Source organism: Castanea sativa, chromosome 1, assembly GCF_040712315.1.
Source record: "Castanea sativa cultivar Marrone di Chiusa Pesio chromosome 1, ASM4071231v1".
Lineage (NCBI taxonomy): Eukaryota > Viridiplantae > Streptophyta > Magnoliopsida > Fagales > Fagaceae > Castanea > Castanea sativa.
The window spans coordinates 6,326,059-6,386,409 of NC_134013.1; the positions used below are offsets into that span (position 1 = coordinate 6,326,059).

The 60,351-nt window shown below is 37.5% G+C and overlaps 3 protein-coding genes and 1 long non-coding RNA gene across 7 annotated transcripts in view; 1 reads left to right on the plus strand and 3 right to left on the minus strand.

The window, feature by feature from the left end:
* LOC142622416 (blue copper protein 1b-like) overlaps positions 1-162 on the minus strand; it is a 1,568-nt gene extending 1,406 nt beyond the window's left edge. The window contains exon 1 of the mRNA XM_075795879.1: positions 1-162. This exon is cut by the window's left edge and continues 77 nt beyond it. Within this exon, the coding sequence (XP_075651994.1) occupies positions 1-101 (101 nt within the window). The 5' untranslated portion in view covers positions 102-162.
* Positions 163-4,399: 4,237 nt separating this feature from the next.
* On the minus strand, positions 4,400-9,890 carry LOC142615724 (uncharacterized). 3 transcript variants are annotated; one of them, XR_012840837.1, is made up of 3 exons: positions 9,717-9,888; positions 7,351-7,465; positions 4,400-5,215 (listed from the first exon to the last, which is right to left on the minus strand). It is a non-coding gene; the product is annotated as an uncharacterized LOC142615724 (long non-coding RNA). The 3 variants fall into 3 exon arrangements; XR_012840840.1 differs by lacking the exon at positions 4,400-5,215 and adding an exon at positions 5,554-5,886 and having other exon boundaries at positions 9,717-9,890; XR_012840848.1 differs by lacking the exon at positions 4,400-5,215 and adding an exon at positions 5,554-5,886 and having other exon boundaries at positions 7,382-7,465; positions 9,717-9,889.
* Positions 9,891-29,842: 19,952 nt separating this feature from the next.
* On the minus strand, positions 29,843-31,347 carry LOC142622874 (blue copper protein 1b-like). Its single transcript, XM_075796433.1, has 2 exons — positions 31,115-31,347; positions 29,843-30,393 (listed from the first exon to the last, which is right to left on the minus strand). The coding sequence occupies exons 1-2, from the start codon at positions 31,290-31,292 to the stop codon at positions 30,137-30,139; spliced, it is 435 nt and encodes a 144-aa protein (XP_075652548.1). The 5' UTR covers positions 31,293-31,347; the 3' UTR covers positions 29,843-30,136.
* Positions 31,348-35,120: 3,773 nt separating this feature from the next.
* On the plus strand, positions 35,121-38,522 carry LOC142642524 (uncharacterized). Of its 2 annotated transcripts, none has more exons than XM_075816902.1 (3): positions 35,121-35,201; positions 35,980-36,544; positions 38,240-38,522. In XM_075816902.1, exons 2-3 carry the CDS (start codon positions 36,032-36,034, stop codon positions 38,396-38,398), a joined length of 672 nt encoding a protein of 223 aa, XP_075673017.1. In that variant the 5' UTR covers positions 35,121-35,201; positions 35,980-36,031; the 3' UTR covers positions 38,399-38,522. The 2 variants fall into 2 exon arrangements, with proteins under 2 accessions (XP_075673017.1, XP_075673024.1); XM_075816909.1 differs by lacking the exon at positions 35,121-35,201 and adding an exon at positions 35,289-35,423.
* The last annotated feature ends 21,829 nt before the right edge of the window (positions 38,523-60,351 follow it).

The window sequence follows — 60,351 nt, forward strand, 5'->3', positions numbered from 1 at the left end:
GAGCCTCCAACAACAATGGCGTTGGCCTCACTAACTACCAATAAAGAGGCAGTCAGGAGTAGGATGAATCCTTGTACACTATAACTGAGAGCCATCTTCATTCTCAAATTCCTCTAATGAGCTTGAAAGAAAACCAAGGTAGAATGAGATGGTGGTAAAAGAGTATGAGCTAATGGTGCTTTATATAGGAAACTTTGTCAACATGGTTCAAAGAAAACTGGCTAGAAAATGCATGTTTCACCCTCAACTTCGTTTGGCAGGAGCAACAAAATTGCGGGGCTTCGATTCAATTCAACATTTTCATACTCTCAACATCGCTAGAAGTTGTACTTTTATTTTGTTTCTCATTAGCTAATTTCCTTATTACTCGAATGCAAATTACAGATTTATGCCTAAGGTTTGGAGACTAGGAGAGCCATATGTGACAATACAATCAGGATGGAAAGTGCATGATTGTCATTTCATGAGTTGACAATCACATTTAGTCATCACAATTTCGGTAAGTGTCCATTTAGGAAAAGAATTTGTTGCGAAAGGTTATGATTAGCCAGGCATCAAGGTCATCAAAAAACAACTGCATGTGGGTTGGTGGGCAGTTTGTACCCATGACAAGAGGTTTTTTTTTTGGGGGGGGAGGGTGTTCTTGCCTAAATAGTAACTTGAGATTCATCTATCAATAAAATATTCCATATATATATATATATATATATATATATATATATATATATATATATATCATGAATCTGATCATCTCATGTATTATCTTTTTCACATGCAAACATGCAATACATGAGTTTTACAATTGTGAACTATCCAAAGAGCGACAATATATATATTGAATGGATAAGATATATTCTCCAACTAAAGACATTTCATTTTTGCATTTTCAGACTGACTCAAAATGTGCCAATCCATCTTACCATTATGCTATGTATAAGAGAGATAATCCTTATGCGGAACCAATAGATCTCTTCCCTTCTTCAACCAAAGACACAAAATGATTTTACACAAAAAAAAAAAAAAATAAAAAAAAAAAAAAAAAAAAGACAGAAAATGATAATTAAGCCCATGTCAAGATCCAGCCCAAATTTTTACCAGAGCCCGTCAAGACAATTGAGTTGGGCTTGGGCGGGCCAACATAATAACAATAATAGGTACTAAAATATTGAAGTACAAAAGTACCCTCCAATTTCAGTAAAATAACAACAACCTCAGACAAAGACCACCTTAGAGAAACCGCATTAGATAAGTGGGTGTAAAATTGTGCATTTTACACATTTTGAGTAAAAAAAACATAATCTTGCAAAATACAAAAAAATATTCCATTTTACACATTTTGAGTAAAAAACATCCACATTAATGAGTGTAAAATTGTACATAAATGAACAAGTGCTACAGTAACTGTGCATATATGCACGGTTACTGTAGCTCGTGTATTTAATATTTTAGTAGTGTTGGGTATGTGAGAGAGAGGGGTTGTGAGTGAGGAAATAATAAAAAATTGTAAAATAATGAATATTTTATTGAATAGATGTGTAAAATAGATAGACTAATGTAGGTGTTTTGTAAAAATAGATGTGTAAAATATAAAAAGTAGTTTTTTGTGCAAAATAGATGGAAAGTTTGCATGAGCTGATGTTGTTGCTCTTAGACAGTTAAGCTAACCAAAAAGACCTTCTCTCTTTCTGAGCGGCCAACCATACATACAGAAAAGCAGAGGTGGCACTACTTATTGGTCAGAGTGGTCACATGACCACCTTGAATTGGAAGAAAAAAAAATTATATACCCTAAAAATAAAAAAATAAAAAATTTACATGGGTTGTGGGAGTCTTTTGGCTAAATATTGCAGAAAACGGAGTTTATTGGGGTTATAGGTATCGTTCAAAGTTAATTGGAAAAATGAGGAAAGATAGTGAATTTTGGCAATGGTGTTGCCGAAATTCTAACAAAAAGTATGATAGAGAAAAACCGAGTCATGTGATGGGAGGATTTGAACTTTGGTAATCTCATTGCCGAAATTCTTGCTGCTCGAATTTGTTGCCCAACTGCCAGGTGAAGTGCCCGAAAGAGGAGTGGCTGAAAGGAAACCAATTGTGGCAACCAAGTTGCCAAAATTTTAGGGGAGTGAGGACAGAGAAAATAAGAATTGTGGCAACCAAGTTGCCAAAAATGGGAGGGGAAAAAAAAACCAATTGTGACAACCAAGTTGCCAAAAATGGGAGGAAAAAAGAATATATATATATATAGGCAACCAAGTTGCCGAAAATGGAGGGAAAAAAAATAGTGAATTTTGAAGATTAATAGTAATCTAGGCAATGAAGTTGCCGAAAATTGAAGGAAAAAAAAATTGTAGCAATTGATTTGTGGCAATGTTGTTGCCGAAATGGATGGAAAAAAAATTGTTCCAATTGATATGTGGGAAAAAAAATTATGGCAATGGAGTTGCCGAAAATTGGAGGAGAGAGAAAGAGAGATAATTGTCTGGATAAAAAAAATATTTGGACGAGTCACTCACATCACCTCATCTTTTCCTTTCTTCTTCTCCAAAGTACCTGGAATATATTCTTTGTTCATTTCCAATAAAACCTAAGCTACTGATATCCCATATAGGAGTCTTTTGACCGAAGCAGTAATTTAGGCAATGTCATGTTCTTTCATTTGTCTTGTTAAACAAATAATATAGATTCAAGCACATTGATTCTTGTTCTAAGAAAAGTACATAGATTCATATTCAGATTCTTGTCCTTGCATGAGAGAAATTTATGGAAAAAAATAATTGATGTGTACAGTGTAAAAAAAGGATCCGGTTAATGTATGCCCTTAGGGCATACATTAACAAATCTGTTTTAGGAAAAAAAAATTTATCGAGAGTTGAAAAAGTTGCCAAATTTTTTTCAATTCCCGATAAATTTTTTTCCAAAAATGGTATACTATTGTGTGCCCTTAGGACAGACGTTAGTAAAATCCAAAAACAAAAAAACTGAGAATTTTGCAGTGATTCTTTGCAGAGATTTATAAACGATTGTTGTGCACAATGTAAAAAAAAAAAAAAAAAAACAAAGACATTGAGATTTTTGCAGAAATTTTATCCCATCTTGGTCTGTGTTGTATTTGGTCAATTCGCGTATTTAGTAATATAGTTTAGAATTTAAGAATTTAACTTATACGAAACTTAGATCCTATTTAAACAACAATAATGTTTCTTTAGTTTCCACGGTTCTTATTTTTTACTCTTTTTCCCCTAAAAATTCTATCAGCGTTCTTCTCCACTCTTATTCCCTTCATAATTCTATCAACTATTTTCAATTCATGCGTGCCATACATTCAACAAACAACTATAAGGAACAACACTTGCAAGTACCTATCCATTCTTTATCTCTTACAAGGTGAGTTACATCTCTTAAGTAGTTACTTTTCTTTTTATAATATTCATGTTGATGTGTTTTAGGGGCATAGCTAAGCATGAAAATCTTGTTTTTGTTAAATTGTTTGTTCATGAAAATCTTGTTTTTGTATTATGTGCTTCGCAACATGAACTGATTTGTATGATATGTTTTAAATTATTTGTCCATGAATTCTTGCCTAAAATTTCATATAGCAAAAATATATTTCAAAATTGATATAAAAGCAATTGACTCAAGGCTAGATGTGCTAGAACCATGACTTAAATATCTACAACTTTCCAGTTTTGAGATTTTTGAAATTCACAATTTTTGAATGCCGAAATTAACTCACAAGTTGATGTTGTAAATTTGGACAAAAATTATATGGTGAAAGTTTTATTTTTCTTTGACACTTTTACAAGGGTTTGGAAGAGAGGCTACATATAGATTTTATGTTGAATTTGTAAGATTGGACAATTATATTAAACTAGCTTTTTAACCCACACTATGTGCGGGAACCTTTTTATTTATATTTATTAGAAAGATTTTTTTTAATAATATATTTAAATACACTTTTTTCACGTACTAAACACCCAACACATATCTCCATTCACAAATCTAATTACAAACACCATAGGCAGATACCAAAAACTAATTTAACCCAAATCTAATACAAAATCATCAAAACAAAATTTATTTTAAACCCAATACCATAATTAAAACCAAATCTAACTCAAATATCTAAATCTAAAACAATCAAACCAAGTGCATTTGAAGATGCTGATTCAGGATCAGCTAACTTTTTTTTCTTTTGAATTCCAATGTGCCTCTACATTGCTTTTTGTGTGGTTATGTGTGTAGAGTTTGTTTAGACCCCTTAAACCATAAATGAATTAACCTAGTTAACAAGCCAAGTTATCACTTAGTCCAAATTCCAGATCTAGGTTAACACAATCATATAATCATATCAATGTAAAGTGCGGAATATAAAAACACAAAGATATGATGACCTAGGAAAACCAAACCGGTAAAAAACTTGGGGAGGATTTAACCTAACTATCCTCAAGGTAAACCTGAATCCACTATAAAAGAATCGAAGTGTACAATAGCGACTTAGACCACTAACATCCTATTGCTACCCACCAGTAGAACTTACTGACACGACCATGTGCAAGCTCCGAGACCACGAACTCCTTCTTTCTTGGATTCTCCAGCAAGTACAAACACCCCCGCTTGTGTATCTTTAAGCTCTTATGGCAGCAATTGAATGATCATCAAGTTCTTGAAACAATCTCCTTCTTGATAATCCTAAGCTTGTGTGAAGGCAAGCACCTCTCAGATCTCATAAGAGGTTCACACAAACAGCAATATGAGCAACCTCAAAAACGTGACTAGGGTTTGCCTTTTATACCTAGGGCAAAACATAAAACTCTACACGTCATATGGGCTTAGGGCTGAGTTGAAAAATCTGCAGAAAAAATAATCTGCACGACTTTTGATCGGTCAAGTCTAAATCTCGATCGATCGAGTCAGGCACAAATGCATAGTAACTTCTGCAGTTAACTTGATTTCAACTTTACATAAATCACATACTTTGAGCAAGTCTAAAACACACCTAGACACCTGTTTTGATCATGGTTTGCCAACAATACATATTAGAGTTCTAATACATTAGTTCCTAAGTACTTAGAACCTAACAATGTGCTCAATGCTCATTTCATATCTCAGTTGTTCTATTTGTTCTTGCTCCTTTTGAATCGGCCAAATATCGTTTCCCGTGAGGAATAAATATAGACCTTTGTAGATTCCGTTCAACCCCAACATTTATATACTGCACAAAGTAAATGTATCTTAGAAGCTTGATAAGAAACTATAGAATTTAAAAAAAAAAATCATAAATACAAATAAACCACAAAGTTTGATCATAATCTACAGTAAACTATACACCAATTGTTTTTTTCTTTTTTACATAGATTCATTGCGTTATTGAAAGTGTATGGGGGAGTTGTAACAGCAGGGCAGAATATGAAATTGCAAAAAGTGTACCCATATCTCCTTGCAATCAAAATCTATTGCAAGTTGGACTACAAATTTGGTTATACAGAACAAAGTAAGTTTTCTTATACATTCACAAACTTATATGCTTCTAATTCAAGGAAAAAATTCAAGTAATTAAAATATAATTAAAAATATATATAACAATAAAGAAATGTTAGATCCAGATGGAAGTTTCCATACAAAAAAAAAAAAAAAAAAAAACCTTAAGTAATACATGAATATTAACAGAAGTTCAAAGCCCTATAAAAGCTCAAATCTCTTAATACAGTACACCAATGTAAGAAATTTGAGTGGTTTATTCTATCTAGGCACAAAGTTAAAAGTGCCCTCCAACTTTTTATAGCTTATCCAGACCTTCAAATGCTTTAATATGTCTATAAGTCTCTCATCAAGCTCTCTGATCCGTTCAACCTCACCCTTTGATATTTCAAAATTAATATATGCCTGTCATTAAACAAATAAATGCATTATTACTACCAGTTTTCTCAAAAGTAACATACTCACCACGCTTTAAAAAAAAAATGCCAAAGCTTTATTACAATCTAGTCAAATTGTAATATTAGTAACCAAAAAAAAAAGGTCGTTGCATTTTGGGTACTTATTTTTTATATATAGTGAAATTTGTAAGAGAGATGAGAGTAAGATAAAAGAATATGTGTTGATGAGAATAGGAGGATTAGAAAACCAAAATATCAAACTGTGGTCTGTAATCAATCATAGAAACAAATATTGGAGTATAAAATCTAATCTTATTAATCTTATTAGAAGATAAGTTTAATTCACTTATGCAAAACCCAAGTCCAAGTTCAATACCACTGCCACCACCAAATTAGTAAAAATCTCCAATGTTAGATCGCATTCACAGACCCACAATTTTTTTACGAACATACTTTCAAAAACATTGAGCCACCTCTAAATCAAACCCAACCTCACTGAACTAACAATTCATTCTCAATGACAAATTAAAAAATTTGTAGAGAAAATCCAAACTCTAATCTCAATGCACAAAGCCACCAAGAAATAAATCATAAACAAACCAAACCTACTTATCAGATTTCCCTAACTTTCAAATACATAATCTTAAAGGCCATTGTAATTCAATTTTATAGAGAAAAATATAGAGGGTTCCAACTTGGGAGCCCTATCAGAATTAGAGTCTAAAAGTTCATTTTAAGATAGAGTTTCATATTCTTCCACGAAGAGAAAAAATGATTCTGAGGAGATAGAAATAGGGATTTACACCAAACTTTCTATGGATTACACAGCCAAACTATCATGGATTTCAATAATAATTTTTTCTATTTTATCTACAAAGAAATTATATTGGAATTTCTGGAATTCGCATTTAACTTCATCTAGCAGAGATGCCATGGTTGAAAAACATACACAAACACAGATATTAACCCAACACACACTCAATGTTGCAACTCTGTCACCCAAAACAAATCAAGAATTTAAGTGAAATGAACCAAATTGAGAGAATGCAGGGAGAAATGTTCTGATGATTTTGATAGTGATGTTCTCTCTCTAAGAGAGTATGTGTCTATACTTTTTTTGTAGTGCTATAATGATAAACTACAAGTTCTAAATGAGATTCTCAATGGGACTCTAAGTTGGTGTGCAAAATCAAATTGAAGTTGTGCTTTTGTTGGTTGCTCTAGTCATGGATGGATACCTTTTGTAATTTAAGTTGAGAATTACGTAATAGGATTGCGTGTTTTCTATTCTTGCATATTAGCTATCACAAAACTTAACTACATTGACTTGCTAAAAAGAATTACAAAAAAACATACAACTGTAATTTTCTTTTGGTGTTCAAGTAATAACCTTCGAATATTTTTTATCATATGGTACAGCAGAAAAGGCATCAAATGAGGTAAATAACATAATGAAATAGATAATTAGTACCTAAAAGAAGCACTAAAGGGGAACACATTACTTTATAATTGTGCGCTATCTATTCTCTTCAGCAATTCCATCTCCCCACTTGAAACTCCAGGATCAATATAACACAACTAAAAGTCTGAAACAAAAACAAAATATTATGCAATTAGAAAGTTTTAAGAACTTAACACAATTAATTTTTCCTATAATTTTAACCCAACATCAGACAAAACATGCATAAAAGAAAATAACAATAAGACATGAAGAAACAATAATTGTAGCAGCATGTATATGACAAATTGACAATCAAAATCAAATTAATAAAATCAAATTTCTTCAATCTTCCTATCGCTCTCAAATGGAAGGAGATGTCTGTGTGTAGTTTAAGGGGAAAAAGTAAAAAAGGAAGACAATAACTTTACTGGTTATGGGTACACGGCCTGTCTCTCTGATGGTGGCAGATTTTTCTTTGTCTATGTCAATTCCTAATAGATTATATACCAGCCTAAACCTAATAAAATGGCACATTTATTCATGACCAATTTGCGGTTATATCCTATCAAAAAGAAATCTGGAGTTAGAAAACATTTAGCAAAAGAATTAAAAATTAAATCTACAATCAACTAAATTTTAGCAATAAAAAAAAGCTATAAGTTAGAAAAGGGCTGTCAAGGCCCTTAAATGCCGCCAATTGGCTCCTCTTTCATTTCCTAGTAAGTTTTCATTTTAATTTTCGGTACTCTTTCCTTACCTTCACTAATTAGTCACATAATAGATAATCTTCATTTTGATGTTGGCCCATATGATTAATTTGAAAATAATAGTCTATGACTGTGTTAATTTGATAATCTTCATTTTGTTTTTGTTTTTGAATTATTTGTTCTTTGTCATAAATCTATGTTTTGAAGTCAGGTTTTACTTCCCATTTGTTCAATTCCTTCCTTTCTCCTTACAACAATTCCTCCAACGTTTTCTACCTTAAAAGTAGAACCATGAATGTACCCAATTATTTTAAGTTCCAGTTAAGTTTTTAAAATCTCTTTTTTAAAGATTTTCTTTTCCCATAAAACGTTTGCACTTATAGTCTTATTTGTGTTGCTGTTAAGGAATTTTTTGTTCTAAATCAAAGCAATTGCAAATGGAAAAGAGATTTCATTAAACAATGAAATAAAGAGGAAAATTTATGCTATCATAACTTTCATTTTATTATAGAGGAAAATAAATACAGCCCATGGACATTCAATACAAAAACAGCAACAGATATTTCGATTACCCCCTGTAAGCACAGATTATGCAAAAAATCCTGAACCTGTTCTGCAAAAACCAAAATATGCAACAACAAAGATACAGCCCATGGACATACAACACAGAAACAGCAACAAATATTACAATTACCCCTGTAAGCATAGATTATGCCGAAAATCCTGAACCTGTTCTGCAGGAAACAAAATATGCAGCAACAGAAATACAGCCATGGACATACATCACAGAAAAAGCAACAGATATTACACTCAGCCACCTTGTAAGAACAGATTATGTAGAAAATCCTGAAATTGTTCTACAGAAAACAGAAAATGCAGCAGCAAAAATACACCCATGTACATACATTACAGAAATAGCAACAAATATTACACTCAGCCCCCTTGTAAGCACAGATTATGCAGAAAATCCTGAACCTATTCTGCAGAAGCAGAATATGCAGCAGCAGAAATACAGCCACATCACAAAAACAGAAACAGATACATAGTTTTTCTTTGGGTTCGAATAGATGCATCGCTTTTCTTTGTGTGGCGTTTCAAGTTTGTTTCTGGCGTGTTTGTTATTTAAGTGGGTATTTTTCCTACATGGCCGATAACTAAACGTAAATCTAAACCAATCCAACCAATAAATTCAAACCTAAATCATATTCAATCCCTAGATTTAAAAGCGGAAAAAAAAAACTACAAAAGAAATAACTTTACCGATTATGGGGTAATGGGTATGTGGCCTCTCTCTATGCCTTCCAGACTATATCCTTGTGTGCATGTGGTTTCGAAAAGAAAAAAAAAAAAAAAAGATTGAAAAAGAAGAAAGAAATATCAACGTAACATTCAATCCTATAGTTTTATACAATTTGAAACGGTAATTGAATAGGGAAAAAAAAACCATGCCTACCTTCTACTAAACCCATATATTTTTCCATAGGGATAAAAGTTTTGCTGTTGGTGATGAATCAACAGAAAAACCGATTTTCCAAATCAAAACCCCAGAAAAAAAAAAAAAAAAAAAAAAAAAAAAAAAAAAAACCAAAAGCCCGAAACATAAAGGAATCAAAACCAAAATCCAACAAAAAAAAACTCAATAAAAGCAATATTTTATACCCAAATCTAAAAAAAATGGAGGAAACGTACCAGAGCCGGTTCCAACGATTTGATGGTGGCAGATATGTAGCCTGATAGTGTTAATGCCCATAGATTTTTTTTCTATATGTGCTTGCAGCGGAGAGGGAATGGAGAACTCTCTCTGTATCCAGCGTTTTGTTTTTTTGTTTTTTTTTTAAAGTATTGCAAGCCTTTTAATTGTATTTTGGCCGGTTATTTTTCCTTTTATGCTATGAGAGTGAGAGGCTATCACACGATGTGTTAACGTTGGGAAACAATATAATGTATCCCTTTTTAACTTATAAGTGTCTGAATTTTAGATGGGCTTTTTTCCTATATGGCAGCACCTCTTTAATTGTAGGAATCAACTTTCTCTCAGCTTCTGCCATTAGATATAGTATATGATAGATGATAGATGATAGATGTATGATTAGATTAATTGGGCACTAATTGGACAATTATATTAAATAGATGTATAATGTGATATGTATACTATCTACGCATAATATTTTTTGCTACAATGATGCATAAACAACAATGATACTTTAATATATTCTTAATAAACAGTCATTTTATATTGATTAGTGATTACCACGATGGGATACATGAAGTTTTTGTTGTGTTCCACAACATAGAGGACACCTATTTACTCGTTGAGGGTACCTTCGTGCTTGCACAGGACTTTTCCCCATGCGCTTTGGCTGCGTTCGAATATCAAAATCTCTTTGATAATTACCACCTTTGTCACTTTCATCATCTGATGACACCTCCATATCTTCTACATCTTCCCCACTGTCCTCATTTGAGGCATCTTCCTCAGAGTCTGTTATGGAGGCCTCTTCCTCAGAGTTCGAAGCACATGCCCTTGTATTTGGTGGCGTGCAGATATCACCAACATGAAGGGATGGTTAGGAAGGTTGTGGTGTGATGAACGAGTCATGTTGTGCATAGCTATACTGCCCATGTGGATATGGATTATTGTCAAATGGGGATTGGCTATCTTGGTCATAATTGTATTGCCCATAATAGGATGGAGGTGGCGATGGGTGATAGGAGGGAGGTGTTGAACTAGGTTGGGGTTGGAGATAATTGTCATAGCTATATAAACCCTTAAATCCTTGTCCTAGGGAAGGGGATGATCCAATCTGTTGATATAAAGACATGCAATACTCATTGACACTAATTGGATTATACTCATTGAAGGTGGTTGGCTCATTATGGGCAGATGTTGATGGCCCAGCTTGGGTAGAGCTGTACATATTGTGCTGTGTAGAGGTGGATGGTCCGGCTTCATCATTTCCACATTGTGTTGAGGTGGACGAGCGGGTTTTAAAAGAGGTTTGCGATTGCTGTCTTCCTTGGTGCCTCTGTCGTCACCCGAAGTGTGTCACCCTCTTAGTAGGGACGGAGGAAATATTTGTTTCCATCGATAACTTCACTCGATTAAGGCCCTCTACTATTGCTGGAAGGACTTATTGTGCAGTCAGATCATTCCTCTGTTGGTTTGCAACAGCCAAATTTAATATATTATTTATCTCAGTTTGCTGCCACATAAAAAGAAAAAAAATTATTAGCGTAGTATTATTCAAAAAGATAAAATAAAATTTGTTATCAATATCAGTAGACTAAATGCTTCAGGCTTCAAATGATGAGAAAAACACTTGAAAAACCTGAAAGGAAGAAAACACAATCAAAGGTGACCGAGGAGGACCAACCAAGAACCCTTCGATGATTAAGTCAGTATTTCTCTTAGTTTCTGGAATTCCAATCTTTTAGGAAAATGTTCAGAAAAACTCCATTTACTTTGGTGTGGATGAATGCTTTATATAACACTTGAAGCTGTTACTTACTTAATAACTTCCCCTATTATTGGGGAGGTCGAAAAATTCGGAGTTAACTTCCATAACTACCATGAAAGTTAAATTGTTTGGCCTTATTTTCCATAATATCATCGGGAGCGGTTTTGTAGTAGTGAACCTTAATTTTTACTTATGCTCTGAAATAGGCATGTGGAGTTCTTCTTGGGTCTGTACAGAGAAACTCGCTCGGAACGTATGAAGGTCGTCCAAGTATCTTCCTCCACGGACGAGCTTGTCACGGACAAGCGTTTTACAACGTTCGCTTTCCCGTCCTTGACCTAGACGACCGTCATGGACGATCTTGGAGTTGGTGTATTTTATCATACCTCATCAGTTAGCCCTTTGTCCATGGGTCGTCTAAGGAAACGTATAAGCTGAATCCATCCTTTGGACGTGTGCATTTATGTTAGTAGTTAGGTGTGCCACGTGTCATGATCCAATTGGTGACTGGTCAGGTCAATTCATTTTTCGAGGAACATGCCATGTGTCACCTTTTGGCTGGTCGTGCCGCTTCGAATACTAGAGTTTGCTGCCTATAAATAGTGGAATTCCTCATCTACCCTTCATTTTTCTGAAATTTTCTTCTTTGACATCCCTCGTCTTAGCGCCTCATCTAGAAGTTTCCCGCATCTATAGTCTCCCTTCATCTAGATCCATGTATTTTCTCCATCCTTGTCCTCTGGTTTTAAGTTTTCTTAAAGAATGTCTGAGGTTGTCCTTTCTTCGTCTAGCAATAGCGTTGATAAGGCCATAGACGAGTATCATGATCCTAGCAGTTCTAGCGGTTCTAGTGATAGTTGTAGCAGTGGTTGCAGTAGTAGCAGTGGGGGAACCACAGACAAGTATATGTCTGGTGTCCTTGGAGTTCCCTTAGAGGTCCTTCAGGAAGAACTTAGGATGAGGGCTGAGTCTGGGTCTGGGGCTGGTACAAGTGATCCCTCGTCTACTGTTCAAGACGAGGCTAAGATAGTTTACACTTGTGCCATTGGGATCGCCTCTAAGACAAACAAGAAAAAACTAGGCGTACTTAAGACTTAGTACCAAATTCTTGAAGATTTGAATCCCAGGTTACCTATGCGTAGGGAATGGTGTTGTCAACCCCGTTTTGGCGTTGGCATTTATGAGGCTTACCTCTTGGGGGGTTTGAGGTTGCCCCTTAATGCCTTCGCTAAGCAGTTGCTAACTAGGTTAGGTTTAAGTATATGTCAATTCAATCCCAACGCATGGCGGCTAATTGTCGCTATGCAAGTTTTGTGGAGGGAGGTGTTTGAGGGGGATCGTCATCTTACTGTGGATGAGTTCCTCTTCTGCTAAAAACCCTCCGAGATTAACCAATCCCTTGGCTTCTATCAGTTCACAACCAGAGGGAGAGATTATAGGCTAATAAAGTCCTTAGTCACCTCAGATAGGAACTGGAAGACGGAATTCTTCTTCGTCTTTGGTTTTTGGGCTGGACGCCCTATTGAGGTTGATAGGGATTCATTCCCTCCCTACACTAGAGAGTAAGGGAACCATTGTCCTGAAGGTATGTCTGTGGCTGTCATTTTATTATTTGTTAGATTTATTCTTGATTGTAGTCGTCTAAATTTTTTTTTTTTAGGTATTAGACGACCTCGTTTGAACAGGTTCTATCTTGAACGAGTCCAAAAGGGGCGTCTATAACTGACAGGACTTTTCATTCTTTAGTAAGTTTTCAACGTCTTGCCACTTAGGGGTTAGGTCCAGATCCGTCCGTTGAAGCTATTGCCCACGAGCTTATTGTTCGTAGACGTAAGTTCTCCTTTTCTCGCTTTTTTTTTTTTTTGTGACTAAAGTCTTTCTTCTCAAGAATGGCGACGCTGAAGGAGAATAAGGGCAAAGAAGTGGTAGAGGAGGCAGTTGGGTAGGGGGTGCAATCCCAACCTCATCTATCCACTGGTGATAAAAGAAAAAGCCTGTCACAAGGAGTTGACTTGGGAAACCTTCCAAGCAGGCATAAAGAGAAAAAAGCTAAGCATAGGTCGTCCAAGCCTCGGGACGCCCAACCCAATCCTTTCCTCCTCCCCCAGGGTCACCCCATCCAGATTCTGGATGTTGATTCAGAGCCCAAGGATCCTCCGTCTGTGCAAACCCTATCCACAGTCAATGCACCTACCTTGTCTCAACCTTCTCAATAGGTGCCTCAAAACCTTCTTGGAAATGAGGACTTGGCTTGGGAAAGGTTCAAGAAGGTTGTGACGGATGAGGACGTGATGGCATGTTATGACATGTCTTTGAAGGACTTTGAGCGCTCTGGTGTTCATGACCTTTTTAAGGTATGTATTCTTTATATATGTATACCTCGTCCTGTCAGTAATGCACATGTACATTGTAATAAAATTTTAATTTATGCAGACAATGTCTAAGTTCATCACCGCGTCCAGGCAGGCAACTGAGATAAACAAGATGAGGATTCTGCTAGAGAAAAGGATTCAAGAGGTGAAGGACGAGTGTAAAAGGTGGGCTAAGGTGGCTGCAAAGGCCAAGGACGAGGCAAAGGAGCTGCAAAACCCCGTCGAGGAGTTGAAGACTGATGTCATAGAGAAGGATACTCGTCTTGACCACCTCCAGAAGAGGAACGACGTGTTAAGTACCCTTCTCGAAAAAGCTAAGGGAGACGCAATTGCAAAGTTTAAGGCGTCCAAACAATTCATCAATGGATACCAACTATACAGCTGGGTTTGAAGATTTCAGGATGGATGCCATGGAGAACTTCCCTGAGATTGACTTTAGCTCTATCAAACTTAACATTGGTGGGGCTACTTCAAGCTCCCTCCTCCAGAAGAGTTCAGAAAACATCAATGTAGAGGACAATGCCACTACACAGCTACCTCAGGACGACCCCAAAGCTGATGCCCCTCCTGCCTAAAGACGAGACTTTAATATTTTGCTTATTCAAGTTTTTTTTTCTTTTTCTTCCTATTTTTGTTTGGTCCATAGTTTTGGACCTTTTAATGTAACTCAAGTACATTTACTTCATCCACAGTTTTAGGACGATCTTTCAAACAATTTAGCTTTACCCTTTTCTTTTTAAGGGTTCTTTGGTGTAGGTCATCCACCCTATAATTGATGAATGAGCGCTCATTTCCTTTACTTTTTCTTTTGCTTACTAAAACATGCTATATGGACGAATGTTTTTGGTATCCAAGATTTTGGTCAGCCTTGGCTCGTCCATAATAAGGGTTTATAAATTTTCAGCATTTTTTCACCATTCTTTAAATTTTCGCGAGTGTAACTCGTCTTTGTGAATGGTAATAGTTCAGCTTTATTCATCCTCAGACTTAGTAGCCGATTTTGTATTATCCATATAGTTTTAAGGCCCAACCTTTTACTCGTCCATAGACTGGATTGTTCTAGCTGGTGTCCTTAGCCAATGGATTAAAGATTCATGCACGCGTTTTCTCGTCCATGAGTGGGACTAACACGTTAAGGCTCAACCTCATCCATTGTTTGGACGAACATACCTTATCAAGAAAAGATTATAGACGTTATGTCTCGGTGTCCGGAGAATTCACACGTCTTTGGCCTTTGCCTTCTTGTCAATCATTTTAAAAAATAAAAACAATATGAAAGCTAGAAATTCAAACATTATGTTCATAACATAAATACTGTTCATAGACGAGGCATATGCTTAGAAGCCAATGCCTTAGAGAACTTTGGTAAATACAAACAAACACCACAAATCTATAACTTAGTCCATACACCACATAGCTTAGAGACTAATATAGTTTTAAAGAGTAAACACAATATATATCATACTATATATTGTACTAACAATACGTAGATAAAACAAACTCGAGGCTCGTCCATGGTGATACTCGTCCATGCCGATGTTTCACTGATAATACCTCCTAAGGTGTTCAACATTCCAAGGATGCTCCAACTTCCTCCCGTCCAGGGTCTCCAAGTAATAGGATCCTTGCCTTTTGCAATTGATAACCTTGTAGAGCCCTTCCCAATTAGGTCCCAATTTCCCATGGGCTGGGTTCTTGGTTGCTAAGGAAACCCTCTTCAAGACGAGGTCCCCTATATTGAAATGCTTGGGTTTTACCATTGCATCATATTGCCTAGCCATGAGGTTTTTGTACCTCGCTGTCCTCTGTTCCACATCCATCCTCACCTCATCTATTAGATCAAGGTTTAAGCGAAGTTGCTCCCTATTTTCCTCTTCTTGATACTTCATCACCCTATGATTGGCCATATGTACTTCTGTAGGTATGACTGCTTTACTTCCATAGGTAAGCTTGAAAGGAGCTTCCCCTGTAGGGGTTCTCACTATCGTCCTATAGGCCCATAGAACACCTGGTAACTCGTCTGGCCATACTCCCTTTGCCCCCTCAAGCAGAGTCTTGATAATTTTTAACAAGGATCGGTTTGCCACTTCTGCCTGACCGTTTGCTTGAGGGTGGGCGGGGGAGGAGTAATGATTCTGAATTCCGAAATGCTCGTAGAAGTCCCTAAAAAGTGCGTTATCAAATTGCCGTCTGTTGTCTGATATCAATACCCTGGGCACCCCAAACCTTCACATAATATTCTTCCAAACGAAGTTCTTGACATTCTGTTGGGTGATTTTTGCTAGGGGTTTTGCTTCCACACACTTAGTGAAATAATCAATACCAACCACCAAATACTTCATCTGCTTGGTTCCAAGTAGGAAAGGACCTAAGATATCTAATCCCCATTGTGCGAAGGGTCATAGGGCCATCATCAGGGTGAGATACTCTGACGACTATCTAGGAATATTATTGAATCCTTGGCATTGATCACAAACTTTGACATATGCCTTAGCATCTACTTGGAGAGTTGGCTAGTAGCACCCTGCGAGGAGGACCTTGTGGACGAGTGATCTAGCCCCTAAATGGTTGCCACATGCTCCTTCATGAACCTCCCTCAACACATAATTTGCCTCGTCTGGGACTAAACACCCTAGATAAGGCTAAGAAAACCCTTTTTTGTATAGTACCTCATCCATGAGGACATACCTGGCTGATCTGACCCTGAGCTTTCTGGCCTCGTCTTTCCTCTCTGGAAGTCTTCCATCCTTCAGATATGACACTATTGGGGTCATCCAATTCTCTTCGCCTTCTATCTGTTGTACTTTCGGGAAATCTATGCTTGGCATGTATTGAATTTCATCAAACTCGTCCATTTCTTCATTCTCTGAGGCTTCCTTTGCTAAGGTATCTGCTTCCATGTTCTCTTCCCTTGCAATTTGAACGAAATCAGCTTCCTTAAATTTCTTCACAAGGTTTATAACCCTATTAAGATACTTCCTCATTCGTTCTTCCTTGGCTTCATATGTCCCATTTACTTGGCTCATGACCAACTGAGAGTCTCCCAGGACAAGTATCAATTCAGCTTCCATAGACTTAGCCAACTCCAACCCTTTAAGAAGAGCTTCATACTCAACTTTGTTGTTAGTTGTTTGATATTGCAAACGGACCTTGTGCTTCAATTTATCTCCTTCCAAGCATTGTAAAACAACTCCTATTCCTCCTGTATGTCATGTAGACGATCCATCCACATGAACAACCCATTTATTACTCTCCTCCATCCCGTCTGATTCATCATAACTTGGAGTAAATTCCGCAATAAAATCTGCCAGGGCTTGAGCCTTTATTGCATTTCTTGGATGGTACCTGATGTCAAACTCACTGAGCTCAACAGCCCATTGGATCAGTCGTCCTACGGCTTCCAACTTGTTCATTGCCTTCTTGAGCGGATGGTCCGTCATAACATTGATGATGTGAGCTTGGAAGTAATGTCTCAACTTTCTAGAGGCTGTTATTAGTGCAAAAGCCAACTTCTCTATTAATGGATATCGTCCTTCCGCTCCCCTAAGCGCTCGACTCGTATAGTACACAGGTTTCTGCACCTTCCCTTCTTCCTTGATCAAAGCTGAACTTACAGCATGTGGAGTCACTGCTAGGTACAAATACAATTCCTCTCCCAGCACGGATGGACTTAGCAATGGAGCCACGGTAAGATAGTTTTTAAGATCCTGAAAGGCCTTTTGACAGTCGTTTGTCCATTCAAACGCCTTTTTAAGAACCTTGAAAAATGGTAAACATTTGTCAGTAGCTTTAGAGACAAACTTGTTAAAAGCAGCAACTCGTCCAGTAAGAGACTGGACTTCTTTGATCTTTTGCAAAGGCTTCATATCCAGTATTGCTTGAATCTTATCAAGATTTGCCTCAATCCCTCTATGTGAAACCATAAATCCGAGGAATTTTCTTGATGAAACTCCGAAAGTGCATTTGCTAGGGTTCAACTTCATGTTGTATCGCCTAAGTGTGTCAAAGGTTTCTTGCAGGTCGTCCAAGTGCTTCCCCTCGTCCAGACTCTTTACCAGCATATCATCTACATAAACTTCCACATTTCGTCCAATCTGTGGACGAAACATATGGTTGACCAACCTTTGGTATGTTGCGCCTGTGTTCTTCAGACCGAAAGACATCACTTTGTAACAAAACAAGCCTTGACTGGTGATAGAGGAAGTCTTCTCCTGGTCTGCCTCGTCCATCCTTATCTGATTGTATCCAGAGAAAGCATCCATAAAACTCAGCAACTTATGACCTGCGATAGAATCCACCAGTTGGTCAATACACGGCAATGGATAGCTATCTTTAGGGCAAGCTTTATTCAAATAGGTGAATTCCACACACATCCTCCATTTGCCATTAGTCTTTTTGACCATTACTACATTGGCTAACCAGTCTGGGTAATAGACTTCTTGAATAAATTTCGCCGCAATCAACTTCTGAATCTCTTCTCTAATGGCATGGTCTCTCTTAGGAGCAAACACTCTTTTCTTCTGTCGTACAGGCTTAAGGGAAGGATATACATTTAGACGGTGGGTAATGACACTAGGGTCTATACCTAACATATCCTCATGACTCCAATCAAACACATCAATACTTTTCTTTAAGAACTGGACGAGATCCTATTTTGTCTCCTTTTCCAAATTCGCTATAACCCTAGTATACTTCTCAGGGTTATTTTCGTCCAAGGGAACATTTTCCAATACTTCAGTGGTATTTGCCATAACTTTCCTTTCCTGAATGTTCATCGTCTAAACCTGTTCATCCATGGCCAAGTAGCATTCTCTTGTTGCTAGTTGATCTCTCTGCACCTGTCCTACCCCATGCTCCGTAGGAAACTTGATTGATAGGTGGTAAGTAGACGTGACTGCCTTCCAAATATTTAAAGTTGGTCTTCCGATTATGGCATTATAGAAGGACGAACAATCTACCACAAGGAAATTCACGTCCTTGGTTATTTGTTGTGGGTACGTCCCCACCACCACAGGTAATGTAACAGTGCCCACAGGTTGTACTTTCATTCCTCCGAAACCTACCAAAGGTGAATTCACTAGACAAAATTGATCTCATCCAAGCCTCATTTGCTGAAAAGCAGGATAATACAAAATGTTTGCCGAACTTCCATTGTCCACCAACACCCTCCTGGTTGCATAGTTAGCAATAAGCAAAGTGATAACAATGGCATCATCATGAGGGTGGTGAACTCTTTCAGCATCCTCGTCCGTGAATATGATAGCTTGTTTGTCCGTGTCCCTCGTCCTTGGCAATCATCCAAAGAGTTGAACGTTCTGCACTACCTTTAGGTATGCTTTTCTTGACTTGGATGATTGCCCCATTGAACCTCCTATGATAACTCTTATTTCTTTGAGTGGGGGTCGTGATGACTCTTTAACCTTTGCTTTCAACTTCTCGTCCTTATGGTCTCATCCAAGAAAGTTTCTCAACTTTCTATGCCTGATGAGATTTTCTATCTGCTGCTTCAAATTGAAATACTCGTCCGTGTCATGACCATGATCTCTGTAGAAGCGGCAATACTTGTTCCTATTACGCTTATTAGGGTCTCCTTTCATTTTCTCTGGCCACTTCAAGGATGGGTCATCCTTGATCTGCATAAGCACTTGCTCAAATGGCATGTCAAAGGAGTATATTGCTGATTCCTTGCTGAAGAACTTGCCTTCTTGCTATCTCTATCTTTATTCTCTCCTGCCCGAGCCTTCTTTGGACGAGGACCCTGCTCAAGACGACGGGGGAGATCTGCTTCCATTCTTTCAGCTCTTTTCCTTTTCTTGGCTATAATAGCGTCTTCTACATTCATGAAATTTTGGGCTGAGTGAACGAGTTCGGCCATGGTTTAAGGCTCTTGCTCATAAAGCTTGTGGATGAATAAGTCAGATCAATCCATTATGGAAGGTGGCCAATAACAACTTGTCATCTATCTCGTCCACTGACAAGGCTTCCCTGTTAAAACGAGTAATGAAAGACTGCAAGCTCTCATTCTCTCCTTGTTCGATGGTTAGCAGACTAGAAGAGGAACGTTTGTGCCTTTGTCATCCGATAAAATTATTGACAAATAACTTACTCAACTCTTCAAAAGAACTCATTGTGTTCGGAGGTATTTTGCTGAACCACACTCACGCTAGTCCTTTGAGGGTGGTAGGGAAGGCTCTACACATAATCTCATCTAGAACCCCCTGAAGGTGCATTGTAGTCTTGAAAGTAGCAATATGATCGAAAGGATCACACGTTCCATCATACGAATCCAAGGAGGGCATCTTAAACTTCAGAGGCAAAGGATGACCATTGATGGAAGCCGTGAAAGGGGAGTCTGTACGATGAACTAAATCCTCTACGGGATTTGCCCTTCTCATGTTCTCCCTCATCTCGTCCATGGCCTTCCTCATCTGATCCATCTCCTTCTCCAAGTATGGCACCCTTCGCGACGTGATGCCCCGCGACTGGCTTTCGGGCACCATATGCTCAACATTTCCTCTATCTTGGCTTTGGGCCTACCCTTCTGCATATCTTTCACGATGTTTTCTTCTTAAGCCAATCTCCCTAGTCAACTCTTGGTTTCGACGGGTTAACTCTCCCATGGCGGCTGCCATAGACTGTATGTGTTGAACGGATGGCGGTTGCATGACAGATGCTGATTGGCGATCATGATGGGGATTACTAGAGGCATCCCTACTTTCCTGATGACCTGGGTTGGTGGCCCTTGATCTTGTCCGAACCATGCAGCCTTTTTGTTGAAAGACTAATTGAAAAACAAATCAATCTTCCCATAGACGACGCCAACTGATGTTACACGGTAAAATCAGTAGACTGAACGCTTCGGGCTTCAAATAATGAGAAAAACACTTAAAAACCTTAAAGGAAGAAAACACAATCAAACGTGACCGGGGAGGACCGGCCAAGAACCCTCCAATGATTAAGTCAATATTTCTCTTGGTTTCTGGAATTCCAATCTTTTAGGAAAATGTTCAGAAAAACTCCCTTTACTTTGGTGTGGATGAACGCTTTATATAACACTTGAAGCGGTTACTTACTTAATAACTTCCCCTATTATTGGGGAGGTCGAAAAATTTGGAGTTAACTTCCATAACTGCCATGAAAGTTCAATTGTTTGGCCTTATTTTCCATAACTGTCATCGAGAGCAGTTTTGTAGTAATGAACCTTAATTTTTACTTATGCTTTGAAATAGGCATGTGGAGTTCGTCTTGGGTCTATACAAAGAAACTCGCTAGGAATGTATGAAGGTCGTCCAAGTATCTTCCTGCACGGATGAGCTTGTCACGGACGAGCGTTTTACAACGTTCGCTTTCTCGTCCTTGACCTGGACGACCGTCATGGACGATCTTGGAGTTGGTGTATTTTATCATACCCCATCAGTGACTACTACAGTTTTTTATGCTAATTGTGGGGGAGATGGGCCTAGGAGTGTATATTTATATGCATAATGGGTTGGAGGCTCAAGCTGAGGACATTAAGTGGTTCGAGGATGAGTAAACATCTTACTAAGGGTCTATATTAATTCATAAATAAGCAAGGTTTGATCATGATCATCCGAGAAGTTGGTCCAAAGAGGAATGTCTCATCGGATCAGCTAGGCAGAGGTCGAAATGAGTTATCTGCCATCCAAAGGCAATATCCCATGAGACTTTGTTGATAATGATGTGCAACACAGGGGTATAGGACAAAGGAAAACTATGAAATATCTAAGGAAAAAGCTACTGTCACCGCATTGAATGCTCTGTAGCTAACTCTTTGGCCGCATTAATGAGGAAGTGATGCCTAAGTAGCAGTGTTCAGCCTTATAGCTATCTTCAAAGGTTTCGGGAAGGTGCTGATGGGACAAGTATCCTAACCGACAACCTGATTCATACGTGAAGGGTAAAGAGAGAAGAAAGGGAAGTATAAAAGGAAGAGGAAAGCCCCAAGATAAAGGGATCGAGAGAGTAAGAAAGAAAACATTGTAGAAATAAGAACAATATCTGTAATATGTCTTTAAGAAAAAGAAATATAAGATTCAGTCTCCTCGGCTTGAGTCCAAGGATAATTTTCATTATAAAAACTAACCCATCTGTGTCGTATTGTGATCTAGACCATTGTCTTTGTTATCTGAACTCACTAAAATCCAAATTTATAATCCACTCTCTACAAATTCATTGTATTAGGCTTTTTGGGCCTATTCCTTTCCTGTTTTTGGGCTTAGGTCCAAATTGTGTCCTTACACTAATTATTAAATATAACTTACAATGCTTGTAGTTCATAATAAAATTGAAAGAAAGTCACAATAATACAACTTACTACAATTTTTGTGGTCATATAATAATAATAACAATAAATAATCTTAAAAAATTTCAAAATTAACAAAACACATACATAATTTAATTAGAGAGTCGAGATGCTTACCACAATTGTGATACCAACCGAAAGAGTAAGAATTATAGAGTGATACTTGCAAAAAAAAAAAATACAATCAAATAACAATAAATAAATACAAAATAACAACACTACTGAAAAGTTTATATGAATCAATTTGACCCTTAAAAGAGTTCAAGATATTGTATTTATAATGATATCAACAAGTTACTTGAGATTTGCTATACAACGCAATATTTTGCAATGAGTGAAAATAAAGTATTCCTAGCATAAAAGCTTTTTTTTTTTTTTTTTTTTTTTGAGAAGCACCTAAGTCATAGGCTGATTATAAATTATCAACTACAAAATAATCAAATTCATGTATGGTGACTATTACAATTTATTATGGTAAATTTCAAATATAATTAAAATTCTTGTAGTCCTAACCATAAAAAATTCATTAATCTAAAACTTGAATAATAACAACAACAACAACAATAATCATAATCACAATCATAATCATAATCATAATCATAGTCATACAAACAATATTAACAACAACAATACATTTTTCTCAACAAAAAAAAAACAACAATACATAATATTTTACAATTTATTAGCTTCTAATATTTACAAAGCATATATTTATACAATAATAATAAATCTGTTAATTTCTAAAGCTGTAAGTTAATAAGCAAAGCAAAAAAACTCATATTAATTTAAAACTTACTGTTCTTAGTTGTGCACACTGAAGCAAAGAGAAGAGTAATATAGCACTGTGGAGGTAAGTGAAGCAATATGAAAAATGTAGAAGATGCAATGCTTTAGTAATGGTGCCTGTCTTTTATAATGAGGAGAGAAATGAAAAGACAAAAAAGAATAAGAATCCATGACATAGATTCATATTAATAGGCTAGGTTTTATTGGGAATGATCAAGGAATATATTCCAAAGTACTTGGGGAAGAGAATAAGAGTCAGAGGAAGAAGTGAGGTGATTGACTTCCCCAAATTTTTTTTTTATCCAAACAGCTCTCTCTCTCTCTCTCTCTCCTCCAATTTTTGGCAAATCAATTGCAACAATTTTTTTTCCTTCTATTTCGGCAATGCCATTGCCACAAACTAATTGCCACAATTTTCCATTTTTTCCTTCTATTTTGGCAATGTCATTGCCACAAATCAATTGCCATTTTTTTTCTGTCTATTTCGGCAATCAGGCAATGCCATAATTTTTTTTTAAATTCTTCCCCAAGATTTCAGCAACTTGGTTGCCATAATTTTTTTTCCTATTTTTGGCAACTTGGTTGCCACAATTCATATTTTCTCCCTCTACACTCCCATGCAATTTCGGCAACTTGATTGCCACAATTAGTTTCCTTTGAGCACTCCACCTTGCATAGCACTTCGGGTACTTCTGGGCAGGAAAGTTGGGCAGCAAGAATTTCGGTAATGAGATTACCGAAATTCAAATCCTCCCATCACATTATTTGGCTTTTCTCTCTCATACTTTTTGTTAGAATTTCGGCAACACCATTGCCGAAATTCACCCTCTTTCCTCACTTTCCCAAATAACTTTGAACAGTACCTATAACGCCAATAAACTCAGTTTTCTACAATATTCAAACAAAAGACTCTGGGTTGTGGGCCACCTTGAAAAAAAATGAGTTGTAAAATTTGACCATCCAAAATCTTGGCCAGTTGAAGGTTGAACAAAAAATTGCCTAAATAAATACAAATTAGACCAAACGATCAAACAACAACACAAATTAGCCCCAAAAAATAAAATATCCCTCCCTAAATTAACGCCTATTTGAAGCAATTTTTTTTTTTTTTTTTGGCTAACCCAAATGGTCAATTCCTCAAAATATCATCAAACAAGTGATTAAAGAGAAAATTATACACTAAAGCACTTGGTACCCCTCATCAGCTTCTCCGCAAGCTGCACCAAATTGTGAGGAACATCCTCATAACAGAAAGTTTGGTGGTGGCCAAGATGTTGGGAAGGAGGATCTGGACTTGTGGTTTGCCTGAAGTACGCAGCAGTCAGCACCGTGCATTGGGAAGAATATGAAATGAGCTACACAATGTGGACAACAACTGTAGACTTGTTTTCATTGTGTGAAAATGGTAAAGTTAGCTACAGGAAACTTGTATTTAAAATTCATTACAATAGAGAGTGGTCTCTTCATTCTCAGGTGAAGTAAGGTGAATCGGTGAAATAGCACGAGTAAATCTTTATTTATTTATTAAAGTAATGTTATGTCTCATTCTCAAATAAAATAAGTAATATCATGTCTCTATCATTTTCACAATAATTTACAACAAATTTTGGGTGACAAATTATTTTTACCTACTAATTACAACTTACCATTTATAATTTGTTATGAAAATGTCGTGGACATATTATTATTTTCCCTCCCTTTAAATTGGACACTTCAATTTAATGTTGGTTAGAATATTCTTACCAACTCATGCAAAATTTCTATATTTTAAGTATATAAACCTATTTATATATATATATATATATATATATATATATATATATATATAAAGTATTTTACATACCAATTTTTCTAAACATTCACATCACTCACGCACAAATAAAAAAACACTAAAAAATGAATAAAATAATCCTTTTACACATGATCAAGTGTAAATTTACACTGCTATTGTAACTGTGGAAGGAAATGCAAAATTTTAGATGATTTGAGGGTGATTTTTTGAGTTTGTTGGCCAAAATTTTGCATTTAACCCATTTTACATGGGTTGATGCAAGTGCTCTTAAGACCATACATTGATAAATATCAAATAGAGGTCTTTTTGGTAATTTGCAGCAAAAACAATAATTTTAGAACAATATTTTCAAATGCACACTTGTTATGTCAATAAAATTCAAGATTTAAAAAAAAAAATTTTATTTAATTTAAGTTTCTTAATGACTACTGCAAAAAAAGATACTCATATTTAACGTTGTTTGAAGTTTTTCCATTGATTTTATTGTGGTTTTTATTGTATCTCTCGGTTTGATTAAAAGTAGGGGCAGTAAAAAATTGTTGATTCATTCTTTTGGGGTTTGTGTGAGTTTCTGAGTTCATGAACTCTGTACTTGAAATTTGAAGGTTTATTAGTCAAATTGCAGAAATTTCGTCTCTTTAGAAGATTTTTCAAATTGGGTTTGTGTTATTTCCTTTTGAATCAAAATTATGCATGCTATTTTTCCCTTCTTGATTTGTAGATTAATTTTTTCTTAGTTAATTGTTCTTGTGCACATAAGAAAAAAGGAAGAGCAAAAAATGAAATTTATTGTGGATTGCATTATCATTTTGTAATTGTTGTTTTCTGGGCAAATTCTTGTAGTTGTGGCTTTAGTTCTTGTTATTAATTGGGACATTTTAGTTGGAACTTGGAACACATGTAGTAGTGGGCTTCAGTTGTTTGTGGAAATTTATAAGCTTTTAGTTAGTTTTGATATTCCATATTCACTGAAGCAAAAAAGAAGCTCATTAGTAGAAATATTAGGTGTGTATGTATTATCAATGACTTATTGTGTAATATGCATATAATATAAGAGATGGTTATAAGGAAGTTTGGAGGTCCATCCAAAAGGCTTTGTTTACTGAATTAATCGGTATGGACTTTAATGATACTGTTTGATTAAGGGCCTTGAATGATAAACTTAAGAGTCAAAAGATGATAACCAATTCTAAGATAATCAATCTCACTAGAGACAGAGATGATTGTGTCATTTCATAGTCTTGAGGCAGCTTTGTTAATGGCATCTTCCTTGTTCCATGCAGGCCATTCTCCCCTTACTGTATTCTTCGTTTCGGTAGTTTATATGGGTAACAGATGAAGAGTCTTACAGGTCCGTCAATCTGAAAAAGGAAAAGTAGAGAAAATGGGTCCTTGACTTCCAAACAACCTTTATTTTTGTTGAAAATAAGGAGTGTACTCAGGACCAGAGCAAGCATAGAGATACAATCTATGAAGCACGGGTGCGGGTGCGGGTACGGGTACGGGTGCGGGTACGGGTGCGGGACTCGGCAATTTTTGAAAAAAGTGGGTGCGGGTGCGGCGGGACTCGGCAATTAAAAAATTATTAAAAATATTTTTATTTATATTTTCTATATATTTTTACTATTAAAATATTCTTAAAAAACATATTACTAATTTACTATGCCTTGATTCACAAAACAAAGAAAGAAAAAAGCAAGAAACACAAAACACAACACAAAACCAAAAAGAAAACACAAAAGAAGCAACAAATATTCAAAATAAAATTAAGGAATGATAGATTTAGGGTTTTTGGGTCTCATTTAGAGCTGATTTCGGAGGTTGCAGCATGATTAGAGGCCTGTTTCGGCCTGTTTCGGCCGTTTCGGGTCTGTTTCGGCCGTTTCGGTCACTGGCCGATACGGACCGATACGGCCGAAACAGCCCGATTCTGGCCGAATCGGCCCGAATCTGCTTGAATCAGCGCCGCGTCGGCGCGATTCAAGCCGCGTCGGCGCGATTCAAGCCGCGTCGGCGCGAGTCGGCGGGGAAAAAAAGATGCCACGTGGCCGACTCGGCCGGACGCCGCACCGACGCGCGAGCAGCGGCGTCCCTCGCGCGTCGGCGAGTCCCGCCGCGTCGGACGCGGGTGCGGCACCTCCGGTGCCGCGTCCGTGCATCCCAGGATACAATTGAAGGAAGAAGCAATGATCAAGCCATCAGAGTAGAGACAGAGTGGGCTAACAAAGAATTGATGGACCTGATTGAAGCAGTCCCTTACTATGAACAATTCATCCACTCATTTGAAGAAGCTATGCCCATTCACTAGTTAATGAGCACGTGGTCAAATAGATAGGATTTTTCTTGTAAAAGTTTTTCCCTCCAAAAGTGGGAGCTAGCTATTTCTTTTTTGCTTGTTTAGATGGTGTATATATAGGAGTAGTTTGTATGCTTTCATTCATGGGATTCATTTTTCATCAATCAATAATATCAGAGTTCTGTTTAGAGAGAGAGTTCTAGAAGCTTACATGGTATCAGAGCATGAGATCCTGAGTTCGATCTTTGTCTCCACCACTCTACCTCTAAAAATCCTAATCTCTGCACGTTTGATGGTCCTTGGATATACAAGTCCTTGCAAAATCTTGGATCTGTTGCTCTCAATCTCATCACCTCTGGTTCAAAATCCTCATATCCATTGCTCAAGTTCAAATAAACCCATCCAATTTGATGCTGGAACCAACCAAAGTAAGAGTTTGAACTTTGAAGTCGAGAAAGTTGAACTTGACTCCTGAAGAGCAAGCAGAGGCAGAGCAAACAGCATTTGCTTCTGCCTTAGAAACTGGGAAAGAGGCTACAGTGATTGAGTTCTAGTCAAAATGCAGGCTTTGCAATTCGTTAGTTGATTTTATTTCAGAGGCGGAGGGTAGAAACTTAGATTGGCTCAACATTGCCCACAACCAAACTTCATAGAAAACATATGCCCTTTTATTTTGTTCCTTCTTTTTTTTTTTTTTTAAATCTTTATATATGAAGTTCTGAATGTTTGATGTAATTTGAGCACACAAATTTAAGGAAGCAAAAACAGTTTAAGAATTCACAAAGGAGATTTCTCATGATGAGAATCGGAGCTTTATTTCATGGGTTGGGAAGTGAACATGGGACATATAATATAGGACAACTTGTCTTTGGTCAGGTTTGGAAGCAAAAATTGTCTAAAGATGTATTCCACTTGGGACAGTGGACACTATTGAATCTCATGTTTAATCATGTCGTTCTCGTGCACGTTTTAAACGTGCATGAGGTCTAGTAAAGAATGAAAGCCTTTTGGACAAAAATTGTGCCAAAAAGCAATAGTTTTTGGCGATGTAGGAAGTTGAAGATTTTGACATCTTTATCTTTTACCATTTTGGCCAGACCATTTTTACCATTCTCATAGGGTATGCATGGGTCGGGTTTAGTCAGGTTGAGAGGAATTTTTTTACCCAACCCACCATGGTGGGTTAAAAAAAACCCAACTCAACCCACATAGATCGAGTTGGGTCGGGTTAAACCCATGGGTTGGACTATCTTTTTATTACTATTATTATTAACTTAAGCAGGATAAATATATATCTCACTTGCCACTTGAGTTGATAAATAAAATATTTATAAACTAATATTCTAACTCAGTTATAAATAAAACATATCCAATTGAGTTGATATACAAAATATACATGAACTAGTATCCCAAGTCAGTTATAAACAAATAGAAGTGGAATTGGAGACTGGGAATGGGAGTGGGAGGAGGCAAAGAAAGAAATAAGATTGTTAGGGTATGCAAGGTAATTGGGTTTTAGACAGGGTGGACGATACCATACCGGTACCGGCCGTACCGGCCAGTGCACCGATACCAGTACACTTCTATTTTGTACTGGAAAAAATACCGGCCGTACCGGCCGCGTACCCGCCATACCGGCCAATTTCGGGCAATACCGGCCGGTATAGAAAAAAGCTTCTTTTTTTTTTTTAGTTTTGTAATTTTTGAATTTTTGTAAAGACATAATGGTAACTTATTTACATTAACTTATTATTATTATTTGTTTTCTTAGTATGCAATGAACAACTAAGCTTTCTATTTTTTATATTGTGCTTTTTTTTTTTTCCTTTTAATTGATACTAAAGTAAACTATGAATAATTTGTTCTGAATTGAGGTAATGTTTTATGATAAACTTTTATATTTACTATAATATAAGTAAAATATTATATGCTTATAAACATGATTCTAGAGATTTTGGTGTGTGTATAATATATATATATATATATATATATATATATATATAAAATAGCGGTAAACCCGAAACGGTACACCGATATTGACCGGTATCCGAAATATATTGTACCGATGGCCAAACCGGTACAGCCTCCGGTACGGTATTGACTTCCTTGGTTTTAGATAGGAAGAGCCAAATATGAGAAAACATTATTACTTATATAATATATTTCTAAATATATATCATTTAAATTTTAAAATTAAAGGTGGGTCAGGTCGGGTATGGCAGGTTTGTGATTGTTGTGACCCGCACCCAACCCGACCTGCTATTAAAAAAAATTTCATAACCCAACCCAACTTACCAACCACTAAAAACCAACCCAACCCGACGGGTTGGGTTGGGTTGGGTTAGGTCGGTTTTAGCAAGTTGGTGGGTCAACACACCCCTAGATTCTAGTTTCACTATATAACTTTATGAGTCTCGTTAATGGGTGTTTTAGGACATTTACTAATTGATTATTTTAAGAAAATTTTAATACAATTTTTATGAAAAATATAAAAAGTTGGTAGAAAAGTTTATTATTATTATTTTAGATAACTTTATTGTAGATTAAGATGACAAGTTGTGAGTAATGACAGTACCTCCGATTGCTTTTATCTTCCCCCACTCAACTTACTAATTCAACAAATTAAGGAAAAAGTTGTGGGATGTAGAGCTGTAGAGTTGTGATGTTTGTTTTCTGTAGACATTTCTGCTTGTTCTAAGACTTTTTGGGATGTTTTTAATAAAATACTCAATCAAACAACAATTCTGTCACATTTTTTCCGTATAAATCATACGGTATCATAACTTAAAAAAGCAAAAGAAAAGTTTTATTGATATTCAATCATGGTCCTCCCAATTGATTGATTTTATATTACAATGATCATTAACGAAAACAGATAAAGTAATGCTTGGGTTCCGAATATTCTTATTATCTTCGTTACAATTGTTAATGTGGCAAGTTATGATTAGAACATCACTGTCACATATGATTTATATAACACTTTAACAATCGTAAAAATATTGCGTACCCAAACTTATTGAAACGATAAATAGCAGTATTAATTGCATCAACCTTGGTTTATTTGTGATGAATGAGACAATGACTAATTCCCTCGTGGCAATGGAACAGCAAAGAACTTCATCAACCCCGCACTGCAGTGGAAGCCATTGTGGCCACTAGAAGCAAAGTAATAAGGCCTCCACTGTTGCAGCACAATCTTAAAGCCCTCACCGCTACCTTGTGTAGCGTTTGCCAACAACTTAGCCCTCCTGAAATCACATGTTGTATAGCTCCATAGGTCTGGCAGTAAATAAACTGAGGGAGCAATGGAAGTGTCGCTTGGTGGAACATATTTGAATACTGCAAACAAATGGAACAATGCAAAACCACAAATTCAATTAGTTAATCCATAAATATTTTTAAGGTTAATTGTTGTTATCTAGAAAAAAAAGTATAGTCATTTCTAGGTCACACTAATTATACTATAATTTTTTATTCAATATGTGAATTCGAAATTAATTTGCAATCATCATCCCTTATTAGTACACATTAATTTGCAATATTCACCTCATCCCTTCCTATTATTTTGTAAATTATTCTTAAAATAGGGTATTAATAAGATGACAAAATTAGATAGAATGTTGTATTTTGTGTTTCCCAATTAAATCCAACCATTTGGTTGGATTGACTAATAACTCACATATTTGAATTCAATTGTACTTGAGAAAAGACTTTACTGTAATACTACATGTATTAGTCAATGCAACAATGTAATTGAATTTAATTGGGAAACTTAAAACACAAGTGTACAAAACTCACAAAACTAGACCTAATAGACTAATAGTGATAATAACAGATTATAATATGAATGTGATATCACAAATGATCACATAACTTTGCATAGATAAGTCAATAATCTTGTAACTCAATTGGTTGGCACCTCCTGATATTTTCAAATGATACATTTAGGGTTCAAATCCCCCTCTTCCAACCATTGAATTATCAGGAAAAAAAAAAATCATGTAAATAGATATAATTTTTTCCAATTTTTATAAAACATAGTTAGACGCTTAGTGCTCACCTAATGTATCATTTATGTAGAAGGGGCTGTTTTGGAGAGCCCAATCAGTGTAGTTGAAGCCAAAACGCCAACCTTCTGAGCCTCCAACAACAATGGTGTTGGCCTCACTAACTACCAATAAAGAGGCAGTTAGAAGTAGGATGAATCCTTGTACACTGTAACTGAGAGCCATCTTCATTCTCAAATTCCTCTAATGAGCTTGAAAGAAAACCAAGGTAGACTGTGATGGTGGTAAGAGAGTATGAGCTAATGGGGCTTTATATAGGAAACTTTGGCAACATGGTTCAAAGAAAATTTGCTAGAAAATGCATGTTTCACCCCCAACTTCGTTTGGCATGAGCAACAAAATTGCGGGGCTTCGATTCAATTCAACATTTTCATACTCTCAACATCGCTAGAAGTTGTACTTTTATTTCGTTTCTCATTAGCTAATTTCCTTATTACTTGAATGCATATTACAGATTTATGCCTAAGGTTTGGAGACTAGGAGAGCCATATGCGACAATACAATCAGGATGGAAAGTGCATGATTGTCAATTCATGAGTTGACAATCACATTTAGTCATCACAATTTCGGTAAGTGTCCATTTAGGAAAAGAATTTGTTGCCAAAGGTTATGATTAGCAAGGCATCAAGGTCATCAAAAAACAACCGAATGTGGGTTGGTGGGCAGTTTGTACCCATAGCATGAGTTTTTTTATGGGTGGAGGGGGTTCTTGCCTTAAAAACATCTCCAGCAGACTGTTAGGACATATGTGTTTCACATGTTAGGATCATATGTCACTATTTATGTAATTGGCTAATCCTTTGACAAAACGCATTTTACTTGTAATTGGGTAGATCTAAGATATGTTTAATATTTCAAGAAACCTTGTTTCAAGACCAAATGTTAAAGCCATGCAAGTCTGTCCAAGATTCAAATATGAAAAATGTTGTTTATTAAAACTCAACAGCTAGCATTTATGAGCCTTGAAGAGCTGTTCCAGCCCGTGGCTCGACTGCAACTCGACAGATAGGGTATCTGTCGAGGTTTATGAAATTCAGATTTTCGAGTCTATTTTTCCTTCAATCCGTGATTAAGTGTTTTGGATTTCTTTTCTCACAACCCTAGACACATATAAAATAATTATTTTAAGGGTCATATCAGGTTACACAGCCAAGAGCACAACTGCACAAGAGCATAATTCATCAAGTGTGACCAAAAACCTAGTTTGCCCTAGTTCTTGAGAAGCTGCTGTGTTTTGTACACCATAAGGTTTTGCGACCAAGCAACTTCAAGATCTTCCTGTGTTGAAGAACAGAAGAACTTTGCGGCCAACTTTCTTCTCTTATTGGTGATTAAAGTCGCGTACTGGGATCTGCACAATTGGTTAGTCACGTACTAGGAGCCATGCATTGAAAATGGGAGATTTTCATTACAGAACAAGTCCAATTGGGTATTGGGGTAAGGGTTCAACTGTAGGTTGGTATAAGGTACTGAGATTCCTTTATTTGTAACCGCTTGTTATAATAATGGTGAATTCTCGGGAGTGGTAACCTTAAAATCACCCGGTGGGGTTTTTGCCGTGTTGGTTTTCTCATTCGTAAACAAATCACTATGTCAATTTATTTTCTGCTGCACTTTAGTTAATTGGTAATTTGTTTGTGCTACCACGCATTTGCATGTTAATTTGATTAATTAATAAACTTGGCTAATTAATTCATCACAAGGGATCAATACATTTTTGGTCTATCACAGACTCTTCAAAATATTGTACTATTTAGAGAGTAAACAATTCCTTTTATCTTTTAGTTATTTACTTTTTCAAATACACTTTCCAACAGACTCTTTATCTTATATCTATCCCATTTAAATATTATTTCTTCATTCTTTTTTTAATCTTTCTTCGTTTATTTTTTCAATCTTCCTTCATTTATTTCTAATGACTATATTTTTTCAAATACCCAACAACCATATTTTTAAAATCTCCCAATGGTAATATTTTTAAATTTTTCCTAATGATTTTTTTTTTAACAAATTCGTGAAGCATTTGTGATAACGATATAGTGAGTTGTAGGTCATCTAATTATAACTTGAAATTATTCTAAAAAAACATTAACTAAAAATGCTACATTCACAATATTTTGCACAATACTTTTACAGTAAATCTTATGTGATAAGTTGTTGCTATTTCTAATTTGAACTTACTAGTCACCACTGAAATTTTTTTTTTCTTACCAATAATAGCCAATAACAACCTACCACTTAAAATTTATTGTGAAAATATTGTGGTAGCGTTTCTTAATTTTAATTTCTTATTATTTCTTTTATTTTCCCTTATTTCTTTTTTTTTTTCATCCATATGATTTCTTCTTTTCTTTCCTTTTTTTCTCCTCCACACACGTACCCTTAATCTTTTCTTCTTCTTTTTTTCCTTCTTTCCTTTTTTTTCCATATCACTTCCTCCAAACTCCCGAACATACCAGAGCTCTCTTTCTTTCTCTTTCTTTTCTTTCTCTACCTTTCTCTTTTTTTCTTCCTTTCTCTTTTTTCTCTTACCACTTCGTCCAAACTAGAGAGAATACCAGAGCTCTCTCTTTCTTTCTTTCTTTCTCTCTCTCACAAACAGAGATCGTCGGTGAATAACTCGTCCTCTCCACCACTACTCGTCCTCCTCCCACAACAGCTTTGATGGGTTGGATTTGCTTTTTTTTTTTTTTCATTTTTTGTTCTGATTTGATTAGCTTTAAGATTGTGATTTGATTTTGTATTTTGATTGTGATTGAGTTTAGAGATGTTTGAGAGAGAAAAGATCTGAAATGGTTGAGTTGTAGCCGTTGTGATTGTTGAGTAAAAATTGAATATTTTAATGCATGTGTTGAATTTTTTATTCCCATTAATTCTTTTGCTAATGAACAGTAGGTCATCAGACCAAGAGAGCTACTGTTCATTAGCAAATAATTTTTTGCTAATGAACAGTGAATTAGAGAGACTTTTGGAGCAAGTTTTTGTGGGTTTATTCTCCAAGTTTTTGTGGGTTTATTCATCCATCAATAAAATACTAGTTTTTAACCCTATGCATATGCATTGATACACTTAAAGATATACAATAAGATGCATAATATAATTCCTATATATATATAATTTAATTACTATTGATAGTCATTTTTATATTTTGTTAACTCTTTAAAAAATTTTGTAAGGATATTATTAGATATAAAACGTAATTTGTCCATTTTTTTAATTATTGTGAAGCACTTTTTTTTTTACAATTCATTTATTTTATACTCTTTAGTTTTTGTACTTAATAACTCATTTGAATGAATATTTATAATGTGACCCCACATTTGATTCTAAAATTAAGAAATAAAACTCTTTAAGAATAAATAATTTAGGACACATGGTGTAAAATTGGAACTTTCATTTGGAATTCTAATTTGAGTTTTTCTCAGCTTCACCTATTATTATATATATAGTAATGATCTTATGTATTATCTTTTTCATAATACGTGAGTTTTACAATTGTGTACTATCCAAAGGGAGATTATGTGTATATCGAATGCACAATATATATTCTCCAACTAAGGGCATTTTATTTTCACATTTTCAAACCGACTCAAAATATGTTAGTCCATAATCCATATTAAGATTATGAAAGAGATAATGCATAAGCGGATGCATAAGATACCTTCTACAACAAAAGACATTTCCCTTACACACTTGTAGCCTAGACTGACTCAAAATGTGTTACTCCATCTTACCATTATGTTATGTATAAAGAGAGATAATCCTTATGCGGATCCAATAGATCCCTTCTTCAACCAAAAGACAGAAAATGATTTTGCTCAAAAAAAAAAAGAAAGGACAGAAAATGATAATTAAAGCCCATGTTAAGATCCAGCCCAAAAATCTACCAGAGCCCATCAAGATATTTGAGTTGGGCTTGAGCGGGCCGACATAATAACAATAATAAGGACTAAAATATTGAAGTACAAAAGTACCCTCCAATTAAAGTGAAATAACAACAACCTCATACAAAGACTACCTTAAGCTAACCAAAAAGACCTTGCTCTATTTCTGAGCGGCCAACCATACATACAGAAAAAGGTACGTATATTTGACGTTGTTTGAAGCTTTTCATTGATTTTATTGTGGTTTTTATTGTGTCTCTAAGTTTGATTAAAAGCAGGGGCAGTCAAAAATGGTTGATTCATTCTTTTGGGGGTCCGTTTGTGTGAGTTTCTGAGTTCATGAACTCTGTACTTGAAATTTGAAGGTTTATTAGTCAAATTGCTGAAATTTCGTCTCTTTAGAAGATTTTCAAAGTGGGTTTGTGTTATTTCCTTTTGAATCAAAATATTGCATGCTATTTTTCCCTTCTTGATTTGTAGATCAACTTTTTTTTAGTTAATTGTTCTTGTGCACATAAGAAAAAAGGAAGAGCAAAAAAATGAAATTTATTGTAGATTGCATTATCATTTTGTAATTTTTGTTTGCTGGGCAAATTCTTGTAGTTGTGGGTTTAGTTCTTGTTATTAATTGGGACATTTTAGTTGGAACTTGGAACACATCTAGTAGTGGGCTTCAGTTGTTTGTGGAAATTTATAGGCTTTTAATTAGTTTTGATATTCCATATTCATTGAAGCAAAAGAGAAGCTTGATTGTGTCCTATGCATATAATAGGACATCCAAATGGCCTAGTTTATTGAATTAATCGGTTTGGACTTTAATGATACTGCTTGATTAAGGGCCTTGAATGATAAATTTAGAGTGAAAAGATGATAACCAATTCTAAGATAATCAATCTCACCGGAGACAGAGATGATTGTGTCATTTCATAGTCTTGAGGCAGCTTTGTTAATGGCATCTTCCTTGTTCCACGCAGACCATTCTCCCCTTACTGTATTCTTCGTTTCGGTAGTCCATATGGGTAACAGATGAAGTGTCTTGAAGTCCGGCAATCTGAAAAAGGAAAGGTAGAGAAAATGGGTCCTTTTCCCAAACAACCTTTATTTTGCCTGAAATGGCCATGGGACACCCAACAAAATCCTAATAGTCCTAATCTCTGCACATTTGACGGTCCTTGGATATTCAAATCCTTGCAAAATCTTGGGTCTGCTGCTTTCAATCTTGTCACCTCTGTTTCAAAATCCACTTATCCATCACTCAGTTCCGATAAACCCTCCCAATTTGATGCTGGAATCAACCAAAGTCAGAGTTTGAAGTCGAGAAAGTTGACCTTGACTCCTGAAGAGCAAGCAGAGGCAGAGCAAAGAGCATTTGCTTCAGCCTTGGCTACTGGGAAAGAGGCTACAGTGATTGAGTTCTACTCACCAAAATGCAGGCTTTGCAATTCGTTAGTAGATTTTGTTTCAGAGGTAGAGGGTAGAAACTTAGATTGGGTCAGCATTGTCATGGCAGATGCGGAAAATGAGAAATGGCTACCTGAGGTACGCTATTTTGAGCTGATTTTTAGCTTTGTCATTGGATATGGTTATCTAGCATCAATTGAGAAAACCATGGAGTTTCTCATTATATTATTTTAATCATATTGTCTTTTTCTTGTTTAAGGCTCTTATATTGTGGCTAGTGCCATTTAGTTTTTGTGGAGTTGTTACTGGTAGTCATGACAATGCATTACTAAGTAGTTTTTCACACTGAGTATGACAAAGCAGTTTTGAACTTCAACAATTATTGAAGTCATTCCTAATTAGGAGGCTCCAAGAATATACCTCTTGGAGAAACCATGTTGTTAGCACAACTTAGACTGTTACAGATGGAAAAAGTTTTGAGGGAAAATATCTAGTATCATGTGTTTCACTTCTTTGTTTTTTTTGTTTTTTTCCCAATTGCCTGAGAGTTCATTGATCATTTCTAATATTTTTCAGTATTTCACTTATCCATCATGGCCAAGACCTATTTAGGCTGGGCTTAACATATGACCATAACATTTGGATTATATCATAGGGTTTATGATGGGGAGTATATACCCTGGTGCCAGGATCTTGCTCTTTGTAAGCAATACAATAAAATTCCAGTATGACTTTGTTACTACGTCTTATCGGTTTTCCAGATGATGAAATTTCTGAAAATATGAGATAGTAATTAAATAATTTGGCAAAATTATGCACCATAAACACACTTCTTATTTGTTGGGAATAAAAAAAAGTATTAGCTGAAAGGCTCTTCTTTAGTTGGCTGGTGTACTAGTTTGGATGTTGAGCTTCAAATGCAAGGCACTTTTCATTAATGAAATTTGAATGTTTAGCAGCTTTAGCTTGCACGTTTAGCAAAAACAAGCATGTCAGCAGTCTATACTTGACAGGCGTGTCACCAGTCTATACTTGACAAGTGTGTCACCAGTCTATACTTGAGTGTTCTGTGGCTGGTCGAGATTTATTTTTTGGATTACAAGAACAACTTTTAATTTTCATTACAAAGATCTTGTTAAAATTATGGTTAAATGATTATATTTACCATTTATTAATAGCTTAACTTTTGAGGCAATCAGTGATTTATCATGGTAACTTAAGCTTTTGGGACAATCAATAATTTATCAAATCTAAATTGCCAATTATCCTCATTTTCTTCTTTCCTTGCAAGTGGATTCTATAAAAGCTGATCAATTTAAGTGAAGAGAATTTGCTTTGTTGGATTAATTTCAGCTGCAATTCTATGCATTATGAATTTATGATAGTTGAATTATGTTTAACTACATGAAATACATGATACATCTATTGCTCGATCCATCATGTATTTCACCCTAGAGTTCTTCTAGGGACACAATAAAAATCTCATAATATTTTCATAACAAGCTGAGGTGTCAAACCCACCACAGTTCAAAATAAAATAAAATAAAAATTATATTGGGACCCACCACAACTCAGAAGAAGGGCACTGTGAGATTATATAGTGTCCCTCGACTTTCTCTTTGCTTTATAACTATCCTTCTTTAAGCTTCTGTTTGTAAACATGTCAATGGGATCATACTGGATTATGATGATGTAGTCTTATCTATTTTGTCAATTACTTTGGTTCCTTGGGTTACTTTCTTCATCTTTGGCTTTCTACATGCTCCCTATGATGTGATGAATTGATTAATTCAAAGCTCTTAACTGATTTCTCTTTATTTATTGTCAATGCAGCTTCTTCATTATGATATTAAATACGTCCCATGCTTTGTATTGCTAGACCAAACGGGAAGAGCACTAGCAAAGACAGGTGTTCCAAGTAGTCGGCTACATGTAATAGCAGGTCTCTCTCATCTTCTCAAAATGAAGCGTCCCTTGAAAACTAATCGCTAGATTAATATTGTACCCACTGGAACAAAAACTAGTGTATCATTGTGGTAAGTTTATATGCAGCAAGTTTTTAATCACAATGGATTAGATTTAATTTTAATAGATGTTTTCAAGTCATCAGCATAAACATACTAGCTCTTCACATTTGCACTTCTATGTTGCACGTATGAAACACTTGTTTAGCTTGAAACATTAGTTCAGCTATTATTAGCTTAAATTCTACTTGGAATTCTAATTTGGATGCATTCAAGACAAGTTTACTTGTATGAAATAGCTTGAGTGGCCACATCTTTTGTCACAATCTAAGGAAAGCTTTAACCATATCTGCATATACCCGTTTATATATCCTAAACAAACCTAGTACATATCTTCAAAATCCACACAAATCTACACAATATAGTTATTATAATCTCTAAATCCACGCATTTTGGGATATGATAATCTCGTTCACTTAAATCTTTGATGTTCTTAATGAAGCTAGCATTACATTGCAATGCCCTTGAGCAATATGGTATTATTAGGTTGGTTTTGATACCATAATTAGGGAGGTGGTAGCTGTATTTGTGTTATATCTAAAGGGATTACTCAACAATTGGAGCTTCATGTAAATGATGTAATCCTTTATTTATCTAAAGGTCCGGTTAATGTGTGCCCTTAGGGCACACATTAAACAATCCATTTTTGGAAACATTTTTTCAAAAATTGAAAAAACTGTCACTACTTTTTCAATTTTCGAGAAAACATTTCTAAAATTGATTAATTATTGGGTGCCCTTAAGGCACACATTAGCAAAATTCTATCTAACTTGACTTAATATGATGCGAGACTCAACACATGCCAAGTGGGTATGTCTTGCAAAATATATACTCACGAAAACGGCTAAGAAATGGACACCATTTATAGAGATGGGCACATTTCTGTTAAGCAAACGACAATGAAAAGGCAACCATTTATGCACAGCAAACCCTTGATTCTTTTCAACATCAAACGACATCCTTTTTGCTTTTAAATTTTCCATGATAACTAGTGTATAGTCATTTCATTTCAGGAACTCCCAACTTGTAGCTGGCAAACCCATTATGTTGCTTCGTTTCATATTGATAAATGACTGTAAAATTTGTCTAAAACTACTAGTCAGTCTGATCAAACTGACATGCCGTTTAATGAATTCTTATACGGGCTAAACAGGTCCCTCCTCGTACCTTTTGGGCCTCACTGCTTCACAATTCATAAACTCCTTCGTCCTAAAATGAATCATAGCCTAAGCGCTAGGCCACACTCTTGTTTTTGGGTCTAACTTGTGAATATATTACACTCACTCGGACCCTTTTTTTCCCTCTTCAATACATAATGGCCCTTCCAAAGCCCACAATGGTATTTGTATTAACTCAACATTTTTACTCTTTTTTTTTTCTTACTGAGAATACTGTTTATTTCATCCGATAATCACTATTATTATCTATGAATCATAACAAAACATGTCAATAGTTTTGAACATGATATGTTATGATTAGAATAACATCTCTATTATTCTATATCGCCATTATTATTCCATCAATTATAACAAAGTCATCATAATGGTTTTGGAAAAATAAGAATATTATGTTTCCAGACATTATTTTCAGAGTCTCCAATTTGCATGGTACGTGTGGTGCTCACATGACCAATTTAAAAGGCTTAATGGGGTCTCCTTACTTTTCGTGTACAAAAGGTTATGTGCATAATATCTAGCCGACTCTATTGGGTGGTATGGGACAACCCTAAAAAGCAAACCTATGTGGCCACACATAAAGGGTAGCCTTCGCCCTTCAACACACAACTTTGGTCTTGGGCATACTAGCATTAGAAAATTAAAATTTCTGACCTTTTTTGGATGTGTATTTGGGGTTTGAGATTTGAGTTTTGTGAAAATGTTTCCGTGGCACATTTGTAATATCTTTATTTCTTTGTAAAATTTTATTTTTGACATTTTTGGTATATATAAGCATAAGACCAAATCACGTAAATTTTTTCATTCCTTCCTATATTTTTTGTGTGATTTTTTTTCTTCTATTTTTTAATTTTAATTTTACACAAATCCCTATTATTTGGAGAGGTTCAGGTTCATAACAAATAGACAACAAATAGACGTAATAGCTTCAGCTATCTCTCAACACTTTTTAATTGATATTTTGTCCATGGCCCTAGAATACCTTAAACTCTGGTGCCCAGGACCATCTAACCAATGGATTTAGATTCTATTGCACGAGATACAATTGTTTAGAGCAAAAGTTAAAATTAAAAACTAAAACATAAAAGGGTTGAGGAGAAAAATTACTCTTTTTTTTTAATATCAAACAGCTTAAGAGAAAAGTTAGCTTTTAATTTTTGCTCTCAGCCATCCATAGGCATTGCATCAATGCAATTACTTACTATTGCAAAGGATCTATATCAACAATCAATAGCTTTAGATTAGCATAGAACCACAGACTGCTGCACCCTAGTCTCAAATTATATTCAATTTAACCCCTGCAAAAATAATTATATGCCAGCCACATCGTTGCACTCCAGACCATAATGATGTTAACAATACTGATTTCGTTTTCTTCTCCCTCTCTGCATGTTGGAAAGTGAGATATGTTCTCACGGATGACTATAAGAAGAGAATGTATCTCCTGTGTTGGATGTATGAGACCTATGTCTCAGTGAGTGAGACATGGGTCTTATACACCCCGCGCATAAAAGATTTTTTCCTATAAGAGACACACTATACTTGATGTATCAGAAATTAAATACTTCAGTTGTTTTTGTATATTTAATATTATTTATTTTCAATTTTATCAATCAAAAAAAAAAAAAAGCTAATTAATAATCTTCTTCTTCTTTTTTTTTTTGCCAAGTAGTCTAATATCTACTTTGTTTATAAGTTAATACCTCTTATTTACTTATTTGTTTTATTTGAGTACAAAATAATATTGATAAGTTGAAAAAAGCATAATTAAGATTAAGGTCATGCTAATAAGTGCCCTTAAAGCACTGGTTAATCAGGAGCGGAGCTACATGTATGAGTGGGGGGCCGTTTAATACTATATATAAATAATTAACATTTTAATTATTAGCCTACAAAAATGGGACTCGGCCCCCCAAATATTTAAGCTAGTCCAATGATGTTCTTAAAAAAGTTTTCCAATTGATCTAGTAGTTATAGAGAACTTTTTTTTTCTAACATTTATTTTTTATTGTAAAATGTGTTTTTGTGTCTGTTAAAGTCTTGGATCATTCATATCTTTAAATACTTCATTAGTTTAATTGAAATTTTTTTACTCACTTTGGTAGACAATTTGGTAACTTATATTAAAAATGAAAATTTTAAGGATTCACTATGAAAGTTTCTAAATTATATGTGTGTATATGTGTTTGTGTGTGTTTATGAAAGTTTGTATAAACTAATAAATTAGTATCATAAGTTGGCCCATCCAAACACAAATTTCTGGCTACGCCCCTGTGGTTAACAATCCATTTTAGGAAAGTTTTGACACAACTTTTATAGAAAAGGAAAAAACAGTCAAAACATTAATTGCTTTTTTTTTTCCCATAAAAACTTTCTTTAAATGGATTATTAATCAATACCCTAAAGGCATCCGTTAGCATTTTTCTTAAGATTATAGCTCATATGATTTTCTACCTTTCGTTAAAAAGTTAAATTTTACTATAAACAAGACACTTCTTGAGAAAAGACACGAAGAGTTAGGCAACGTTTGGATAGCGCTGATGCGTGTCTAGTGTCTGTGTTTTCAATTTTTTTTTATTTATTTTTAAAGACCAATGTCTCTTGCACTGTTCATGGGACATGAATAATAACTCGCACATGAACAGTAACTTTTTTATTATTTTTTTATTATTTTTAGTTTTCAGCAAAATAAGCGGCATTCAAACGCATCCTTAATGCTATTATAGGACTTTTTATTAGACTTTCTAAGTCATTTCTTAAATACTTACGTTGGCTTCCGATGCAAGTTCTTCTGTTACTAAATTAATTTAAAGGGCAATTTTCCCAATTCACAAAGTAATAATTTATATAATATTTTAGTAATCATATGATTTATTTAGATAATTTTATCAATCATGTGATTAACATATATATGTGAATAGTTACCTAAATAATTATATGTAATATAATATTCCTTTAAAAAGGTTTAGGAGAAAATTATATCTTAAACTTTATAAAATATCCTGGGTTTTACATTGTCTTTTGAACTCTCCTAGAAAAACAAAAAAAAAAACAAAAAAAAACAAAAAAAAACAAACAAAAAGCAACTGAAAGAAGTCTCTTCCTATTTACCACTCTTAAGACTCCATTAGATTTGAAGTCTCTTCCTATTCACCATTCTTAGACTCCACCAGATTCTCCTTCATGGTTTTTAGACTACGGATTGCGCAGGTGTTGCTTTAGTAGTAAGTGTAAGTGCACAATTGCACCTGGCCCCAAGAACAGTTACGGGCTCAGGTCCAATGAGCCTTAAACAATATGAATTTGTAGAGTGTGGGCTTGAAACCCAGGTTAGAAGTGTTTGAGGATTAAATGACAAGCCAAAGATTGCAAACACTTGAAAACAACAAGGAATATTTTAAATCGACCTGCTCGGACGTAAGCCGAGAGCTGTTCTTATATTATCCCTTTCTCTTTTTTCTTTTTCTTTTTTATTACAAAAAAGAGAGGCTTTTATTCCTGTTCTAGGTTTCTTCTTAAATACTCCTCTTTTTGATACTTTGTACACGTGTTGCCCCAACTCCCCCTTAGCCTAGATATTTCTTTTCTCAGTGCCTTTGAATAGTAACCAGAAGTTTCCCTTCCACTGTTCAGGTGTCACTTCCCCATTAATGCGGCCAGGGTGGTAGGTGCAGGGTCTTTAATGTGGAGGTGGCAGCCTTTATCTTTGGTATTTCTTTAACATCGGTGCTTCTAGGACATTCAAGGGTTCACCCCCTTTAACCATTGGTCTTGACCGTGTCATTCCCTAACCTTTACCATGAAGTCCCGGGTTCTCCGGTGTCCGTCCGAAGGGAAATTCATCCTCAGCTGGATCCTCGGATCCTCGGCGTATGGACCGACCCGTAGTACTAACAAGTTCTAAACCCAAGAGCAGGTCGGCCTTCCTTAGCATGGCCCAAAGGCCCACATTCCCATCAGGGTCTTTTTACTCCCCACAATAGCCCCTCAAAACTCTAATTTTCAACATCCGAGGAGAAAATTAGGGTTTTGATCTGACGAGAACTTACTCCACACACTTTGTGAGTGATTGCACGTGTGGAAATCGTTTCGCGTCCCAAAAGATGCCACTTGGCGGTTTTATTTTCAAAAACGCGCGCATTTAATGCTGTAAGCTACACTTTTTCCCCCACGTTCAACGGTGAGATGGGTATCCAACGGTCCTCGTTACTCCACGAAAATTTGGGCGGGACGAATATAATTTCGAGGCTGCTTTTCCGCACATCATGACGCTTCGGGAACCTGCGCCTTCATTTAATTCCCCAGGGGCTAATCCCATCAAAACATCAGCAATCATACTTTACCTGCAGAAAACCGTGGAAATTTGCACACCTTCAACTTTGTAAGTTCTTGCTCTCTCTATTCTTAACCTTTTCTCCTCGGATATAGTCCTCGGCTGTCCTCGTAGATATTCTCCCCTTTAGAGTTTAGCCTTTCGTTCTTTTCTGATGGGTAGGTTTAAGTGTCTAGTTGATACCGCCGCTGGAATGGAAGGCTTCAGAGCCAAGTATAACATTCTCAACGATGTAGGTTTAAAATATTGCCCGGCGGAAGCCGTGGCCGGCTCTAGAAAAGAGGGAGAGGTTATCATCCCAATGATAGCCTTTGTAGAGGGTGGGATGACCCTCCCAATGAAGCCTGTAACTAGGGAGTACCTTCGCAACCACCAGTTGTGTCCCGATCAGTACCTCCCAAACGTTTTTAGAGTTTTGGGTAGCGTTGATGCTCTAAACGAGCAAATGGGCCTAAACCTCACCTGGCACGATGTCGTCTTTCTGTACGAGTCCCACAAACTCTCCACCGTAGGCTACTACATTAAATCCCGTTCCAGCGTCGTTAGGCTAATCTCCTGTCTGCCCAAATCCAACAAAGGCATGAAGGATGACTACCTGATCGTCTCTGGGAACTGGCACGACGACCTCCACTGCCCAGTTGAGTGGGGAGATCCAGGTGCGACACCTTAGGATTAACCTCCCCCCCGCACAAACTCCTCTAATACTCACAAAAATGCATATTCACATGTATTCATGTTTATTTAGGTTTATTATATGTTGTGTGAATCTGACCATGTTCATTTGATTTGGTGTCTTCTTTTACAAATAAGCAACACGTGCGCCCACGCTTAAGCCACTGCAACGTTGCAGATCTCAACCGAGTACTGCGCTCCAAGGTGTTTGTCAGCGAGGACCTACAACTCAGAGCTGCTCATCTGATTCTGGGGTACACTCCCATCTCTTCGGACTTCCAGGAGATAGAAAACGCCATAGTCGCGGGTGATCGAAGACGAAGGAGAATAAACGTAGCCCGGCCCCACTTTTTGGACGACCACGATCTCCCTGACGCCCCTCACACCGTTTTGTACAACCAGCCCATAGCGGCAATTCCCCTCGCCGTGCACTCTCAGGCAACTGTTGTTCCAGAAGAGCAGGTGTCTTCTTCACATACTCTAGACGAAGAGATAGATCAATTCCAATTTGAAGACACCGAAAGACCTCGAGGGAATCAGTTCGTCGTACTTTCTGACGAGGAGGAAGAAGCCACCGAGGCCTCTGGAATTGCAGGGTTAATCGTTGCCCAACCAGAGGACGAATCTGAGGAAGATATGGACAGGATGAAAGGTCTCCTAACCAATAGAGCTGCGAAGGTTGTGGAAAGAAAGACGGGGGGGTCCCAAGCTCTTCAATCTTTGCCACCTCCCCCTCCTCCAACTGAGCCAAAACTTCCAGCCGAGGATCCCAAAAAGAAGAGAAAGGGGGAGGCCGAGGGGACGATCAGCAAGGACCCCAAGAAACCACGACAACAACTCCCACCGGTTCAGCAGCAGAAGCTGGACAAAGGTAAGGGTAGGGCCCGCTCAGTTGAAAGGGGGGAAATCAGGGACGAGGCCGAAGTGCGCCGAGCACCGACCACCTGGTCCCCCTACCTAAGACTGGACGGCGCACCCATCTCCTGCCAATCCAGTATAAGGGCGGTTCAACAAGGCCATGCCCACCACTTGGCCGAAGTGTTGGAGCGCCCTCTTTTGCTGCCCAAGGACATGGAAACCTTGGAAAAAATGAGCCAGCCACAACTATTCATCTCTTTAAAAGAGACTTAGCGCTGGTAAGTTTACCCCTTTTTAGGAAGATTCCACTTTTAACAATATTCATAAGTTTTTTACTATTCCTGATTCCATCATACTTTGTTACAGGCCATTTAGGAGGTCTTTGTAGCCGAGAAGTTCATAAAAGACACTCGGAAGAAGGCCAGAACTGAGCAGGAGATTAGGATTGAGACTGAGAAGTCCTTGGGCACAGCCCTTGCTCAGAATGAGAAGCTTACCTCGGAGGTGGCTGATCTAGAGAGAGAGAAGAATGGGGCCGAGGCGAATCTGAAGACCATAAAGACCCAAATAGAAGGGCAGCGCAAGCTCCTTCACGAAAAAGATGATGATCTCTCCCGAGCCCGAAGGGAACGCTCAGATTTGGAAAAGGAACTTGCGCTGATGAAGGAAGAAGCCAGCTCATTCCATCGCTCTTTACAGGCTGCCAAGCAGACGAGCTACGAGGAAGGGGTAGCAAACACCGAGGAGCAGCTGACAGAGGCCTTCGCGGCTTTATGCCGGGAGTACTGTCAGAAAGTCTGGGGGGAAGCCCTAAACATAGCTGGAGCTCCTCTATCCTCAGATCTGAGGAAGTCCGAGAACGTTTGGCTTCCCCTGGAGATACAGGAGATTGAAGAGGCTCCTGCTGCTACTCCTACCCCTGAGTCAACTCTCCCTGCTCTGCCTCCGATGGTCCCACAGCTAATTCCAGATCCTACAGAACCTTCAGGTTCCAACAAAAAGAAGGAAGGAGGCGGGGATGCAGAGAAGGACTTGAGCCAGAAAGTGGAACCCAACGTCCTTCCAATGAAGACAGCAGACAAAGGAAAGCAAGTCCTGACTCCCTTTGAGCTGGAGTTGAGAAAGACCGAGGCCACCAGTACCTCTCAGCAAGACCCCCCTCCAAAAGCTTAGGACCTAACTTTAGGACTTCTCTTTTTCTACATCTGGATTAAATATGTAATGTACATTTAAGTGATTAATGAAGAACTATTTCGTTTGATTCTTACTTATGTCGCATCCATTTTACTTTATTCTTGTTATATTGGTCATAAAGATTGCCATTAGTACATGGTCAAAAAGGGGCAGAGCAAACAAATCTAACTTCAACTTTTGCACAATCATAACCTCCACGCAGTCATTCGCGTGTTATTAAAAGCTTAATAAAAAGTGATATGGCTAATATGTTTAAACAATCCCTTGGTTAAAAAAGAGAGACCTCATATAACGATTAAAACCTTATAATGTGTAGCATTGTTTTTAGTAGGACGTAAGATCCGAGGACCATTCCTTCCTCACATAAATTTGCTTAATACTTTTAAAGAAATAAAACTTAAGATCCGAGTTATTGAACGGTAAGGCACTAACTCCTAGACACAATAAGAAGTTAACTTTGACCAAGTTTATGGTCCGAGGACAAGACTTAACTAATTTTCCATTTGATTCTTTAGACCATTAACATCAAATGTTAACTTTCCCAAAGTAGGAGGTCCGAGGACCCGGCATAACTAAGATTCTGTTTAACAAATGACAAGACATCAATTTTCACAAGGTTTGTGGTCCGAGGACTACACTTAACCAAGTTTCTGTTTGATTCTTAAGAACAATAGCTTCAAATGTTAATTTTCCCAAAGTAGGAGGTTCGAGGACCCGACATAACTAAGGTTCTGTTTAACAAATGACAAGACATCAATTTTCACAAGGTTTGTGGTTCGAGGACTACACTTAACCAAGTTTCTGTTTGATTCTTAAGAACAATAGCTTCAAATGTTAATTTTCCTAAAGTAGGAGGTCCGAGGACCCGACATATTTAAGGTTCTGTTTAACAAATGACAAGACATCAATTTTCACAAGGTTTGTGGTCCGAGGACTACACTTAACCAAGTTTCTGTTTGATTCTTAAGAACAATAACTTCAAATGTTAATTTTCCCAAAGTAGGAGGTCTGAGGACCCGACATAACTAAGGTTCTGTTTAACAAATGACAAGACATCAATTTCCACAAGGTTTGTGGTCCGATGACTACACTTAACCAAGTTTCTGTTTGATTCTTAAGAACAATAGCTTCAAATGTTAATTTTCCCAAAGTAGGAGGTCTGAGGACCCGACATAACTAAGGTTCTGTTTAACAAATGACAAGACATCAATTTTCACAAGGTTTGTGGTCCGAGGACTACACTTAACCAAGTTTCTGTTTGATTCTTAAGAACAATAGCTTCAAATGTTAATTTTCCCAAAGTAGGAGGTCCGAGGACCCGACATAACTAAGGTTCTGTTTAACAAATGACAAGACATCAATTTTCACAAGGTTTGTGGTCCGAGGACTACACTTAACCAAGTTTCTGTTTGATTCTTAAGAACAATAGCTTCAAATGTTAATTTTCCCAAAGTAGGAGGTCCGAGGACCCGACATAACTAAGGTTCTGTTTAACAAATGACAAGACATCAATTTCCACAAGGTTTGTGGTCTGAGGACTACACTTAACCAAGTTTCTGTTTGATTCTTAAGAACAATAGCTTCAAATGTCAGAGATACTCATAATTTTGAAATGTTCACTGACAAAAGCACATTTTATTAATAATAATACCTTCTAAGATTGTTTACATTCCATGGGCGTGGTACAATTTTTTCATCTAGGTCAGCTAGCCGATATGACCCTATGCCGGCTACTGAAACAATGCGATAGGGGCCTTCCCAGTTGGGTCCTAGCTTACCCCAAGCTGGGTTCTTAGAAGTGCCTACAACTTTCCTTAGTACAAGATCACCAGGTACAAGTGGTCTTAGCTTCACGTGGGCATCATATCCCCGTTTTAGCTTCTGTTGATAATAAACCATTTGGACCATAGCTGCCTCGCGCCGTTCCTTAAGCAAATCTAGGCCTTTCTCCAGGAGTCCCACGTTATTCTCTGGATTAAAAGAGCTCGTCTTTAGGGTGGGAAAACCAGATTCCAGAGGTATCACCGCCTCGGCTCCATAAGTCATAGAGAATGGCGTTTCTCCAGTAGACCTGCGCGGTGTGGTCCGATACGTCCACAGAACATGAGGGAGCTCTTCTACCCATCTGCCTTTCGCATCGTCCAACCTTTTCTTCAGCCCACTGACAATGACCTTGTTAACGGCCTCGGCTTGCCCATTTCCTTGAGGATAAGCTGGGGTGGAATATCTATTTATGATACCCATATCACCACAATACTTCCTAAAAGCCTTACTGTCGAACTGAACACCATTGTCTGAGATGAGTGTGTGTGGTATACCGAATCTAGTGACGATGTTTTTCCAGACAAACTTCTTGGAGTCAACATCTCTAATATTTGCTTAAGGGCTCGGCCTCAACCCATTTAGTGAAATAGTACGTTCCCACGAGAAGCCATCTTTTGTTACCTATTGCCCTCGAAATGGCCCAACTATGTCTAGTCCCCACCGTGCGAAGGGCCAAGGACCGGAAAGGGGGTTAAGAACTCCTCCGGGTTGATGAATATTAGGGGCGAACCTCGACACTCGATCACATTTCCTGGCATAGTCTTGAGCCTCCCTTTGCATATCGTGCCACCAATAACCCCGAGTCGAGCTCTGTGGGCTAAGGATCTTCCCCCGTGTGGCCGCCACAAATCCCTTCACGCAGCTTCTTCTAGAAGCCCTTAGTTGAGTCGGGGTGTACACACAACAAGTACGGTCCTAAAAAGGATCGTTTGTACAGCTTACGAAGTCCTCGGACAAATCCGGAACGTGGCGCCTTTCGGCGTATCTTATCTGCTTCAGATTTGTCCTCAGGAAGGACATCATTCCTAAGAAAAGATATGACCGGGTCGATCCAACTAGGTCCAGGCCTTATTAGATGGATGCGAGGCGCGTTGGTAATGACAAGAGAGGGTTCTAGTAAATCCTCAACGAGGATAACCCTAGGTAAACCTTGAGCCGAGGACATTGCCAGCGCGGCTAAGGAGTCTGCATGGGTGTTTCCGCTCCGAGAGATATGAGTTAAGGCGAAGGAGTCAAATTCAGTTTGCTGGCGCTTGATCTGGGCCAAATATTCTTGCATCCTTGGATCTCTAGCCTCCATGGTCCCCGTGACCTGGCCGACCACCAGTAGAGAGTCCGAGAAGACATGGATTTCCTTTCCACCCATTCTATGCACCATTTTCATGCCTACCAAGACCGCTTCGTATTCGGCCTCATTATTAGTGGCCGAGAATGCCAATCTCAAAGACTTTTCGAAAACAATTCCCTCGGGGGACGTCAAGACAAGTCCAACACCTGACCCTTTCTGATTGGCTGCCCCATCCACATACACTTCCCAAATCGGAGATACCGTAACTGTGATCACACCAACTGATTTTTCACCCATGTGGGCCTCTTTTAGAGTTTCTTCCAGCAATGGCTCGGCAAATTCCGCCACCAAGTCAACGAGGACCTGGCCCTTCACCGAGGTGCGAGGCTTGTATTTAACATCAAAAGCCCCCAGGATGGTACCCCACTTTGCTATCCTTCCTGAGTAGTTGGCGCTACGCAACACTGCCTTGAGGGGCAATTGGGTCAGAACAACCACTGTGTGGGACTGAAAATAATGGGGAAGCTTTCGCGTGGCATGAACCACGGCCAGGAGCGCTTTCTCTAAGGGTTGATAACGCACATCGGCATCACCTAAAGACTTACTAACGTAATATACCTGTCTTTGCACCCCGTTATCATCTTTTATCAGGACCAGGCTAACCGCGTGGACGGCCACTGCCAGATAAGCAAACAAAATCTCATGTGCCTCCGGACGAGACAGAATGGGTGGCCGAGAAAGATATTGCTTGAGCTGTTGAAAAGCTAACTCGCAGTCCTCGGTCCATTGAAACCCTTTCCACTTATTCAACAATTGGAAGAAAGGACGACACCGGTCAGCCGACCGAGATATGAACCTATTCAAGGCGGCAATCATTCCCATTAACTTTTGAATTTCTTTTGGGTTCCGAGGAGGCTGCAAGTCCTGAATAGCCTTGACCTGCACCGGATTTACCTCTATGCCTCTATGAGTAATCATGTATCCCAAGAACTTTCCGTACCCACGCCGAAAGAGCACTTTGAGGCGTTGAGGCGCAACTTGTACTTTCTCGCATCTGAAAAGTGTCGGCCAAATCTTTCACGTGTGAGGGTATTGTTTTGCTTTTCACCACCATATCGTCCACATATACTTCAATGGTTTTCCCATTTGCTTCGTTCGAACATTACGAGTCATCATCCTTTGATAGGTAGCCCCAGCATTCTTCAAGCCGAATGGCATGACCTTATAATAATAATTTCCCGTCGGTGTAATGAAGGCAGTCTTCTCCTGATCCTCTAAAGCCAAGGGAATCTGGTGGTAACCCTGGAAGGCGTCCAAAAAACTCATCCGAGGATGTCCGACAGTGGCATCCACCAGTTGATCAATACGTGGCATTGGGAACGAATCTTTAGGACAGGCCTTGTTCAGATCAGTAAAGTCCACACATACCCTCCACGTTCCATTTTTCTTTCTAACAACAACAGTATGAGCCAACCATTCGGGGTAGAAAACTTCTTTGATAGCCCCCGCCCTTTTGAGTTTAAGAACCTCTTCCTTCACAACCTCAGAATGTTCTCTGGAATATCGCCGAGGTGGCTGCCTCCTCGGAACAATAGCTGGGTTGACATTTAAGTGATGACAAATGAAGCCCGGATCCACGCCTGGAGCTTCATAAGGATCCCACGCAAAAACATCAACATTGTCCTTCAAGAATTCTAACAATTCTATCTTCTCTTGGTGTGGCAAAAGTACACCGACTTGGAAGAATCTCTCTGGGTCATCGGCTACTGGAAACTTCTCTAACTCCTCGCAATGTGTCTCATCTCCTGTCACCATTCCAGATAAATCAGGAGCCGTTAACTGCTATAAGTCTTTGGTGATTAAAGCCGAAGACTTGGCTTCTGTCTGATGTAGTACTGCAGCCGATATGCACTGCCTGGCTACCGATTGCCTGCCGAGGATTTCCTCAACACATTCCCCCGAGGGGAATTTGACTTTAACGTGCAAGGTAGAGGAGACAGCCCCAAGCGCGTGCAGCCAGGGCCTGGCGAGGATGGCTGTATATGGAGAGTACGCGTCAACCACAATGAAATCCACCTCAACCGTTTCTGAGCCGGATTGAACGGGTAAACGGATCTGTCCCTTCGGCACAACGGCTCTCCCTTCGAAGCTTATAAGCGGCGAGTCGTAAGGAGTTAGATCTTCCAACTCCAACCTTAGCCCCTTAAATAGATCAGGGTACATAATATCTGCACCGCTGCCCTGATCTATCATCACCCTTCTCACATCATAGTTCCCTATCCTGAGGGTGACCACAAGAGCATCGTCATGGGGCTGGATAGTCCCTACCTTATCCTCCTCGGAGAAACCTAAGACGGGCAAAGTGCCCTTCAACCTCTTCGGCCTGCTACCCACATCCTCGGCCTGAGGATGGGAAACCGCCATCACCCTAGTGGGACCTGAGCCGGTCCTACCAGGTGCAGCGAAGATAACATTAATTGTTCCCAATGCTGGCCGAGATGAATTATTCCTCTGGTTGTTTGAGCCAACTTGACTGACCTGCCCAGTGGGCTGACACAAGTGCTGCTTTAACTTTCCCTCACTGACGAGCTGCTCCAGATGGTTCCACGGTGGTCCGACGGTTCTCGGTAGTGTGGCCCACATCCCGATGGTAACGACAAAAGAGGTTTTGATTTCTTTTCGCAGGGTCCCCCGCCATCTTGTGGGCCATCCGAAGAAGGGCTCTTTACGAACTTTCTCTAGTAATCGATGCCTTTGGTTCTCGGAACACGGTATTTACAGCTGAGAGTGTGCCGCCGAGCCGGATTGCCCGAAGTAATCCCTCCTCGGCTTGTTGTTGTGATATCTGTCCGACCTGAAATCTCTTCTCTCCTGCGGGATAACCTTCTCCTTTCCCTTCCCCTGCTGCTGGTCTTCCTCTACCCTTTTGTACTCATCAATACGATCCATAAGGCGGCGTACGCTGCGGACGGGCTTTTTCGTCAGAGACTTTCTTAGGTCGTGGTCAGTAGGAAGACCTACCTTAAAGGTATTAAGCGCCACCTCATCAAAATCACCATCTATCTCATTAAACATTTCCCAGTATCGGTCGGAGTATGCTTTCAGCGTCTCCCCTTCCTTCATGGCCATGGATAGCAGCAAGTCCAATGGTCGAGGGACTCTGCTACACGTAATGAATCGCGAAGCGAATGCCCTAGTTAGCTCCCCGAATGAGCCTACAGACCCCGATTTGAGACCGTTAAACCATCTCATAGCCACAGGTCCCAAGCTGGAGGGGAAAACTTTACACATCAGAGTCTCGTTGTGAGAGTGCACTGCCATCCTCTGGTTGAAGTGACTCACGTGCTCCACCGGATCAGTCCGACCATTGTAGATGGTAAAGGTGGGCTGGGTGAACCTCCTGGGAAGCCTCCCCCTCTCAATCTTTCGTGAAAACGGAGATTTGGAGAGTTGGTGTAACGCCCTACTCATAGCGTCGTTGCCTAAGCCCCTAGAAGGAAGATTCTTGCGTCTGCGAGCTGGCCGGTCGTCCTCCTCACCGGAGGACACTGAGCTGGCAGGTGAGCACGATCTCGAACTGTAGCCAGCTCGCCTATCCTCTTCCGAGGAAGGATTAGGTGAGGATGATGAAGGCCAACGTCTGGCGCGGCGTAGCTTTCTCTTTAAACGGTTGATCTCCCTCTGCATGACTTTAGAACCGTCCTCCTGGGGGGCGCTACCCCCACCATGAGTATGGCTGGCGCCTGGGTACTCTGTATGGACACTTCCTTCACGATCCCTTCGATGTTCAAGACGCTCGAAATGGTCCTCCGGTTGTGATCCCTGTGACTCTGCATGGTGAGAGCCTAAGCCTGCCATAATATCCCTACCTCTTCTAGACTAGATTTCCCACAGACGGCGTCAATTGTAAGTGCACAATTGCACCTGGCCCCAATAACAGTTACGGGCTCAGGTCCAATGAGCCTTAAACAATATGAATTTGTAGAGTGTGGGCTTGAAACCCAGGTTAGAAGTGTTTGAGGATTAAATGACAAGCCAAAGATTGCAAACACTTGAAAACAACAATGAATATTGTAAATCAACCTGCTCGGACGTAAGCCGAGAGCTGTTCTTATATTATCCCTTTCTCTTTTTTCTTTTTCTTTTTTATTACAAAAAAGAGAGGCCTTTATTCCTGTTCTAGGTTTCTTCTTAAATACTCCTCTTTTTGATACTTTGTACACGTGTTGCCCCAACTCCCCCTTAGCCTAGATATTTCTTTTCTCAGTGCCTTTGAATAGTAACCAGAAGTTTCCCTTCCATTGTTCAGGTGTCACTTCCCCATTAATGCGGCCAGGGTGGTAGGTGCAGGGTCTTTAATGTGGAGGTGGCAGCCTTTATCTTTGGTATTTCTTTAACATCGGTGCTTCTAGGACATTCAAGGGTTCACCCCCTTTAACCATTGGTCTTGACCGTGTCATTCCCTAACCTTTACCATGAAGTCCCGGGTTCTCCGGGGTCCGTCCGAAGGGAAATTCATCCTCGGCTGGATCCTCAGATCCTCGGCGTATGGACCGACCCGTAGTACTAACAAGTTCTAAACCCAAGAGCAGGTCGGCCTTCCTTAGCATGGTCCAAAGGCCCACATTCCCATCAGGGTCTTTTTACTCCACACAGTAAACATCTATGAACAACAACCATATGAATAACATTTTTAATGATTTAAAAAAAAAATGAAACTTGGCTTTTAGTATCAACTTTCAATTTCCTTTTTTTTGGCTGAATATCAACTTTCAATTTCCATTTCAACATTCAAATTGCATTTTGATATTGATGTTCCAAGGAAATTTCAAATTTCGAGACCTAGGTTGTTTATTAACAACCTATAAAAGTAGATCAAATCGGAGCTTGTATGACAGCCTATCGTTCTTTGTTTTATAGGAACTGTTTCTCCTGTCCCTTTGCAGTGTTAGAAATGTTTTTCCTTCTCTATATATTTTTTATCAGATTTTTACAGCCACTCTTGAAGACAAAACCAAGTTATTATTCAATTAATAATTTTCTGGAACGGTTGACATACAAATTCAAAATATTTACTCTACTACTGCTAGTGTTTGGTGTTATTTGACACTTGTGTGCATTGTAATAAGTTTTACCCTTTTCTTTTTCTTCTTTTTTAAGGGACTCAGCTTGAAATGTGGCTAATAAAACCTTTGTTGGTCTAGGCAAGTATCATTCACAATGAAAATGATGCCTGTTGGGCATTACTGGATAATGGCTATCACCCTCACATGCATCTCTGCTTTTAACCAACAAACTCTGCTCATCTCTACAGAAGTAAGAACAGAACTTTTACTTGGTGGTGATTTAATTACTCTTGCAGTCGTTTTATTACTCTGGTCTTGCAGGCGTTTTTATGTGACGGCCTTGATGTCTCTCCCTCGGGAACAATAACCATTTCCCCTCTATCATAGAACTACACGCTTGGCTTTGGTACCCTCAAACCTATCACATTATATGCGACTGAGAAAAATGAATAGGTGGGCTTAATTTACATACTATATAACAAAATATTAGCAAAATACCATGTATTTGACTCAATTTTAATAAAATTACAAGTGAAACTTAACATTAGCAATGTCAAATTTTATGCATATTGTTGCCACTTACATTTTTAAAAAAAAAAAATTTAAGTAAAACTCAATATTGTTAATGTTAAAGTTTCATTTCAAAATATACATATAAGATATAACTTGATTTTAAAGATATCTGTAAAACTCATTTTTGTCAAAATTGAGTTTCAAAAAAAAAGACACTATGCTAAATAGTTTTAAAATAGGAGTATTTTGCTACATAGTTTATAAATTAGAAGCAAATGCACATTTTCTCTTATATGACTAGTATGAAACTTGTACTTACGTACAAAAATGATGAATTGTAGTGCTACTGTTGATATTAGTTTTCCACACAAATTAAATTGTTTAAATTTTTGCTATTATTTTTTCTTTGAACTAATTAGTATATTTTTATATAATTTCCATTCAAATATTTTGTATGCATGGTCGAACTAATATTTATATGAAATGATTGTCTTAGTATTTATATGAAATGATTGTCTTAGTGTATCGCGTGAATTCCTTGAAATGAAAAAAAAAAATCAAATAATTCTCTAAGGTGGAACAAAATATCTCGCATTTCTGCCTGGAATAGTTTATTGTTTTTGGTTTCCAAAGAAATGTCGGTATGTTGCCTTGAACGTTGCACTAATCTATTGATCCCGTACCAACGGGTATCATCCCCCCTAAAACAACACTCTTTCTATGGAGCGTAGGCCTCCCAAAATGTAACGGAGGTGTGCAAAGGTTTCCTCGGACCAAACAGAGATTGGCCCTTGAGTGCAAAGGCAGAAGAGAGCTTGACTGCAAGACCCACCCATCGAGCAGGGACAAAAGTCGGCCTTAGTGATCCAATGATGCCGAGTGGAAGGGTCATCACTCAACGGATAAAAGTTACTCTAGGGATAACAGGTTGATCTTCCCTAAGAGCTCACATCGATGAGAAGGTTTGGCACCTCGATGTCAACTCTTCGCCACCTGGGGCTGTAGTATGTTCCAAGTGTTGGGATGTTCATCCATTAAAGCGGTACGTTATATACATATATATCTAATTAGATTTTTTATGGTTTATTTATATTTAACTTCTCGTTTTCTATATTGAATTAACTTACTTGGCACAAAAATTAAAAAAACTTGTATTAAATGAGACACATTGCGCAAAATTAAACTCTAATTGAATTTCAATTTTTATACCAAATTAACTAACTTGACACAAAAAATTAAAAACTTAAATTAGTTGGAACACATTGCACAAAATTAAACTCTAATTAAAATTTCTCTTAGTTTTGCCACTTTGCCTATATATATAGATGTGAGTGAGATCCATATAATTGAGACATATTTTGAGAAAGAGATACCGTCTCATAAAATTCTTTTTCTTGGCTAACCATAAGATAATGGTTGACCATAAGATAAAACATTTTTTGGTTGAGTTAAATCCCATAAATTGTCACAATTTTTATTACAACTTAACAAAGCAAAAAATTGTATGTACACATCAATCTACTTTCTTTCTTTTTTTTCTCAATCATTCACGGTTAATCACATGAAAGTAGCGGCAGAAAATCATGTCCCTGCGCTTTTTGGTTTTTTTTTTTTTTTTCATAAGCCTGAACTTTTTGGTTTCGTTTAGTAGCTATTGGGATTTTTGAGTTTTGACTCTTCCTTCTTTACATGTCTCGAGACGGTATGTCTGACCGGTTTCGGGACATAAATTGGCTGGAATACATTTAAAACTCACTTGGCAATGTAGAAATAAAAAATGTTTGTACCTTCTACTTATAAAAAATAAGTTGTTACCTATCCTCGTGAACGTAACAAGGAATAATATTCATGCTCCTGCAAGCTTACATATTAATCAATGGAGCGAACTACTGCATTCAAGCAGGCGTTCATAGGTCGGGGTTGACCATTGTAGAAAGAAGAAAACACCTCCTTACCAATTCCTCCCAAGAAAAATTGACGTAGTTAGTCAAGAATCTCATATTTCAACTCATATTTTTCGGTATTTTCAATTAAAGGAAATTTAAATCTCCCTCCCCAACTATTGCATTATAAAATAATAATAATAATAATAATAAATAAATAAAATTGAGGCAACTCTAGCTAGTAGCCATGGCCTTGGTGTATTCTAAAGGTCATTGTCACACAATTTAATGGATGCATTGGTTTAGAATTTTTAGAAGTTTTTTATGGGAAAAAAAATGATTTTTTTGACAGTATTTTATATTTTACATAAAAGTGGTAGCAAAAATTTCTTAAAATTATCCATTAAGTTAATGCCACTAAACCCTATATATATATATATATATATATATATATATATATATATATGTTAATGACATTAAACATCACCAAGGCAGTCCCATTGAACCCACTCCTAGGAAGTAAACTAGGGATACACGACCTCACTCACCAGCCAAAACTGTGTGTTAAGTAATCTAACAAAACTCCTAATGGGGATTGAATGTCTTGTCTATAGCTCTTCCATGCCTCTAACTACTAGACTGCACCCTGACAGGTATTGTCACACAATTATATAAGATGGGTGTATTTGTTTTCATAATGCAAGGGAACCTAGTGACCAAAATTTTTGATGAAAAGAGTCTTCTAGCATATGCATTTGGCAAAAGAAGAGATGTAAGGGCATTTTTCAGCCTTATCAGGAATGTAAACATAAACTGAAAACATAGTCAGGATTTTTTATATTAAAGGAAGAAGAATCCATCACATTCTTTAATAATAATATATAATAACAAAAACAACTACCAAAAAAGCTATTTTCCAATTAATAAAATAAAACAGTAAAAACGAGCTATAACATCCAAAAAACACCTGAAGGAATCAAACATTTGCCTGCGGGTTCTGAGGAGAGGGCTCCTCTTGCCTGTTTTCTTGGTGGGTTTGGATTGGCGTTGATGGGGTCGAGGTGACAGACACAGACACATTATTAGCCCTTGGTCTTGTAGTAGTAGTTGTTGTTGGGGGGCTAATCCTTCCATCAATGCATGATGAGCATTTCTCCTCTACCCACCTCTCCATATCATAATGGCCGTAGCCCAGGGTTGTCCCACCCGAGCACAGCCGTCCGATCATAATGGCAAGCACCCCAAAGATTATGATCACGGCGAAAACGGCAATAAAAGGAACAAAGGTGCTGTGGCTGGAGAAAGTTTGCTGTGTTATGGGCACTGTTGGTGGAGGAGGTGCTTGATCTAGTGGCATTGACATTATATATGTAAAGAACTCTTTGTGAACTTTGATGTTCCAAGACTTAAATGATTCTGGACTGTTTTAGGCAGCTGGGAATTGGCTAGGTAAGCTTTCAAGCTTATGGGGTTTTGGGGAGATTACAAATTAAGAGGTCGACCTTGGAGGTTTGGAAATGAGATTGATGAAGAGAACATAGAAGGGACTGGAGGGACAAGAACAAGATGTTTTATGGCTAATTAAAAGCAGTAACCAGATAGTGTAACTCATTCAATAATAATGAGAAACGGAAGAACAGGGCCAATACTTGAGGCAAACCAATCGAGAAAGAAAGATTCTGCAAGTAGAGATAGTACTAGAAGGATGTATGTGGAATCTTAAAGATCATGAATACTTTCATTTCCTAACCAGGGAGAGAGAGAGAGAGAGAGGGAGAGGGAGAGATATAGTTTAAATTTCAAAAAAAAAACAAAAAAAAAACAAGAAATGGAACATATAATGATAATGTGTTTGGCAAATAGAACTGACTATGATAGTTATATATATATATATATATATATATATATATATATATTGGATCTACAGAGAGGACACTACACAGTACTGTTCACCAATGGCAGTAGAGCTGTTTTCACATAAATAATAATATGTTATTTTCACTTTGAGGAACCCAAGGAACAGAACAGTACAGATACAACAATAAAAGGACGAGAAGAAAAGCAAAAAGTCATCAGAAAAGTGGGGGATTCTCGGTACTCTAAAGTCCAAACTCTTTCCGAGAGAGAGAAAGAGAGAGGTCTTCTAAAAAGAACGTCGACGAGCTTTTTCAGGAATTTTTTTTTATTTTTTAATCTTTGTGGTGTATGTATGAAGCAATGGAAAAGGAAAGAAAACAACCTTAACATGACACTCCTACCTGATAGTAGTAACTCTTTTTTCTTACTCGTACCACGTGAACACCACTACCTGTTAATAAATAAGGTTAAGATTTAACAAGCACCGTATAGGTGCTTATCAAGGTTGTATAAAAATGGATCTTATTTAATAAAAAATTAAAAATAAATGAGAATGACATAATAAAACTAGTCATTTTAGTTTTTTTTTTTTTTTATTCTTTTTAAAAGTTAACCTCACACTTAAAAATATGACCAATATTTACTATCATCGTAAAGTCCCCGTTTACACAACCTTAATAATAAAGGCAAACAAACCTCAGGCTCAAGCCAACATTGGTCCCCCTTTTCCCTGAAGATTATTTATAATTATTATGTAATAAAAACTCAATTCGTCCAAGCTCTTCACCTTTTTTGTTTCTGGATTTGTAAATGAACTGGTTTTGTTTGTTCTGTATTTTAAGGGCTTTAGTTTGACAAAAGGTACAGTAATTGAGCTCTCATTGGGTCAAACCGATCGTTTAAGACAGGACAAGTATCATCATAATGTCCAAATGAGTCCAAGATGGACCACATTATTATGGTAGGAGTGTCTGTGACATGATTGTGTGGATTTAAGACCTCAATATAGGGGCCACTCAGATTTTTAAATTATTTATTGTCATCAATGTTTTAGTTGCTGAACTGATTAAATGAGTCGTAAAGGGTTCTGGCCAGATACCAATTCATCGGTTCAAGCAGTTAAACCAACTCGACTAGTTTAGCCCAGTTTTTAGAACACTTTGTACTTTAATCCAAGGAGATTAGAGCCACCCTCTACTTGAGCTCGCTCAAATATTCACACGACGTTATTCAACAACAACCACTCATGCTATCTACA

What these genes read in the sequence shown, in the direction of transcription:
- LOC142622874 (XM_075796433.1), bottom strand. Translation starts at nt 31,292, where the DNA reads ATGAAGATGGCTCTCAGTTACAGTGTACAAGGATTCATCCTACTTCTA. An exon ending in CTACATAAATGATACATTAG is followed by an intron (nt 30,394 to 31,114) that starts GTGAGCACTAAG and finishes ATTTGTTTGCAG; the next exon opens with TATTCAAATATGTTCCACCA.
- LOC142642524 (XM_075816902.1), top strand. Translation starts at nt 36,032, where the DNA reads ATGAAGTGTCTTGAAGTCCGGCAATCTGAAAAAGGAAAGGTAGAGAAA. An exon ending in ATGAGAAATGGCTACCTGAG is followed by an intron (nt 36,545 to 38,239) that starts GTACGCTATTTT and finishes TTGTCAATGCAG; the next exon opens with CTTCTTCATTATGATATTAA.